Below are 61248 nucleotides of genomic sequence, written 5' to 3' on the forward strand. Positions count from 1 at the left end.
GCTTCAAGGCCTGGGCCTGGCCAATGGGTAGCCACAGCAAAGGCCCCGGGTGTCTGCAGGGCAGAGGGTGCAGCTTGTCCTGGGCCCCCTCAGCTCACCTGCTACCCAGAGGGCCCTGGAGGAGCACGCTGTGCTCTGCATCTCACCATGCTCTCTGCTAGACTGGAGCTCAAGGTTTTTATTTTTTACCAAAATTAAGTCAGTATTATTCTAAAGTCGATAGTGAAGAATTAGAAAGTATATTGTAATTCCTAGAGCAACTACTAAGAAAATATATATATATGTATATGACTACATATATGCATCCATGTTAAATAAATCTACCGTGAATCTAATTGGCACACTAAATTACTGAACATAAAAGACAGCTGTAAACAGGAACAGAAAAACAAAAAATACATTAGACACAGAAAACAAAGAAAAATGTCAAATGTAAATCTGATCATATTAATAATTACACTAAAAAAGAATGTACTAAGTTATTTAATTAAAAGGCAAAAATTGCCTGACTGATTAAAAAACCAAGAAGCAACTATAAGTTGAGCATGCCCTATCTGAAATGCTGGGGCCAGAAGTGTTTCGGATTTCTGATTTTTTCCGATTTGGGGATATTTGCACTATTTACCAGTTGAGCGTCCCAAATGAAAAATTAGAAATAAAAAATACTCCAATGAGCATTTCCTTTAAGCATCATGTTTGCACTCAAATAGTTTCAGATTTTAGAGCATTATGGATTTCAGATTTTCACATTTGGGATGCTCAACCTGTATTTACTATCTATAAGACAGATACCACACATTCAAAGACATACATAGGTTGATAACAAAAGGATAAGAAAAGATGAACCACTATTACAAACAGTATATATAAGACAGCTGAGTGGCTATATTATTATCAGACAAAATAAATTTTTAAGAAATATTATGGATAAAATGGTGAAAGCATACAATTTATAATAAATGTTTACACACCTAACAATAGAATCTCAATATATATGAAGCAAAATCTGAAAAACCAAAAGAAAAATGACAACAATAATAGTTAGAAATTGTCATATCCCATTCTCCATAGTTCATAGAACAAATGGAAATTCATTAAGTCTATAGGAGACTTAGACAATACTATTTACACACTTAGCCTAAGCGATATGTAGAATGTTCTACCCAATGACTGCATAATATACATTCTTTTCAAGCATGTATGAGACATTCTTCAGGGTCTACCATATGCTAGATTATAAAATAAGTTTTAATAAATTTAACATGAATAAAATCATAAAATATTTTCTGAGTACAATAGAATTAAATATGAAATTCCCAAATATTTGGAAATTAACATACTCCTAAATAATCTATGGGTCAAAAAATAAATTACAAAAAGAATTAGAGAAGAATTTGAAGCAAGTGAAACTGCAGAAATTTATGGGCTGCAGTACTAAAACAATGCTTAGAGAGACCTTTATAGATTTAAAAGCCTTTATCAGAAAAGAAAAAAAGGCCTTAAATCTGTAAACTTAGCTTTTCTCTTAAGACACTAAAATAAAAATAACAAACCCAAAGCAAGCAAAAGAAAGTAAATATAAAGACTACAGCAGATATCAACAAAATAGAAAACAAATTATATAGGGAAAAAAGCTATGAAACAAATAGTTCTTTGAATAAAACAACAAAATTGACAAATCTTTAGATAGAATGACTATAGTGAACTGAACGGTGTCCCCCAAAAAGCCATGTCTGTAACCTAATCCCTGAGGTCTGTGAATATTACCTGATACAGCAAAAGACTGAATATTACCATCTGAAGCAAATGATGTAATCAAGTTAATAACCTTGAAGGAAGGAGATTATCTTGAATTACACAGGTGGGCCCTAAATGCAATAACATGTAACCTTACAAGAGAGAATAAGTGGGAGCGTTAAGACAGAAGAAGAAGATAAGGCAATGTGACCATGGAGGCAGAGATTGGAGTGGTGGGGCCACAAGCCAAGGGATGCCTGGAGCCACTAGAAGCTGGAAGGCTAAGGAATGGTTTCTCTCTTAGAGCCTTCAGAGGGTTCATGGCTTTGCCAACACCTCAACTTTGGACTTCTGGCATCCAGAACTGTGAGAGAATAAATTTAAGTTATTTTAAGCCATCCAGTTTGTGGGAATCAGTTTCAGGAACCACAGGAAACTAATACACTGACCAAGGGGGGAAAGAAAGAAAGATAAATTACCAGAACCAGAAATATTAAAAAGGAGCATTGCTACCAATCTTACTGAAACCCAGGCTTAAATCATGTTCATCATTATTGGATCAAGGAGAGCTATTGCTACTCTAACAGGGTCTGCTGGCTGAAAGAAAATCACATCTTCTCTGGAAGAATAACAGATACGCAAACATTACCTATAAATTTTGATACACAAAGCCTGACATTAAACGGAAACTTAACAGGCATGGCAAGAAGAAAGACCAAATAAGAATAAAATGCTAAAATACAAAAGCAGCAGACCCAGCAGCAATCCAAATATTGGAGTTAGATATTGAAATAACTGTTTAATATGTTTGTGAAAATAGATTGGGATGTACAGAATATTACCAGTGTATTAGGCCATTCTTACATTACTGTAAAGAAATACCAGGACTGGGTAATTTATAAAGAGAAGAGGATAATTGGTTCACAGTTTTGTAGGCTATACAGGAAGCAAGGCACCAGCATCTGCTTGGCTTCTGGTGAGGGTCTCAGGAAGCTTACAATCGTGGCGCATCATGAAGCGGGAGCAAACGTCTCACATGGTGGAAGTAGGAGCAAGAGAGAGAGGGGGAGAGGGATGTGCCACACACTTTTAAACAACGAGATTCCGCAAGAACTCACTCACTGTGGAGAGGACAGCACCAAGGCATGAGGGATCCACCCCCAATACCCAAGCACTTCCCACCAGGTCCCACCTCCAACATTGGGGATTACATATCAACATGAGATTTAGGGGGACAAATATTTAAGCCATGTCAACTATTGAACTGGAATCTATTCTAAAAAGCATCCATAATTTATAAACCTTCCACAAAGAAAAAGCCCAGAGACTTTCACCAGTGAATTATTCCAAATAATTAAGGAAGAAATAATGCCAATGTTACACAGGCTTTTCTAGAGAATATAAAAAGAAAGAACACTTCCCAATTCCTTTTACGAGACTAGCATAACATTGACAGCAAAACTTGACAAGGACATTACAAGAAAAAAGACAAGCCAATCTATTTTATGAATACAGATGCAAATATTCTAAATAAATGGAATTTAGCAATACATGAAAAAGGTAGTTCATCACAATCAAACTGAGTTCATTCTAGGAATTTAAGGTTGGTTTAACGTTTGAAAATTAATGTAATTTACCACATTCACAGAATAAAGAAAAAAACTCATATTTTCATCCCAATGGGTGCAGAAAAATATCTGATAAGATTCAACATCCATTCGTGATTTTTTTAGATGTCAGCAAAATTAGAAAGAAACTTCCTTAATTTAATGGTGTATATTTTTAAAACCTATGACAAACACTATATTTAACAATAAAATATTAAAAGCTTTACCCCTGAGATCTGGAATATAACAAGAATGCCAGCCATCACCACTTTAATTCAACTTTGAGCTAACCAATGGAACAAAATAAGGAAAAGAAATAAATGGTATAAGAAATGGAAAGGAAAAAATGAAATTGTCAGTATTCACAGATGACATGTAGAAATCCAGAAGAATACACATATGACTTATTAGAATTAATAAGTGAATTTAGCAAAGTTGCTGATACAAAATCCAAAAAAAAGTATTTTTATGTATAGTCACCCCCCCTTACCACTTTATCCATAGAGAATACATTCCAAGCCCCACAGTAGATGCCTGAAACATGGATAGTATTGAATCCTATATGTGGTATGTTTTCTTCTATACCTACATACCTATGATAAACTTAACCTTTTCACTTAAAGGAGGTACTTTATGGCTTTGGCATATCTGAATTACCAGCATTACTACTCTTACACTTTGGGACCATTATTAAATAAAATAAGGATTACTCGAACATATCAACTGTTGTGATACTGCAGCAGTCAATCTGATAAGCAAGACAGCCACTAAGTGATTAAATGGTCAGGTAGCATAGACATTGTAGACATGCTAGACAACAGGATGAGTCACATCCCAGGGCGGACAGAGCAGGTTGGCACAAGATTTCATCACTCAGAATGACACAGTTTAAAAGTCATAAATTATTTATTTCTGGAATTTTCCATTTAACATTTTTGGACCACAGTTGACTATGGATAACTGAAACTCCAGAAATCAAAAACACAGGTAAGAAAAGATTACTGTACCTACCAGCCAAAAAGAATTTGAAAATAAAACTTTTTAACATGACATAATTTTTAAATAACATTTTTATTTAAAAAATTAATACCATGAAATTAGTCTAATGAAAGATGTGCAAAACTCAATACACAAAGCAAGAAAACATTACTGAGGGAAAATAAAAACTTGGGTGGGAAAGGAAATTTTATAATTAAGTAATGGAAGACTCAACATTGCAAAGGCATCATTTTTCCTTTATATTGATCTATAGATTCCATGCAATCACAATCAAAAACCTTTGCTGAAATTTTTCAGTGAAAAATGACAAGATGATTCAAAAATTGTTAGGAAAATTCCAAGGGCCTACAATAGCCACTGCAATCTTGAAGGAGAACAACACTGGCAGTGTGCTGAGGAAAACATGATCTTTACATTAAATGGTTTCTGAGTAAATGAGATATTTCTTTTTTTTTTTTTTTAGACAGGGTCTCACTCTGTGGCCCAGGCTGAAGTGCAGTGGCACAATCTTGACTCACTATAGCCTTGACATCCTGGGCTCAAGCGACCTTCCCACCTCAGCCTCCAGAGTAGCTGGGACTACAGGCACACGACACCACACCTGGCAAATTTTTGTATTTTTAGTGGAGACAGGGTTTCGCCATGTTGCCCAGGCTGGTCTCAAACTCCTGGACTCAAGCAATCCACCCACCTTGGCATCCCAAAGTGCTGGGATTACAGGCATGAGCCACTGCACCTGGCCGATATCCCTATTTTTAAAAATGAATCTTAATCTCCCACTACATGTCATGCAAACACACATCACTTCCACAAAGACTGGATTCAAATGTGGAAGATAAAACAGCAAAGCTCCTAGATGATAACAAAAGAACATACCTTTACAACCTTTCTTACACAGAACATAAAAAAAATTAAACACAAAGGAAAAGATCATAAATTGGAATATATTATTCTTTTTATCAAAAGACAGCCTTTGTTCATCAAAAGGCAATTTTTTTAAAGACAATTTTAAGAGAGTGAAAAATAGAAGACATTTGCAACACAGATATTCAACAAAGGACTTATATTCTGATTATATTTAAAAAAACACTGGAAATCAACTTAAAAACCCAGCAACCAGTCTTAATTAATGGGCAAGATACTTATAAAAGAGGATATCCAAATAACTAATGAATGTATAAAATCGTATACAATATTATTAGTAATTACAAAAATCTACTTTAAAACCACAATGCGATGTCATTATACACCACCAAACTGGCTATTTTTTGTTACAAAACAGACTATAACAAGTGTGGGTGAGGATGTAGAATAATGGAAATTGTCCGTTGCTGCTGGTATGAATGCAAATGGATGAAACCACTTTAGAAAACAGTTTATCATTATCTACTAAATCTGAACATACACATACCCTTTGACCCGGCACTCCCACTTCAAGTTACATAGCTAACAGAAATACATGTTTATGAGCACCAAAGACACGTGCAAGAATATAGTACATAATTTGAAATAGCCAGAAACTGAAAACAGCACAAATGTTCATTATCAACAAACAGGATACATAACTTGGGCATATTCAGAATGAATTTGTTCTTGATCTTGTTGTACTTGTGAACTACAGCTATTCCCACAAGTATCTAACATAATGTTGAGAGAAAGAATCCAGACCCAAAAGGGCACTGGCTGTACGATTCCATTGCTACATATCTTATATAAAGATAGAATAAGTTACCTTTTGGGAAGGGATCCTGACCAGAAGACAGCAAGAGGAAAGCCTGTGGGGTGGTGGTAATGTATTCTTCACCTAAGTGATGGTTACATGGGTGTGTTTATTTAGTAAAAATTCAAAAGGGTTATATAAATATAATATATACAGTCGGCGGCCTCTGTATCCATAGGTTCTGCATCTGTGGATTCAACCAACTGCAGAATTAGCCGTTGTCTTTCCAGTGTTGGAGATGAATTCACACTGATTCATCTCTCTTTACTCATCTTCCACCCCTACCCCCACCCACCAATAATCATGGCCATTTATTTTACTATGATCAGGCAAAGATGGGCTGCAGTATTTGTCTCTGAAGAGGACAAAGGTGACTGGCTCCTGTGGTGCTTTAGGACCAGCTTTCCTGACTCCCAGTCTTACTCTACTTTGGGAAGGCAGTCTGGACAGGAGACACAGCCATGGAAGTCACCAGCACATGGATGGTAGTGAAGACCTGGTTCTAGAAGAGCTCACGCTGAGCATGCAAGTGTGGGGTGAGGAGACGGCTGAGGCTAGAACACTGGATGGAAAATGCCAGCATTTAAAGAGTAAACAACTAGAGATGCCATAAGACAGAAATTAGGAGAGGGCCATTCTAATGAGTCTGCACATTCTGCTCCAGGAAAAGTCTGAATCTGTGACTATGAGCCCAAGGAGCACAAAGGAGTGGTAGAAGCAGGTCCAGGTCTGAATCTCAGCCATCCAGCAACAGGTGCTGAGAGAAGGAGAAGCAAGCACAATGTCTTTGTTCCTGGAACCAGTTCCAAAAACAAAATGACATTGTCCTCTCCCTCTTCTGCAGCACAAAAGCAAACTGTCACTGAGCAGATGCTTCCCATGGGTCTCCCTTCAGTGGCCCTGGGGCAGAGAATGGCTCCACCCAAATATGGGCAGCTCTGAGTGCAATCCTAGGATGGCGCAATAGTTCCAACTCTAATGCGCTAGTGGCTCATTAGGACTAAATTAGTCCACAGCTACTAATACTCATTTGTCATGAACAGTAAATGCAAGATTCGATACACTCGCAGGGCACACAGACCCAGAAAGATCTTCCCAGAGGGAGGTGGGGAGGTGGGAAGATGGCTCTGCCCTGCCTTGCCATTCAGACACCTCTATTTCTACTTTGGGCCTTCCTCTTCACCCTGGTTTAACCTCAGAAAATTCATAACCATGTGAAAAAGAGTAAATAAAATAAAATGAAGACAGCCCCTGTATTTTATTTTATTTTATTTTATTTATTTATTTTTTGAGACAGAGTCTTACTCTGTCACCCAGGCTGGAGTGCAGTGGCACGATCTCGGCTCACTGCAAGCTCCGCCTCCCGGGTTCACGCCATTCTCCTGCCTCAGCCTCCAGAGTAGCTGGGACTATAGGCGCCCGCCACCACGCCTGGCTAATTTTTTTGTATTTTTAGTAGAGACGGGGTTTCACCGTGTCAGCCAGGATGGTCTCGATTTCCTGACCTCCTGATCCGCCCGCCTCGGCCTCCCAAAGTGTTGGGAATACAGGCGTGAGCCACCGCGTCCGGCCTTTTAACCTCAATTTTTATTCTCAGGTTTCTAAACTTACTCTACTGAACATCTCTTGGAGCAAATGACTTGCCCTCCAAAAATACACCACCAGACACTCCTATTGGAATCATCTCCCTTGAACACCCCTTTCATCCTGACGTTGGCTCCTTGTTCTCTCCAATGTTAATTGTGAACTCTATTCCCTCCAACTTCTAGCCTCTCCTTATCTGCTCACCTGCTCTCACTGCTCCCAAGCAGCGATGTCTCCTTAGAGGCAACCTCTCTCTGTATGCCTGTGTCCCCCACCCTCACCAACCATTGCCTCATCTTCAACTCGAGCCTCATCGCTTCTCTTTCCCTTCAAACGCCTCCACATAATTGAAGCTGTCACTAACCCACCTGACACTCCCTGCCTTCTGAGATCTTGTAGCATCACACCTGCACTACATAATTTGCGCTTCATTATATTCGATGGAGCACGTGGGGAATCTTTTAAAATATGGCCAATTGTGGGCCCAGAGTATTTCCAGGGAAACCAGCAGGCCATCTCCTAAAAAACCTTAGAGGGTGACATTCATTAGCTTAAAAAATATTTTAAAAATGGTTCAGAATTTCTCTCCTGGACTTGCAGGCTCAGACACCAAATGTGCCATCATACCATGAGTAGACTATTTCTTAGGAAAGACTTACCTTACCCAGGCCCATAAGATCCTCTGGTCATTTGTCATAAACAGTAAATGCAAGAGGCGATGCACCTACTGGATACACAGACTCAGTGAGATCTTCCCAGAGGGAGGTGGGAAAGTGACTCTTCCCTGCCTTGGCCTTCAGGCACCTCTATTTCTATGCCAGGCCTGTCTCTTCACCCTGATTTAACCTCAGAAAATTCATAACCATGTGAAAAGGAGAAAATAAAATAAAGATAGTGCCAGTACAGAAGAGTGGTTATGAGTTTAGACACCAACGCCAGACTGCCTGGATTCAGACTGACTTTACTACTTGCTAGCTTGGGCCAAGTACAGAGCCTTTCTGGGCTATATTTCCTTGTTTGTTAAATAGAGATATTAATAGATAGTAACATCCTCAAAGATTGTGGTGATGATTAAATGAGCGATAACTGTTGTGAGGATTAAATGTGTAAAGTGCTTGGAACAAAGCCTTGCACCTAGTAAGCACTCAGTAGAGGTTAGCTATTATTTTTAATTAAACCAGAGGAGTAGTTTATTGATTTATGATTTCGAATATAAGTGTTGCAAAGAAGTTATAAACTCTAGCCAGCCTAGCCTCTGCTTAGTAAACATGGACCAAGAGCAAGAACTTTTTTATGGGATTCAAATAATGAGAAGCAATAGAGAATGATGCTTTTAATCCTGGCTCCAGTACTTAACTGTGTAAACTTGGGTGGCCTATTTAATTTCTCCAAGCCTCAGTTTCTTCATCTGTAAAACAGAGATGGTGATAGGATCTTCATCACAGGGTTATTATTAAGATTCACGGAGAAAGTCCACATAGGGCTTCGCACTGCGGCCCAGCACATAGAAACCATTCAATATATAATAGGTCTTGTTAATATTTAGCGTCTTGAAACAATCAGCCCCTCCTTCTCTCTTTTCCATGTTTTATTTTCTTCAACACCCAGATCTCATCTTTTGACACTTTGATCTGTATGCACATTCATAAAGAACTTTCAAAGAGCCTAGATTACCACAGAGAAGACCTGCTCATCTGTAGTGTAAAGACAGGTGCCCAGTGGAAAGACCCACACTTTAGTGTGATCCTGACATATGATTTGTGTTACATTGGGCTGGATACTTAACATTAGACTCATTTTTCCTCATCTTGAGAGATCAATAGTCAATCAATATGAAAGTGATTTTAAAAGTTTAAGGTACTATACAATGTCAAAAACTATTTTATACCATTACTTGAAAAAGAACACACAGTGACGGGAAACATACTGGACCCCAAAATACAAGACTTGGATTCCACATCTGCAAACTAGAGATACTAATAATGTTTTAATGGCACTAGCTGAGGTGAAATGAGGGATGTAAAGCTCTGAGAAAAGACAGATTCTATAGAAATGGCAAACAGAATGTAATCCTAGTGTGGGAGGGATATTGAGGCACCTCACTTCTGGCGACTCAGAATTTAGGTGAGCAATGAAGCACAAAATGAACCCAGAATTTGCTCCTTAGATATTTCCTTGTCTTTCCCCCATCTATTACTATGGCCAGCTCCCCAACTAAGAACCAAGGACTGAAACCCAAGTTTGTCAGGAATCCGATTCTTATTTCTCATTTATCTGTACTTAGGTTCATTAGAGACTCAGGACTGGGTTTTCTTCCATGCCTGGAAAATATTATATCCACCAGTCACCTGCAAGTATGAACACTGAACTTCAAAGCAAACGACTGAGTCCGAAAATAGATTCTTTCTCCAAAGGGCACTAATAGAAGATTTGCCCCAAAGTTTTGAAATCCAGAATGCCTGGAACATCCTTGTGGAGTCATAACTAAGCAGGCATACTGCAAAAGGCCTCACAGCTCCAACGTCTATGCATATTATGGGACAGAACTCCCATTGACCTAAGAATAGTCATGTTGGCTGACAACCAACGTCCTCCTACTTGTCTTCTGGGTATGACGGGTGTTAAAATGCAAAATGCTCCAAAATAACTATACGTCAAAGTTCTCAGTCATTTGCAGCTTACTGTTAATAAGTATCAGATCTTTTTGTGAAGAAGTGTTACCTTTTCAAGGGGGAAAACCCTACACTAAATCAAAAAGCAGTGGACACTAACCACTTTACAATTTTCCTTTGGTCAGGCCTCAAATTGTTGCTACTGATTCAATTAATTCCAAAGGACCGCTTCATATTATGGAACCACTTCACTTAGGAGAGAGCCTTCCCTTTTTATCTTTAAGAGAAGTAGCACTGCAGTTTTGAATTTGACCATCTGAACAGTAAGAAATGGAATGCATCAGTTTACTTGAAAATTATACTTGGTCAGAAAAATATCTTAAGAAAAATTGTAATGTTTCATCACAGTAAAAGATAAATTGTAATCCCACAGAATACTGAGTAGATAAAAGAAAATTAGAAGAACCTAGAAATGTCCATTTATTTCCTTACTTGAATTGAGGCAGATGAATTATTTTCTACAACCAAAAACGTACAAGTCCACAAAGAGGTTCTTGCCGGGCGCGATGGCTCACGCCTATAATCCCAGCACTTTAGCAGGCCTAGATGGGTGGATTGCCTAAGCTCAGGAGTTCAAGACCAGCCTGGGTAACATGCCGAAACCCCATCTCTATTAAAAATACAAAAAATTAGCTGACCGTGGTGGCACCCACCTGTAGTCCCAGCTACTGGGACGCTGACACATGAGAATCGCTTGAACCTGGGAGGCGTGAGCTGAGATTGTGCCACTGCATTTCAGCCTGGGCGACAAGAGAGAGACTCTGTGTACAGGTCCACAAAGAGGTTCTCTGAGTAGGGAAAACAAAAAAAGCAGCCCTTTAAAGATCTGGATTTTATCAAAAGTGAGGGAAACTAGAAAGTATCTGTGTCCAGGTATCACATTCAAAACTGCAATGTCATTCCTCGTAGAGATAAAACGGAAGGTTGTCTCCTAAGTGAAATGGTTCCTCAGCTTGATTTTCGAATGAGGCTTGATTTGGGAGTAGCAGCGAACTTCATTGAGCAAAGCTAGCCCAGACCTGGCCATAGCATTGGAAAATGCCCCAGAAGGGCCCCAGAGATGAGGGCTGTAGTTTTGCCTGAATAACAGGGGAAATGAGGGCCTTGAGAACTCATATCTTGCGAGGCTACTTCTTGAGAAAACAAATATGACAAAAGGCTGTTAGCAGCTTTAAGATGTAGAAAGGGTTCCCAAGTCTGTAGCAAGCTCAGTAAGGAACCTCAGTGGCTATTTGCCAAAATCAGAAGAATCATCTGAAATTATGCATGGGAAAGAGGACAATTAAGGTGTCTTGACTGGGCACTCCCATTCCTAGCAGGAAGTACAGCAAGTCTTCCTTCCTCACTGTGGCAGACTGAAGCTTCAGAATGTGTATTAGAGCTCTGCAATACAAGGAAGAGAGCAAGTTGAGCTCCATTGCAGGACATTGCAGCTATCAACTGGTGGTCATTAAAATAAAATAAAGCTTCTCAGTTTGCAAAATCACATTTTATGTGAATTTTTCATATTCAAGTTTGTAATTTGGTTCCCTGAATGGCATTCTATGTTTGGCACCTGGTGTCTTGGGTGGAAGTTCCCAAGTCTAACCAGAATCACAGGAGGAAGGGAATGTGAGGTTGTGGAGGCTGGGGAAAAAGGTGCAAGAACCACTGAATCATCATCCCTAGGGTGGGACTTGGAAAGGAGTACATACGTCCCCAAAAGATTTATACCACTGTGCTTATATAGCTCCATTCCTCACAGCCCCAAACTGAAAACAAATCAACTTTTCAAACAACAGGAGAATAGGTAAACAAATTTGGAATCGAATAAAATAACTCATGGCAATAAAATAAACAAATCACTGAGACTTGCAAAAATACGGATGAATTTTGAAAGCATCATATGGAGCATAAGTGCAAACTGAATGATCCCATTCTTACAAAGTTCAAGTAAAGGCAAAATTAATCTATGGTGATAGAAATCAAAGAGAGGTAACTTTTGAATACAAAGCGGTTTTGACTATAAAGAGACATGAGAGAGCTTTCTGGAGTGATAATTATATAAATATTTATGTACGCAAAAATTCATTGAACTATGTTTCAGATTAGAGCACTTTCCTGTGTATAAATTACCTTGTTTTAAATTTACTTTTCAAAAGAAATATTATTTAATAAGAAAGAACAATCTGTACTTTAAAGGTTTGGTAACTCCTTTCCACTACACTAAATATTTTGCCTTAAAAAAAAGTTTGACAACCCACACACACATGCACACTCATTCCCCATCCTCCTACTTGACATAATGTTGAATACTGAATTAGTCTTGAATAACTTACACTTTCATAAAAGAAGCTCTTCATTCTGGAATCTATGCAGTTCACTAAACTGTACTGTTCACATTGCTTTCATCATGTTAAAATTCTCAACAGCTATTTCATTATTTCTTACTAGGTCTTGTAATAAAAACAGGTGTCAGTATGCATCCAAATGCAAACCAGCTCCACCCAGGAAAATCATAACCTTGCTTTTAACTATATTGTAAATTTTTGTATAGATGTCATGTTTTCAATTACTTTTAAGTTTTAAGAGTTAACTTACACAAATGTTTTCATCTATGGCTTTTCTCACTGTAATTCGTTGAGTCCCCTTGAATTACTGCTCAAGTGTTTTTAGCTTTCATTGTTTAAAAAAATTGGATAACTTCACATTGCAAGTTGGTTGTGCAACCAATCACCACAATGGTTTCATTTTACACACAGTATGACACCGCTGGTGTTTCTGGGGCTTCATGGCTTCTGCCCATCCCATTGACTGCTGCTCTGTGTTCCAATTAGCCTCACCTCCTGTGTTTTCGCTTCTCTCCTCCCACCCTAGCCATCAAGCACAACAAGGAAGTTCATCTGACCTCCCAAGAGCTTTCACGTGTTTCTCAAGGAGCTGCTTTGTGGATCAAATCTTTCCATTCCCCTCCTCTTTCTCTGCTATTCTTTCCCACCAATGCTGATTGATTAGAATTTTGCAGCTTTAAAAAGAATAAGGTGGCAATTACATCGTCTCCAATAAATATTTTTCTCCCACATCTTGTTACCTGAGGAGCAGGTCAGCTGAAAATATGCATTTTCCATTGGTAAGGGGTCAGTTCTGCATATGCTGTAATTTAGTTTATATCTGGTTTGCAACACACACCTGCAGTTCCAAATGAAACCCCAAAAGAGACTGACAAGTACTTTTATGAAATAAACAGGAAAGAACATAACCTAGCAAACCTTCCAGAGCCCAATAGTCTCCAAATATATGACTATTTCAGTGACAAATGTAGCCAAATATTAAATAAGGAATTGAAACATTTTTAAGTGTTAAAGAGAAAGCACTCTTATTTATTACAGCTCATCTCCACAGATCTGAACTCATATGTATCTTCAGGTCTTCTCTTAGGATTCTGAGACTCCCAGACTCACAAACCTATAACTTAAACACAGCTGGAGCTTGCTCGCTATTCTGGTTTTATATTCCTAGATCTCCTTAATTCTCATGACTCTAAGAGGACCGCTTACTCACCACATCTGTTCAAGGAGAAACCAAATGCTTTGTGCCTTTCCTACCAGCCAAAGCACCTTCAGTAGAGTTTTCAGACACGGCTTTCAGAAGCAAAATGCATAGTGTACTGGAGACACATCTAACACTTCCATAATTTTAGATACAGCAGTAGTGTCAATGAAGAGTGAAGAAAAAAAATGTTTGTGAAATTGCCAGCCTATCAACTCTCAACAAATTTGCCACTCACCTAAACCCTACTTTGGTCTAATGGCCAGCTACTTGAACAGATGGCTCCTTTGCTTATCAAAATAACATCTGTCAATCCTGGCAAGTGAAGAATTGTATCTGTGTGTCCTCTTCCAATGCTACAACTAATTTATTAGGGTCTTAAATTCTTTTTGATGGATTAAGAGTCCTGGTGAGCACAAACAAGCCATTAGATTGACAGCAAAATTTTTCCACACTATAATGATTCACTAATGTGTTGACTGCTATCACACAATAATCAATTAGAAAACTTAAAGAATAGAAAATCTGAACTATTTTTAATGTGTTTTTTCCTCTTTTCACATTGAGATCACTTACATACAATAAAATGCATAGGCTTTGAGCGATGAACTTTGACAAATGCGTATATCCATGTAACCATAATGCTGGTCAAGACAAAAAGCATTTCCATCAGCACTAAATGTCCCCGTGTGTCCCTTCCAGTCAACTCACCACCACCACCCAGAGGCAATCACTGTTCTAATCCTAGTACCATAGAGTAGGTTTGCCGGTTCTAAAGCTTCATGTAAATGGAATCATACAGTTTGCACTCTTTTATATCTGACTGCTTTCGCTTGACATGTTTTCAAGATTCATCCATGCTGTGTTTATCCATATGTTATTTGTTTATTATACGGATATACCACAGTTTGTGTTTTCTTTTCTTATTTTAAAAATTAAAAGAATGCTTTATGAGTTTGCGTGTCATGCTTGCGCAGCGGCCACGCTAGTCTTCTCTGTATCGCTCCAATGTTAGCATCTGTGCCGCTGAAGCCAGCACTACCACAGTTTGTTTTCCACCCTCCTGGGAATGGACTTTTGGGTTTTTTCCAGTTTGAGGCTATGAGAACTACAAGTCTTCAGGTGAACATATGCTTCATTTCTCATAGGTAAATACCTAGGATTGGAGTTGCTGAGTCATAGGGTAGTCCTAAGGCTTAACTTTGTAAGAAATTGCCTGGCCAGGCATGATGGCTCGCGTTTGTAATCCCAACACTTTGGGAGGCTGAGGTGGGCTGATCATTTGAGCCCAGGAGTTTTGAGACCAGCCTAGGAAACATGGCAAAATCCTGTCTCTACAAAAAAATACAAAAATTAGCTGGGTGTGGTGTCACAGGCCTGTAGTCCCAGATACTCAGGAGGCTGAGGTGGGATGATCACTTGAGCCCAGGAGGCAGAGGCTGCAGTGAACTAAGATTGTACCACTAAACTCCAGCCTGGGTGACAGAGCTAGACGTTGTCTTAAAAAAAAGAAACTGCTGAACTTTTTTTTTTTACATGAACACTTCCATGTCCACTGATGCCCACATGCCAGCCTCAGCCACAGGCCAACTCTTTTTTTTTTTTTTTTTTTGAGATGCAGTCTCACTCTGTTGCCCAGGCTGGAATGCATGATCTCGGCTCACTGCAACCTCTGCCTCCCGGGTTCAAGTGATTCTTCTGCCTCAGCCTCTTGAGTAGCTGGGATTACAGGCGAGTGCCACCACGCCCAGCTAATTTTTGTATTTTTAGTAGAGTAGGGGTTTCACCATGTTGGCCAGGCTGGTCTCGAATGCCTGACCTTGTGATCCACCCGCCTCAGCCTCCCAAAGTGCTGGGATTACAGGCTTGAGCCACTGCGCCTGGCCGCCACAGGCCCACTCTTAAAAAGATAATGCATAATATAAGATTTTGTTTTTCTTTTCTTTTGTTTCTTTCTGCTCTGACAGGTAACTTTGATTGTCATTGACAGTTTTAAGAATTCAGTACCAACCACTGAAAGGGTATGAATATCCTTGCTTAAAGAAAGTTAAAAAGACCAGCTGTAGTGGCTCACGCCTGTAATCTCAGTACTTTGGGAGGCTGAGGCAGGTGGATCACTTGAGGTCAGGAGTTTGAGACCAGCCAGGCCAACATGATGAAACCCCATCTGTACTAAAAATACGAAAAATTAGCCGGGCGTGGTGGTGGGTGCCTGTAATTCCAGCTACTTGGGAGGCTGAGGTAGGAGAATCTCTTGAACATGGGAGGCGGAGGTTGCAGTGAGCTGAGACCACGCCACTGTACTGCAGCCTGGGCAACAAGAGCAAAACTCCATCTGAAAAAAAAAAAAAAAAGTTAAAAAAACAAAAGTGCTCCAAAGAAGACTTAACTCTTCAGACCAGGCCTTCAGAGGCTCTGCCAATAAAGAGATGCTATGTTCATTGTTGCAAACACATCCATTCCCGGGTTACCCTCTGAACTTAGGCAGCGGGAAACTTTTTTTTTTAATATTACCACTTGGTTTTAGCAGTGAAATCACTGCTAAAAGGGGGGGTATTGTGCAAATTAACATTATAATTAAATGCTTGGTACTAAAGTAATCTTGGACAAGTCTTTCCCTTTGTTTCTGCTTTGGAGACTTGGGGTTCCCCAAATCCTCTTGGGTGGCATTCAATGGCCAGCCCTGGCATTAGAGGGAGGACAGTTGTTCATGTTAAGACAGCTCCGGTTTTGCATGATCAGCAGCCATGCTCTACATGGGATTAAGATTTATCCCTTTGATAATATGAAAAACAAGTAAACAAAAGGCACTGCTTGAAAATAATGATTTACCACAGAACATATTTTGCTTTAGTCAAACCTTTTTTTCTTCCTAAGGAAAAAGTGTGTGGGCTTATCTCTTGAAAATGCCAGCATGGTTGTGAACACTGGGGAAATTAAAAGACTGAATACAATAGATTTCTTATGTATGCCTATGCAGGGAGTTGCATAGCTTATTTATTAAGTTGTGTGCTAGGGGAGGATTATCTGCTTTGAACTTATCTATTACTTTGTGACAGTGATTTTTAAATATGGGGTAGTTTTGTATTGTACAAAGCCAAGTTCAAATGGAATCTTAAACTTAATAACTTTGGGAGCTTTGGCTATGACTTAGAATTTGGAAAATCAGAGATATAAACATTGTCTCCACCACCACCCCTTGCCCAGAAAAGGAAAGAATTTGATGATATTCTATAGCCTTTTGACATAGCATCAATTATTCTTTCATAAAAATAGAAGTCAGTAGAACATTAGTACAGGTGTCTAGAGTAATGAATGCTGCCTAGCAAGGTTGATGGTCAGTACATCCCCATTTACTGCAATAGCCAAAAAAGAACTAAGACAGAGATGTCTCTGTCATGTGAGAAAGAGATGCACACTCTGGAGTCACATATTACAACAGGGAAACAATGGACACAATTGTGACTATCAGTGCAGCTTTCAGCTCAGTTCAAAGGCAAGAGTGGTCTCATTTATTAAATGGGATAGTTATGACCTGGTGCCTTGAAGTTTTATGCCACCAGCTAATACTCTGCACCAAAGACACTTCTTGTTTTTAACATGAAAAGTATGCAATAGCTATTAGCCGGTCTTCAGAATATTGCTCAGAATCTAAGTTAATGCTATTACTCTTATTTTATTTGAGGAGAATAAAGAGAATACATATACAGAGAATAAAGATATCTATTGACCTTCAAGAATGCTTGCCGCTTGTCCTGATCAAACTTATACTTTTGACCAAAAATATGAATCTCTACAAAGACTTTGTGAAATACTTTGTGATAGCTCTTTTAAATGACATTATCAAATATCTGTTCATTTTGGACCAAAACATAGAATGTGCAACATTAAAAATAGGATGGATTTTGTCCTGCCCTGATCCCAGCAGTTATGCCTGCAACTCCTGCAAAGGTAACCCTGTTATTGCCTCTTGACAATAACCCAGTTGGACAAGATATTTTATTAGAAAATTCTTTTGGAATGCATGGGCCTCTTGCTATTAGAAAATACTTTCTAACTAAAGAAAAATTTATTATTTCCATCGAAGGGAATGAGTGACCTATTATTTCAAAGCAGCATCCTTTCTTCCACAGATAAGTCAGTCAATATTTATTTTCATTCAAGAATCAGAGTTCCAAGCTGGCATAGTCTTACACGTATGGTCATGGTTTTGATAGGTACTAGGAAACACAAGTGTAATGAAACTCATCCCCAGAACCTGCTCAGCCCTGGGCAAACTGGTATGGTTAGTCACAGTATTTTAATAGCCAGCAAGGAACCAACAGTCCAAAATCCCTTTCTGACACCCCTTTCAGAATCTAAAAGTATCTTATTAAAATGAATCTCCTTTTAGTTCCAGAGTTCATATCATACTTCTAAATGATGCAGAGTAGCAGGTATATTTGCTTCTAGGGATGCCATAACCAGATGACTTAAAACAACAGAAAGGTATTCATTCACAATTCTGAAGGCTAGAAGTTCAAAATCAAGGTCTTGGCTGGATCGTCCTCCAAAGGCTCTGGAAAATAATCCTTCCTTGCCTCTCATATCTTCTGGTGGTTGCTGGCAATCATCGGCATTTCTTGATTTGTGGCAGCATCACTCCAATCTCTCCTTTTGTCTTTACATGGCCTTCTTCCCTGTGGGTCTATGTCTCTCTGTGTCTCTCGTCTTCTTATAAGCATACCAGTTACACTGGATTTAGTGTTCACCCTAATTCAATAGGACCTCATTTTAACTTAACTTATTACATCTATGGTAACATTCACAGTACAATAGAGTGAATGCATCCCCCACCCAATCCATATGTTAACCCCAAGGTGATGATATTAGGAGGTGGAGCCTTCAGGAAGAAATTAGATCATGAGGCTGGGGCCCTTATAAATGGGATTAGTACCCTTATTAAAGAGTTATCTTGTCCCTCTCGGCGCCATGTGAGGATTCAAAGGGAAGTTGCAGTCTACAACCTGGAAGAGCGTTCTCACCAGCACCTGACCATGCTGGCACCCTGATCTCAGACCTCCAGTCTACAAAACTGTGAGAAATGAATTTATGCTGTTTATAAGCCACTCAGTCTATGGCACTTTGTTATAGCAGCCCCAACAGACTAAGACACACAGGTACCTGCAATTAGGACTTCGATATAGCTTTCAGGGGACACAATTCAACCCATAAGAGCAAATTACCCCCATCTTCACGATTCCAGTGGTTCTCACCTCTGAACACACATTAGAATTACTTGAGGTAGTGTTAAAAACCAAAAACAATGCCCCCTCCCTTCTCCCCACTGCCATAAATTAAATCTTAATATCTAGAGCAGGGGTGGCCAATCTTTTGGCTTCCCTGGGCCACACTGGAGGAAGAATTATCTTGGGCCATACATAAAATACACTAACACTAACGATAGCTGATGAGCAAAAGCAAAAAAAAAAATTGCAAAAAACTCTCATAATGTCTTAAGAAAGTTTATGAATTTGTATTGGGCTGCATGCAGCCTGTGGGCTGTGGGTTGGACAGGTTGGACAGGCTTGATCTAGAGGAAGCCTGGATGCCATTATACTTTAAAGCTCCTCAGGTAATCCTCATACACAGCCAGTGTCAATAACCCCTCACAACCTTGAGGAATGATATCTGTAGCTAAACACAAGAAGGACTACTAAAAACGGCTTTTACTATGACTTCCTCTGTCCAAAATGTCCCCTCCAAGTCAGCCTGGTTTTAAGATGTAACTCAAACTCTTGCAACTTTTTTAGTAAATGCTGAACTGACAGTAAAAACATATATTTTAACACTAAGAAAGCTCCCAACAATCTACTTCACCCAAAAGAAAAAGTATATGGTGATTTAATCTCAAAAGTCAATTTTTTTAAATGTAAAGTTAATCTAAATACCTATTTAACTGTTTTGACTGACCTGAAACTTGTCTTAGAGCAAGACAAGTTTCTTGAACATGAATGTTCATGTTGTTCTTTCCAGGGATACTAATAAATATTTTCAATTAGAAGAAACTGTGACCTTTCTAAGACGAATGTCAACCAAGAATGCAAACTTATTTACAATAAATGATTTAGGGGAAAGAATTCCTGGTTTCAGATAAGTGAGGTTTTTCTCCTATACTTTCTCATTGCTTAGTGTTTTCCTCTCTGCTTAAGCTGGAGCTAGGAAGGTCTTTTTTGCTATTTGTTTCCTCACTCTCATTACTAGTTTTTTTTTTTTTTTTTTAATTAACGTTTCCAAGAAATCACATTTTCTGAAGGATACTCATGCTGAGATGACCGGCAGCGAGCCAGTGAGATCCTATTATATGCTGGATGGGCCAAGAGGACCAAGTAAAAATGAAACAGGATGTTCATTTAAGCAAATCAAAGATACTCTCTCACGCACCCATCCTATTTCTTTTCTCTGGGCTCTGAATATCCACACACCCGCAGTGCTTTCATCAAGGCACTTTTCTTTCCTGCCAGATCTGGAAGGGGAAAGATTCACTTCTCTTTCCCAAAGTGTCAACTTTTGTTGTTATTGATGCCGCCAAGCCTGCAATTACTTGATGAAGCTAATGGGCAAAAGCACTTAAAGGGCCACGCTTAGTGGTTCCATTGTCATAATCCATGTAAAATGAACCAGAGCCAACACAGCCTGACAAGCTTTCAGCCTATTATTATTGGGGGCTTATTTAAATTGCAGGTTTGATTAAATTTATAATTTAGCCATTCTACTTAGCACATTTTCCTTTTCTTTTAAAACTAACCCCAAGAGAGACATTTACAAAATTCCTTTCTCCAGCTGTCAGATGTGAAAAATGTCAGTGGCGTGGGTGGTCAGAGAGAGGGGTTGAAGTGTACTTAGAATAGTAAACTTAAATACAAATGGAATTTCACAGCTAACTATTCTTTACTGCTTTGTCAACGGATACAGCATATGTATTTATTCTTGTTTTAACTCCCCTATTAATCCTGCCATAGCACTGGGAAAAGAGTGCTGTGAAAAGCAAGTTCCCGTATAATCCTCTTCTCTCTTTCTTATCCTGATTAGATAAGCCTTTAACAAAGCATAAAGTATTTAAAGCTACTGCATTAAACACTAATATTTTAGCTGAAGAGTAAGGATATCACTTCAGATGGCCTTCTCTGGAAGAGAACAGTATTTCCCTGAGAAGTCAGCAACATATAAATATGTTTAAGACAGTTATCTCTTAGGCCATTCAAAATGTGCACCATCAAAAGTGATAACTAATGACACCCTCACGCAAATATTTTATTGCGGCAAATGTGAAGGTATCGTGCAACAAAATAAAATCTAATATGTATGATACATAGCAAATTTCATTATTCATTTCTTCAAACAATAATTACAGGGCATGGACCCAGGGCCAAACACCATGCTAAGTGCTGGGAAAACACAGACGCAGCCTCAGTGATGAACTGGGAAAATAGGCATGGAATGGATAATTATAAGAGATTCTGATTAAGTTCTGTAAGAAGACTGTGTACCTTGCTGAAAATGACCAGAGAAATGGAACTCTATGTCTCTGCCTCATTGTGGGGGTCGCAGGCAGGTTGTGAAAGGCTTGAAACAAGAGATGACTTGGGCATAGATCTTTAAGAATAAACTATTTCAAAATTAGTCAGCCAGGGAAGGGCACTGCAAGGAACAGCAGATACAAAAAGTATGGGGTCATGAAAGGGGGAGGTAGATGCAGGCGAAAGTTTGAAATTTAGCCTGAGTAGCTGTGGAGTGTCAGAAGAGAAGTAGGAGATACAGAAGGCAGTACAGATGGAATCATGAAGAAGTTTATGTGTCAAGCTAAGTAGTTTGAGCTTATCTTCTGAGCCGAAGGTTGTGTAATCAGGTGGCTCTTAGACATAGTTAATGGTTCCACATTGTGTTGTTTTGTTTCCGTTTATTTTTAAATATTGAGCTAATATTTAAAACTCAGGAGTTTCCCCCAAAAGAATCTGATGTCTGGCTTTTTTATTTTTAACATAGAACTTCTGCCAACACTATGCCTATATTTCCACAAGGATTTATTTATTTATTTATTTATTGTTTTTTATTTATTTTATTTTATTTTATTTTATTTATTTTGAGACAGAGTCTCGCTCTGTCGCCCAGGCTGGAGTGCAGTGGCGCAATCTCGACTCACTGCAAGCTCCGCCTCCTGGGTTCAAGCCATTCTCCTGCCTCAGCCTCCCAAGTAGCTGGGACTACAAGCACCCACCACCACGCCCGGCTACTTTTTTTGTATTTTTAGTAGAGACGGGGTTTCACCATGTTAATCACCTGGATCTCAGTAGCAGCTGGCTTCCCCACACAGGACACACAGTTTGCCACAGTCCCTACCATTCCCTATAGTCTTTCCAGTATGAACAATGAGTGTTAGCTGCCATTTATCATTGAACATGACCTTCTTTTCCTTGTAGTAGAGAGAAATGTTTCTCTGTACCCATATCTCTATCACAGATGGGGAAATAAGAGATGGTGAGGGGACACATGATTACTCACAGCCTAGTCATTTATGTTACCTGCCTGGCTTCTAAAGTTTACAACCCTAGGTTTATAATCCCTGCCCTAGACAGAATGAAGGTAATGACAAGATGAAATATCTTTTTCTAATAAGTTTTAGGGCTTTGATTGGAGCATTATTAAGTACTATCTGACTACAGAACTCAAAATATTTGAGTCCTGTCTTAGACTTTCTTCCCAGTGATCATCTTGAGGGAGACAAACTCCCATGTGATGAAAGAAAATGGAAAGCATGATCCATTTCATCATTATACACTGGGCTTTTGCCCACTATCCCATTGCAGAGCTTTTTTATTAAACCGGGCTAAAGCACATGGTTTAGGCTTAACACAGACAGGGCATCGCTAGGCCTCTTCCAGCTGGGCAGGGCTCAAGTGATAGTAACAGTCCTACAGAGTGCTTCAGAGGAAGAGAAACAGTAAGGTGGCCACATCTGGACTAGTAGGTTCTGACTCAGCTTACCCACTGGGACAGGACAGGACAAAAGAGTCATATTCATGGACATGGTCCTGCATATTTATAAGGTTAGCCCAACCATGTGTGGGAATTTGACTGCCCCTGTGCCTGAGACCTTCAAAAAGGAAACTCTGGTTACAGTGTGAAGAAGGTGGCTTGGGAATGGGGAGACTGATCACAGGAACATAAGTGAGTAGGCAAATTCAGTTGTCTATGCAATAAATGGCACCTCATAACATCAAGGCTGGGTGGAAACAATTTGTGTTTAACAAATGGTACAAATAGAACAGCAGGGTAGCTAAACCTGGTACCATCTCCCCGGTACACCTCCTATGCACTGCACAGGTTACCTCAGCTCCATATATATGCCACTAGATTCTAAACGAGGAAAATTAAGGGGGCAAGACAAAAATGGGTCCCTGTGGAGTATCACTTTGTACTGAAATTAGACTTGACAGAGGTCTCAGAGAAGCCCATTAGGAGATTAGATGCCCAACCAGGGCACAGTTTGAGGGAAAGGGGAACATTTTGTTGACAAAAGGTCTCTGCTGCCTCTGTCATAACTGGAAGGGAGGCAGATCCACCTTCGGGAAATAGACTGCTCGTCCCACATAGAGACACCAGTAGCAAAGGCCAGATTGCATGTGTCTCCCTAAGAGAGGGAGGCTTGGGTCAAACACTACAAGCAGATCAGGTCAGAATCTGGCACAGTCTTCCCAAAGCACGCAGCCAGAGGAGGGCAAGTGCAACTCTCCCCACGGCCATATAGGACCGACTGCTACTTGGCTCTAACTCCCCAGACTCCCATTTGAGTAAGGAGAGTGCTCGGCTGCCGTAGCAGAAACACAGACTTTGGGGTGGCTTAAGCAGAGATGGGCTTATTTGCCTCATGCTACAGAAAGTCCAGCAAGAGCAGCCCAGAGCTGATGCAGTGGCTCAGCCACGTAGCCAGGGATGCTACATCCCTCCTCCATCCTTAGCTTCTTGGCTTGTCACTTTATGGTTGTCAGCAAGAGGTTGCAGCCTCCCTACCCCATCCCCAGCTTCAGGTTCACATTCAAGGCAGGATGCTATCTACAGACAGGAAAGAGAATAAAGCAACTTCTCGAAGACAAGCAGAGATAAAAGGAGGAGCCCATGGCATAGCCTGTCAGCCTCCTAGATCTCCCAAATATGCAGCTCAATTCCTACCCATGCATTTCTGACAACACCCAGTATCCATACAATAAATGGGGAAATGAGTATTATTTATCTTTATAATAAGAATGGTCACACATTTACATAAGAAAATCACAATGTTTTCTTTATTAAACATTTTTGAGTGCCAGCTATGTGCCAGGCAGGGTACTAGGTGCTGGGAACAAACAGGTGAACAAGATAAACACAGTTCTGCCCTCCTAAAGCTTACAGTCCAGTTAGAGGAACAGACAAACAGTCCAACAAGACAACAATCCCCAGTTGTGATAAGTACTGAAAAAATAACTAAAAGGCTGATGTGAGAATGACTGGAAACACCTTTTTGTGTTAGGGTAACTCGGAAAGGCCTCTCTAGGTATGGCACTGGTGCTGTTATGCTGAGAGTATGCATTCCGGATAGGACACGATGAAATGGCACTTCGCATCCTCCCAACCTGAGAAATCATGAGAAAAACATCAGAAAAGCCAAAATTGAGGAGCAGTCTACAAAACACCCGACTAGTAATCCTCAAACTACCAAGGTCAGGAAAAACGAGGAGCATCTGAGAAGCTGCCTCTGCACAGAGCTGAGGAAGGAGGCATGACAGCTAAATGTGGTGTGGAATCCCGATGGGGTCCTGGAGAGGAAAAAGACGTTAGTGGAAAAACTAGCGAAACCGGAGTAAATTCAGAGTTCAGACCAAACATCCCAGTGTTAACTCGTGAGCATTGACAGATGTATAGTAGGAGACATGATGAACATTAGGATAAGCTGGGTGAAGGGTATGCAATATTTTCTATAACACTTCAGAACTTTACTGTGAATCTGAAATTTTTCCAAAATTTTAAAATTTATTTTTTAAAAAGTAAAGATGGAAACACACTAGCCCTGCAAAGATGGTACATGTGTGTGTCCTAGTATGTACAGGATCCTGTTCTGAATGCTAAGGATTGAGTAGTGAACAGTCTTCTAGTTACTGATTCTTATTTTATTTAGGAAAAAAGAGCCATACTTGGCACACAATGCTTGCCAATTTTTAACCAGGCAATGCTGTGATATTTCTTCCTCTCCTCCATCTTCGAAAGTAAGCTGAATTGCTTGGCTCAAATAACTTAAAATATTTTGTTTCAGTTATTTTCCACAGAGTCGATTAAAAACTCCTAAATGAATAAGCATATTATAAAAGAAGGAAGGAAACAGCACTGACTTCATTTTTCATTTAAAGTTACCTGCAGCCAAAAGCAACGTTTAAGTTCTCTGTTTCTTAATGTTTTCTATTAAATGTATAAAAAAAATAACAATAATCAAAGCTTCTTTATGAAAATCCAGCGTTTGCATTTTCACTCACCTGCAATTCAGTTAAAGCATAAATGTTGAAAGAAAATTTCCTCTATGCTTTTAAACACAGGAAAGGACCACTTGCCCAGAGCCTGGGGACATTCAAATCCTTGACTTACTTCTAATTTAACTCTAGGGTCAGACTCTTTGTCATTGAGTATAACAGTGACAACTCACCTTAGATTTCCATTTAGATGAATGTGCTTCTGTCCTGAGAAGAAGTGTCCAGCCCCAGCTTCATCTAATGTTTCCAGGTAATCCTTAACAGCCCCAAAACTGACTCCAAAGAAAGCAACACAGTCAAACTGTCTGTCCCTCTCTCAGGACAACGTCAATAATATACCCACTTTGGGTATTTGGAATATAATTGCAAACTTCAGCCTGAGGCCAATAAAACTTTTTATCTAGGAGACAGACAAATAAAGCATGTGATAAAAAAAAATTGAAAATAAAATAAATAAATAAATCGGATGTGTTACATGGAATGCTGTGGTTGAGTTCACTATGGCTATGGCCAAAGTATGGAGGGGAAGACACAACATGAAAGGGTCATGTGTAACTTCAATATGTATGTAACTTACAATATGAAAGGGTCATACGTAACTTCATATGAAGTTGCAATATGAAAGATTTAGCAGTCCTTTCTTGATCAAGAGAAGATGTTTCTGGGTACTGAATGTGTGGCCCACCTCCACTCCACTCAAGAAAGGTAATGCAGTTAATTTAAGCTTTATAACTGTCAGACAGCAACAATGTGCAACACTCTACTGGTCGCTCTCTAGTGCACTGTTGCAAGAGTGGTCCTGGGTAACAGATGCCCCTCCGAGATGACAAACTATGTCTTGGATATTCCCTCTCTGTCTTACCCTTCCCTCTCTCCAACCATCTCCAACCTTGACTTACAAAACAAGACCACAACCCAACTATCCATAAGTCAAATCTGTCGCTGCTAAGGGAGGACACATTCTGGGACAAGGGAACATTAACATAAGACAAGGCTGAAATAAAAAGTCAGTGTGTGGACAATTATTTGCCAAAAATGATAGAACCTGCATTTCCTCTCTGCTGGGTAGAGCCCTGGTACTAACATTGAATTCTTTCATTGTGCATTATCTCTGGATCTCTAATGTTTAGGACTTGGAGATTAGTTTTGCTTTTCATTTAAAACACAAAAAGCATTTGCTGGCTGAAATAGTCATCTGTTACTGAAATCCCACTTTTCCCTTTATTATCAGCCCAAAAATGTGTGTGTGTGTGTGTGTGTGTGTGTGTGTGTGTGTGTGTGTGTGTAGAGCAGAAAAGCTCAGCTGTTTGCTTTGCAGCTATCTAAAGATTTTAGAACTGAGCTTAGAGGGGGTTTGGGGAATGACGTAAACCTGTTGGTTTCCACGTAGGTGTGAATCTGAGGAGGAGGTAGTGCCCTTGAAAACATATGGATTCCACATGAGGACATTTCCCCACTCTCAAAGTGGGTGCTCATGGTGCCTGCTGTGCCCTGAATCACAGTGAGAATAAAGCTGAGAAAAGAGGTCTTTTTAGGGCTTTCATGGAACAGCCTGTTCCATGTGGCTCCCAATGGCAAGGAAAATGAACAAAGGGGTACACAGTGTTAGCTGCCTACATAGTATCTATTCCTCCATCTTCCTGCTAATAAAACCTTAATTTTGACCAGAGTGAAAATATGTCCCATCCCACAGAATAAATTTTGACTAGTCTAAATCAATCATGACCATCCCACTGCCAGCTTTCCCACACATTCCTGTATCAAGGGATGGCCACATGATCCAGTTCTGTTAACGACCTGTCAAGGGAAGTCAGGCAGGGGCCTTAAGGAAAAGTTTTACCTTCCTAACAAAAGCAAGAGACATGCTTGCCACTATCTTTTTCTTTCCCTTTTCTTCCTGCCTTGAACACAGATGTGATGTTCAGCTGGAACATTTTGCTATCCAAAAAAAAAAGGCCAAGAGAATCTTAGACGTGCTAGCTCTAATGTCATTGAGCCACTGAGCTAATAATATCAGCTTGTTACATGAAACAAATAAGCCTGTAGTCAGGGCTTCTATTATTCACATTAGAAATCATTCCTGGGTTTAAATATTTGCTCATCTTCTATTGCTTAGATAGAAGAGTATAGAACAGTGGTTTCTCTTGAGGAACACCAATCCTTAAATCGATGTTTATTTGGGATTTCCTTTATACTCCATTATCTGTTCAGCTTTAAAGTTCATGTTTCCATGACGGTCACAAGAACCTGTCCTAATGAGGGACCAACCTGTAAAGAAATGACAGCCGTATTTTTCCCTCATGGCTCAGAACTGTCTTAATCAAGATAAGAAAATAGTTGGATTCCTCTGCCTACCCTCTGACCCCTGGATTCCCCTCCACCCTTACTAGTCTGCCTTAGCTACACACAGAGAAATGGTTTTCACAGCCAGTTAACACCATGGTGCGGTGGGAGGCTCAGATGCAAAAGGAAAAATTTATTCTCCATAAAAACAAATCTAAAAGAACTGCCAATGAGAAGAAGGTGGATCTTAAAATTAATGTCACAGCAGGAAAGTTTGTGCAAGAGTATTCTCCTATAAAGGGAAGAAAACTTTGCCTAACAGAATGAAAGGCTAATATCTTTCAGTAATTGACAAAACAGGAAAGATAGTCAATCATTCAGGACTCGGGGTCATACATAAGCAAACAAGCTGTTCATCTGGTGACAGACAGTCTTGCATCAACTATAGATGACTACCTACTGTGAAGTGGCCACACAAATCCCATGGTCTCTCTGAGAGAGGAGCTAGAAGAGTTAAGTGCTGTGTGCTCTGAAAAACACTGCCAGCCTGTAGTAGGTGCTCAGTAAATATTTGTTTAATGAATGAACATTTTCTGACTTTGAAGGGACAGAAAGCCACTAGCTTCTGCAAAGTGACACTGGCCATATTTCAGTTTATATAGAAGAAATATACGAGCAAGTGAAAATGACAGTTTACCCAGACCGTGATGAGATGACCTGGTTTCTGACGACACCCATATTTAACCTGCAGGAAGTAGCCTATGTGCACCCAAGCATTCTGTAGGAAAACAGGGATAATTTTCAGGTAGTGTGGTATGGGCTCTGGAATTAGACTGTCTGAGTTCAAACTGAACCCCACCCCTTACAGCTGTGTAACATTTGGAAATATTAAGTTTCCAAATTTGTTAAGTCTCAATTTCCTATGCAGTACAAGATAGAACAAGAATAGTAACGACTACAGAATTCAGTTATGTGATGATCAAATGAATTAATCTATGTGTAGTGCCAACGTATGACAGCCACTCACTAAATAGTAGCTATTTTTGTTGTTGTCACTTTCCTCATTGGCAGCATCTAACTTGTCATCTCACCCATCAAGCTCAGCCATCAATTGTGGAGAATTCACAATCTCTCTTTTGCTTTTATGCAAAATAATTTGATTCTTTTTTTTTTTTTTAATAGAGTCTCACTCTGTCACCCAGGCTGGAGTGCAGTGGCACAATCTCGGCTCACTGCAACCTCCACCTCCCAGGTTCAAATGATTCTCCTGCCTCAGCCTCCCGAGTAGCTGGGACTACAGGCACGTAACACCATGTCTGGCTAATTTTTTGCATTTTTAGTAGAGACGGGGTTTCACCTTGTTAGCCAGGATGGTCTCGATCTCCTGACCTTGTGATCTGCCCACCCTGGCCTCCCAAAGTGCTGGGATTACAGGCATGAGACACTGTACCCAGCCAAGAATTTGATTTTTTTAATTTAATTTTTTTGTGTGTGTGAGACAGAGTCTCGCTCTGTCACCCAGGCTGGAGTGCAGTGGCATGATCTCATCTCACTGCAACCTCCGCCTCCCAGGTTCAAGTAATTCTCCTGCCTCGGCCTCTTGAGTAGCTTGGATTACAGGCGCACGCCACCATGCCCGGCTAATTTTAGGTATTTTTAGTAGAGACGGCGTTTCACCATGTTGGCTAGGCTGGTCTCGATCTCCTGACCTCAGGTGATTGACCTGCCTTGGCCTCCCAAAGTGCTGGGATTCCAGGTGTGAGCCAGCATGCCCAACCCAATTTAATTTTAACATGAATGACTTTGTCTATTCAGATCTTATGAGGGGTCTCTAATGATTACTGGCAGTGGTTTGGTGCTCTCAGAAGGAAGTTCCAAGACATTAGTCATTCAGCCCGGGGGCTTGCATTTACAAAGCAAGTGGGCTCCCTGGCCATGGCGTGCCACTGGGCTGTGGTCTGAGCTCAGGACAGAGAAGAAGCCTCGCCAGAACCTTAGAAAGAGTCCAATGAAAGGGCTGCTCAGGTCGCCCTGCATGTCTTTGCCTCTCCCCGATCAGCACTCCATAGCATCTAATAATGCTGTCTAGGGAAACACACTCATTTACCACATGTGCTTTCCTTGGCAATTTTTTAAATTTATTTTTATTTCATTTTATTTTTCAACTTTTATTTTAGATTCAGGAGGTACATGTTCTGGTTTGTTACCTGGGTATACTGCATGATGCTGAGGTTTGGGGTACAAATGATCCCATCACCCAGGTACTGAGAATAGCACGCAACAGTTAGTTCTTCAGCTGTTGTCCCCCTCCTTGTCTCTTCCCTCTGGTAGTCTCCAGTGTCTATTGTTTCTTTGGCATTTTTAGATTCATTAGGAACTCTTCTCCCTGCCTACGAGTGATCCATTTTCAAGAAGTGGCTCTCCATGACCAAGTTATTACATAACCTAGAAAGCACTTCAATCATAGCTGAAATTATTTCATATCCCAGTTCATTTGCTTGTTTATGTCTCCTCTCACTGGAATGTTAAATTCCATGAGGATAAGGACTATTTCTGTCCTGGGCTGCTAACATAGTACCTAGAAAACAAGTGTGCCTGTATATATATATAATAATTAATAATTATTAATATAGTATAGCTGTATTTATTCATTATAATTATAGCTCCTTGGAGGCTACCTGCCTTTTTTCTTGTCTGTATCCTCCACTGGACCATAATTATTAATTATAGTATATATATGGAGGAATGAATGAACAAACCACAGGGAACACAGAAGTTGTACACTCTATCTCTACTAATTCAGAATTGCACAGATAATTGAAAAGTTTTTCTTCATTATCATTATGATCATCATAAAACAGCCTCAGATTATTAAGCACCCATTAAGTGCCAACCCTATTGTGCATTTTACACATCTCATTTAATCGTCACAAGCCATATGGCACACATTATTATTCCCGCTTTCCAGATTAAAAAAACGAGGCTTAGAGAAATTATTCGCCAAAAGTTTCCAATTGCCCTTGAGATGGGACTCAAATTTTCCTTTTCTTCCTGTATTATTATTTTTCTTATTTGACAAGTAAAAATTGTATGCATTTCTGACATACAACATGATGTTTTGATACATTTATACTCTGTGGAATGGCTAAATCAAGGTGATTAATGTATGCATTACCTTACGTACTTATGTTTTGTGGTGAGAACACTTAAAATCTACTTTTTTAGCAATATGCAAGTACACATATTTTGTTATTAATTACAGTCACCATGATGTACAGGACTTAAATTTCTTAACATGGTTTACAACTCTAACCTCATCTTCTTTCATAGCTCAAATGCCAGTCTAATGCTTCATTCTCTTCAGTTAGAAATGTGGTACAAAGTGGATTAAACAGTTTATTTTCTCACCTAGGAATTCTGGAAGTAGGAAATGTGGGGCTGTCACAGTGACCCCGTGATATAAGCAAGGCCCCGGGCTCTTTTAATTTTTCCTCTCCACTATTCTGGTATATTGCATTGTTACTTCATGGTCACAAATGGCAGCTGTCCTGTACGCATTGTGTCAGCATTCACAGTGAGGAAGAGGAGGAAGGGCAAAGGTCTGTGCTAGCCGAGTGTTCCTCCTTAATCATGAAACAAAAAAATTTGCAGAATCCCTCCAGCAAACTGTGATAACATCTCATTGACCAGAACTGTATCAAATGGCTATCATTAGGTGCAAGAGAGCCCTCTATGACAGAAGGTAGAGAAGAAAAAAAATGAGGTTGTTTGTGGAGCCAAGATGGCCGAATAGGAACAGCTCCGGTCTACAGCTCCCAGCGTGAGCGATGCAGCGTGATTTCTGCATTTCCATCTGAGGTACCGGGTTCATCTCACTAGGGAGTGCCAGACAGTGGGCGCAGGTCAGTGGGTGCACGCACCGTGCGCGAGCCGAAGCAGGGCGAGGCATCGCCTCACTTGGGAAGCGCAAGGGGTCAGGGAGCTCCCTTTCCGAGTCAAAGAAAGGGGTCACAGACGGCACCTGGAAAATCGGGTCACTCCCACCCGAATACTGCGCTTTTCCCACGGGCTTAAAAAACGGCGCACCACGAGATTATACCCCGCACCTGGCTCGGAGGGTCCTACGCCCATGGAGTCTCGCTGATTGCGAGCACAGCAGTCTGAGATCAAACAGCAAGGCGGCAGCGAGGCTGGGCGAGGGGCGCCCGCCATTGCCCAGGCTTGCTGAGGTAAACAAAGCAGCCAGGAAGCTCGAACTGGGTGGAGCCCACCACAGCTCAAGGAGGCCTGCCTGCCTCTGTAGGCTCCACCTCTGGGGGCAGGGCACAGACAAACAAAAAGACAGCAGCAACCTCTGCAGACTTAAATGTCCCTGTCTGACAGCTTTGAAGAGAGCAGTGGTTCTCCCAGCACGCAGCTGGAGATCTGAGAACGGGCAGACTGCCTCCTCAAGCGGGTGCCTGACCCCTGACCCCCGAGCAGCCTAACTGGGAGGCACCCCCCAACAGGGGCACACTGACACCTCACACGGCAGGGTACTCCAAAAGCCCTGCAGCTGAGGGTCCTGTCTGTTAGAAGGAAAACTAACAAACAGAAAGGACATCCACACCAAAAACCCATCTGTACATCACCATCATCAAAGACCAAAAGTAGATAAAACCACAAAGATGGGGAAAAAACAGAACAGAAAAACTGGAAACTCTAAAAAGCAGAGCGCCTCTCCTCCTCCAAAGGAACACAGTTCCTCACCAGCAACGGAACAAAGCTGGACGGAGAATGACTTTGACAGGCTGAGAGAAGAAGGCTTCAGACGATGAAATTGCTCTGAGCTATGGGAGGACATTCAAACCAAAGGCAAAGAAGTTGAAAACTTTGAAAAAAATTTAGAAGAATGTATAAATAGAATAACCAATACAGAGAAGTGCTTAAAGGAGCTGATGGAGCTGAAAACCAAGGCTCGAGAACTACGTGAAGAATGCAGAAGCCTCAGGAGCCGATGCGATCAACTGGAAGAAAGGGTATCAGCGATGGAAGATGAAATGAATGAAATGAAGCAAGAAGGGAAGTTTAGAGAAAAAAGAATAAAAAGAAATGAGCAAAGCCTCCAGGAAATATGGGACTATGTGAAAAGACCAAATACGTCTGATTGGTGTACCTGAAAGTGATGGGGAGAATGGAACCAAGTTGGAAAACACTCTGCAGGATATTATCCAGGAGAACTTCCCCAATCTAGCAAGGCAGGCCAACGTTCAGATTCAGGAAATACAGAGAACGCCACAAAGATACTCCTCGAGAAGAGCAACTCCAAGACACATAATTGTCAGATTCCCCAAGGTTGAAATGAAAGAAAAAATATTAAGGGCAGCTAGAGAGAAAGGTCGGGTTACCCTCAAAGGGAAGCCCATCAGACTAACAGTGGATCTCTCGGCAGAAACCCTACAAGCCAGAAGAGAGTGGGGGCCAATATTCAACATTCTGAAAGAAAAGAATTTTCAACCCAGAATTTCATATCCAGCCAAACTAAGCTTCATAAGTGAAGGAGAAATAAAATACTTTACAGACAAGCAAATGCTGAGAGATTTTGTCACCACCAGGCCTGCCCTAAAAGAGCTCCTGGAGGAAGCGCTAAACATGGAAAGGAACAACCGGTACCAGCCGCTGCAAAATCATGCCAAAATGTAAAGACCATCGAGACTAGGAAGAAACTGCATCAACTAACGAGCAAAATCACCAGCTAACATCATAATGACAGGATCAAATTCACACATAACAATATTAACTTTAAATGTAAATGGACTAAGTCCTCCAATTAAAAGACACAGACTGGCAAATTGGATAAAGAGTCAAGACCCATCAGTGTGCTGTATTCAGGAAACCCATCTCACATGCAGAGACACACATAGGCTCAAAATAAAAGGATGGAGGAAAATCTACCAAGCAAATGGAAAACAAAAAAAGGCAGGGGTTGCCATCCTAGTCTCTGATAAAACAGACTTTAAACCAACAAAGATCAAAAGAGACAAAGAAGGCCATTACATAATGGTAAAGGGATCAATTCAACAAGAAGAGCTAACTATCCTAAATATATATGCACCCAACACAGGAGCACCGAGATTCATAAAGCAAGTCCTGAGTGACCTACAAAGAGACTTAGACTCCCACACATTAATAATGGGAGACTTTAACACCCCACTGTCAACATTAGACAGATCAACGAGACAGAAAGTCAACAAGGATACCCAGGAATTGAACTCAGCTCGGCACCAAGTGGACCTAATAGACATCAACAGAACTCTCCACCCCAAATCAACAGAATATACATTTTTTTCAGCACCACACCACACCTATTCCAAAATTGACCACAAACTTGGAAGTAAAGCTCTCCTCAGCAAATGGAAAAGAACAGAAATTATAACAAACTATCTCTCAGACCACAGTGCAATCAAACTAGAACTCAGGATTAAGAATCTCACTGAAAACCGCTCAACTACATGGAAACTGAACAACCTGCTCCTGAATGACTACTGGGTACATAACGAAATGAAGGCAGAAATAAAGATGTTCTTTGAAACCAATGAGAACAAAGACACAACATACCAGAATCTCTGGGACGCATTCAAAGCAGTGTGTAGAGGGAAATTTATAGCACTAAATGCCCACAAGAGAAAGCAGGAAAGATCCAAAATTGACACCCTAACATCACAATTAAAAGAACTAGAAAAGCAAGAGCAAACACATTCAAAAGCTAGCAGAAGGCAAGAAATAACTAAAATCAGAGCAGAACTGAAGGAAACAGAGACAGAAAAAACCCTTCAAAAAATTAATGAATCCAGGAGCTGGTTTTTTGAAAGGATCAGAAAATAGATAGACCACTAGCTAGCAAGACTAATAAAGAAAAAAAGAGAGAAGAATCAAATACATGCAATAAAAAATGATAAAGGGGATATCACCACCGATCCCACAGAAATACAAACTACCATCAGAGAATACTACAAACACCTCTACGCAAATAAACTAGAAAATCTAGAAGAAATGGATAAATTCCTCGACACATACATTCTCCCAAGACTAAACCAGGAAGAAGTTGAATCTCTGAATAGACCAATAACAGGATCTGAAATTGTGGCAATAATCAATAGCTTACCAACCAAAAAGAGTCCAGGACCAGACGGATTCACAGCCGAATTCTACCAGAGGTACAAGGAGGAACTGGTACCATTCCTTCTGAAACTATTCCAATCAATAGAAAAAGAGGGAATCCTCCCTAACTCATTTTATGAGGCCAGCATCATTCTGATACCAAAGCCTGGCAGACACACAACCAAAAAAGAGAATTTTAGACCAATATCCTTGATGAACATTGATGCAAAAATCCTCAATAAAATACTGGCAAAACGAATCCAGCAGCACATCAAAAAGCTTATCCACCATGATCAAGTGGGCTTCATCCCTGGGATGCAAGGCTGGTTCAACATACGAAAATCAATAAATGTAATCCAGCATATAAACAGAGCCAAAGACAAAAACCACATGATTATCTCAATAGATGCAGAAAAGGCCTTTGACAAAATTCAACAACCCTTCATGCTAAAAACTCTCAATAAATTAGGTATTGATGGGACGTATTTCAAAATAATAAGGGCTATTTATGACAAAACCACAGCCAATGTCATACTGAATGGGCAAAAACTGGAAGCATTCCCTTTGAAAACTGGCATAAGACAGGGATGCCCTCTCTCACCACTCCTATTCAACATAGTGTTGGAAGTTCTGGCCAGGGCAATTAGGCAGGAGAAGGAAATAAAGGGTATTCAATTAGGAAAAGAGGAAGTCAAATTGTCCCTGTTTGCAGATGACATGATTGTATATCTAGAAAACCCCATTGTCTCAGCCCAAAATCTCCTTAAGCTGATAAGCAACTTCAGCAAAGTCTCAGGATACAAAATCATTGTACAAAAATCACAAGCATTCTTATACACCAATAACAGCCAAACAGAGAGCCAAATCATGAGTGAACTCCCATTCACAATTGCTTCAAAGAGAATAAAATACCTAGGAATCCAACTTACACGGGATGTGAAGGACCTCTTCAAGGAGAACTACAAACCACTGCTCAAGGAAATAAAAGAGGATACAAACAAATGGAAGAACATTCCATGCTCATGGGTAGGAAGAATCAATATCGTGAAAATGGCCATACTACCCAAGGTAGTTTACAGATTCAATGCCATCCCCATCAAGCTACCAATGACTTTCTTCACAGAATTGGAAAAAACTACTTTAAAGTTCATATGGAACCAAAAAAGAGCCCGCATCGCCAAGTCAATCCTAAGCCAAAAGAACAAAGCTGGAGGCATCACACTACCTGACTTCAAACTATACTACAAGCCTACAGTAACCAAAACAGCATGGTACTGGTACCAAAACAGAGATATAGATCAATGGAACAGAACAGAGACCTCAGAAATAATGCCGCATATCTACAACTATCTGATCTTTGACAAACCTGAGAAAAACAAGCAATGGGGAAAGGATTCCCTATTTAATAAATGGTGCTGGGAAAATTGGCTAGCCATATGTAGAAAGCTGAAACTGGATCCCTTCCTTACACCTTATACAAAAATCAATTCAAGATGGATTAAAGACTTAAACGTTAGACCTAAAACCATAAAAACCCTAGAAGAAAACCTAGGCATTACCATTCAGGACATAGGCATGGGCAAGGACTTCATGTCTAAAACACCAAAAACAATGGCAACAAAAGACAAAATTGACAAATGGGATCTAATTAAACTAAAGAGCTTCTGCACAGCAAAAGAAACTACCATCAGAGTGAACAGGCAACCTACAAAATGGGAGAAAATTTTCGCAACCTACTCATCTGACAAAGGGCTAATATCCAGAATCTACAATGAACTCAAACAAATTTACAAGAAAAAAACAACCCCATCAAAAAGTGGGCGAAGGACATGAACAGACACTTCTCAAAAGAAGACATTTATGCAGCCAAAAAACACATGAAAAAATGCTCATCATCACTGGCCATCAGAGAAATGCAAATCAAAACCACAATGAGATACCATCTCACACCAGTTAGAATGGCAATCATTAAAAAGTCAGGAAACAACAGGTGCTGGAGAGGATGTGGAGAAACAGGAACACTTTTACACTGTTGGTGGGACTGTAAACTCGTTCAACCATTGTGGAAGTCAGTGTGGCAATTCCTCAGGGATCTAGAACTAGAAATACCATTTGACCCAGCCATCCCATTACTGGGTATATACCCAAAGGACTATAAATCATGCTGCTATAAAGACACATGCACACGTATGTTTATTGCGGCATTATTCACAATAGCAAAGACTTGGAACCAACCCAAATGTCCAACAATGATAGACTGGATTAAGAAAATGTGGCACATATACACCATGGAATACTATGCAGCCATAAAAAAATGATGAGTTCATGTCCTTTGTAGGGACATGGATGAAATTGGAAATCATCATTTTCAGTAAATTATCGCAAGAACAAAAAACCAAACACCGCATATTCTCACTCATAGGTGGGAATTGAACAATGAGATCACATGGACACAGGAAGGGGAACATCACACTCTGGGGACTGTTGTGTGGTGGGGGGAGGGGGGAGGGATAGCACTGGGAGATATACCTAATGCTAGGTGACAAGTTAGTGGGTGCAGCGCATCAGCATGGCACATGTATACCTATGTAACTAACCTGCACAATGTGCACATGTACCCTAAAACTTAAAGTATAATAATAAAGGGGAAAAAAAAAGGAAGAAAAAAAATGATAGAAATAATTTTCAATTTAGTCAACCAACAATCTCTGCACTCAACCATCCAGAGCTACTGTCAGAGTTACAAAATGGCAATGCTTGCTCTTATTCCTAGAGCCTTGCACATGTTCTTCCTTCTTCTTTCTTTAGCTTGATATGTTTCCTCTTCTTTGATATTTTCCCTGGCTGAAACATCTCCCACCACCAAGAGTGGGTAAATGCCCTCCTATCAGTTTTCTTAGCTCCTTGGAAACTACCTGCCATTTTTCTTGTCTGTATCCGCCACTGGATCAAACTCTTTGAAGATGGTACCATGTATTTTCATCACCATATCCTAGCATCTATCACAGTGTCTGGCACAATAAGCCTTTATTGACTGAATGAAGTGAAAAATCTAGGACTCAAACTTAGGCCTTTCCAATTCCAAAGGCCACATTCTGTTCGTTATGTAACACTGACTATGAAAAACAAAACAACATATTTTAGAAATCCCTTGTAAAAACTCTCCAGCCTCTCCTTGAAAGACACCATAGAGTTTTACTGTTTATCATCATCATCATCCTCATTATCACATTTCTCTTTTGCCCTCTAATAGAGGACCCAGAAACAAAGAGAGTAACCAAAAGCTGGGCAGGAGGACAACAGAGCCTGAAAAATAGCCAAACTGAGTGACTAGTTTCCAAGAAAAAATAAAAGCTGAATATAATGAAGAAAAATATTTCAAAGTTCAAATAGGATGCTCTGGCATACCTAATTGTAGCCCCAGTACTAACTGGCATTTGCTTTTTATTTTTCCATACATATTTAGTATTTATAGACCAAAGCTCACGTTCTGTGATTTTTTTAATGACTTCCAAATGCATTGCGATCACTTAAAGGTAATTATTCATTCAGACGAAATGTACATCTAACAACCAGAGCTTTCTCAAGCAGAAAAGTCCCCTCAGAGATGGCTGAGAAAATGTTATGCTCAACCTGTGCAATGTTGTTAGAAAGAAAGGAAATTTCTTGTCATCTGCTGGCAAGATGCCATTCCTCCACTTGCCCCTCTCAACTCATGTGAGAGGCAAAGCATCAATACCACACTTTTGGCTAACACAATGACAGAAATAATTACCTTCACCTGGGACAGTCTAAGTTCTGGGTTGGATTTTTGTTTGTTTCTCTTTTTGGCATTTTAATTTGGTCACTATTTTTTTCCATATTTCCACCATTCAACACTCAAACCTCATACATGTTAAATGAGTCATCCTCTTTTCTGTTTCAGCATATTTTTAATGAGAAGAAATTGTATCTTCTGTGGTGACTTAAATACGTCCACAAATGCTTTGATACGTGAAATATGTTCACACCTCCTTTCAGAAAAGGAAGGCTAATTCCTTTCCCTCTGAATGTGGGCTAAACTCCATGACTCATTTCTGACCAATAGAATAAAATGGAAAGGACAGTGTATAACTGGGAGACTAGGTTGTAAAAGGCACTGCGATCTCTCCTCTCTCTCTCTCTCTCTCTCTCTCTCTCTCTCTCTCTCTCTCTCTCTCATATTACTCGCTCTGGGAGGAGCCAGCTGCCATGTAACAAAGACACTCAAGCCTTGTGGAGAGACCCTCATAGAGAGTAACTGAGGCCTCCTGCCAACAGCCACATAAATGAGCTCAGAAGCAGATCCTCCAGCCTCAGTCAAGCCTCAGATGACTACAGCCTCACACTATTTACTGCAAACTCATGAGAGACCTTGAGCCAAGACAATCCAACTAAGCTGCTCCCAATTTTCCAATGCATAGAAATAAATGTGTATTTATTTCTATTATAAGAAATATTAAGTGTTTATTGTTGGAAGCCACTAAGTTTGGGGATGATTTATTGCATAAGAATAAATCACTAATTCAATTACATTAAAAATATATACAATTATCACCAAAAACCCGTCATCCTAATATGGTTTCCATCTTTGTATATTCTCTTCCACATGTAAATGCTTTATATAATTGTTATCATAAGCTGTTACAATTCTTATTCTGTCATATTGCCATATTTAAACACATCCTTTGTTGTTATAATGTCTTTATAATTGATATTTTTAACATTTAAATAATACTTGTTCATGTGGATATGCCATAATTTTTAAGTCATTTCCATAATATTGAACATTTCAGCAGTCTTCAGATTTTTTTCTATTAGAACTTTTACTGCAGTGAATATCTTTGAATATACAGCGTTTTGCTTCTCTTATTTGGTTAAGGTAAACTTTCTGTATTTGAATTACTGGGGAAAAAAAGTATGAACATCTTTGTGCCTCTCATTAAATAATATCATATTTTCTTTTCAAAAAGATATATAAATTTATCAGCAATGAATAAGTGTACCAGCTACACTACAACCATAATTATATTACAATCATTTAAAGTTGTGCTAAAAGGTACAAAATTGCATCTCAAGTTTGCTTTAATTTAAATTTCTTTGATTCCTAATGAGATTGTATGGGCTTTTTTAATGTATAATTATTGTTTCTACTTTTGTGAATTATCTCCTCCTATATTTTGTGATTATCCTAGTTTTAGTTGCACTTTTCTTATAAATTTGGATGTAAAATTACAGATTAGAAATATTAACCTTTAGAAATATTAGCCTTTGATTAAAATGTTTTTCCAGTCAGTTGTGCATTTATACAAGTTTCCTTTTCTCAGTATACAAAAATTCTTAATTTTTTACATTCAAATATATCAATACTTCTATGTTATTTCTTCCATTGCTTTCTACTACTGCATAGCTAAGAGAGTTCACATTTTCCCTCTGATCTGAACTGTTATTTTCTTCTAGTTTCTCTAGAATTTATGAAGAGGTGTTTCATTTTGTTTTGTTTGTACCCCAAATCCATCAGGAATTAATTTTCATACATACTGTAAAATGTAGATATTTTTCAGAATTTTTCTTATTTTTAATTTAAAATAGTTCACAGTAACTTGGTTTTTAAATGCCTACAATACTCCTAGGGGTAACTGTGATCACTGAATTGTCACCAAAACAATGGCAAAGAATGACATAACCAAGACCTACGGCGGACACTATAACTGGAGACTTCTCTTTTTTTTTTTTTCATGTCCATAGAAGAGACAAGTGCTTCTGGGAGACTGGGCTCCTCCCTAGCCCAAGGGGGTGAATCATGATTGGCCCAAGTCAAATATTTTATTTTTCCGTGACTGATTTAGGCTTGGGTTTGTCTTACCATGTTGGCCAATGATAAGTGCAGAAAAACCTGCCAGGCGGTCTCTGCCAATAGCCTTTCTCACGAACAGAAAGAGACATACAGAAAGAAAGATACCTCTTCCATCAAAATTGCTACCTGCCTGTGCCTAGAACATGTCAGGAACCTTGCAACCATAAAAAGACAAGTCAGAGAACAAATGCTGAAGATGATAGAGCAGACAGATGGCAAGACGGGTATTACATGATGGTGTTGCACTACGGAATTAACCCATTCTAGCACTGCCCTACCTAAAAATGTGTTCTTTAACAGAATATGTATTCCTATTGTTATTGCCACTTTCAGACACCTTTTCGTTATTTTCAGCCACAAATATCTTAAATTTTAAAACCTCTTTAATGTTTTTCCCCTTGCTCGTTGATTTCTCACACACTGTCTAGAAACGATGCCACAGGGTTAAGTTCCGGATTCGTAAATTCCAAGAGGCAAAAAGGCGGAGCGTATCTGGGAGAGTGTATTCTGTGAACCTCGCCATTAGCAGGAGATGGGGTCTTCACTCCCCCAAGAGCCTTTGCAAACACTGTGTTTCTCCCATATTCCAACTGTGCCTTTGTGCTCAGGGCCCTTTGCCTTCTTTCTCAGTAACAAAGCACACCTATTAGAACCCTAAGTACTTACAGGCTCCAACTTTCCCAAGAGGATGAGTTGCAGTGAATGACAAACACCATTTTCCACCGCCATTAAATGCAAATCTCTAGACACCTCCTTATCAGCAACAATACAATGAAAACTGAACACTCTGCTAACAAGATTTTGATAGTAAGAGTTGTAAACTGCCATGTTCTACAAATCCTGCCACAGAGGAACAAGAGTTTGCCCAATTAGCAACCTTCTTAATAATAACAGCAAATACATATTCAAACAACCTGAGACTAAATGAAAAATTCAAATAAATCAGAAGCTTGGTCTACAGCAGTGGTTTTTAACTGAGCTCACTAGAACCCTCGAGATTCTCTACAGAAACACCTCAAACGAAAATAAGTGGGACTGAGGAAATAGCTCAATCCCGGGCCCCTCTTCAAATGAAAAGCTCTGCTTTTATCTGTGTTTTTTATATATTGGTCTTATGCAATATTCAACTTGAAGAAAGACTTTCTTGTTGTTGTGAAACACTAGCTGACACTCTTAATGTTTTGGAGGCATAATAAACAATAAAATTTTTGCAAAATTTATACCAAAATAAGCAACCAGATCATTAAGGGAAAGATGGGAAAGCAGAAGATACTATCTCTTTTTTCTTGTTATTTTTATTTTCCTTCTTGTCATTTTTAGTATAATAACTTAATGAAAGGTCAACATATATGTGTATTTTTCATATGAGAACTGGAACAGATGAGACTTTCATTATTGGATCCTGGTGCTATATCTGGTCTTCTTGATGTATGTTGGATGAGAGGGGATGGTAAGAAGGAGAAGGTTGGTTCTCATCGTTCCATTTTATTTTGATAACCTGCCCGCACAAATTACTGGCATAGCTTTCACCACATTGGCACACACAGGCTATTTCTATTGATCTCGAAACTTAAAGAGTCCATGACCTCATCTGAAGTATGCTTTTTAATAATTCACTCCATTTAAAGACCCATTAAAATGTCATAACTGTCATAAACCTTGTAAACAGTTGTTACTTCTAATGTCTTCAAAATAATAATGCATTATTGATGAAAACTTGGTTCATAATCACATTACTCCCATTTGACAAAGCCAATACAGTATATGCTTTTTTCCACATCCCAGAACTTGTTCATTCCCCTTCAGCTAGGCCTCCCCGGGTTCTTCCAAAGAGTTCTTTGGAATCTTCTCATGACCCAAGCCAAGACTGACTTATGGGCTGACTTACTTCAAAGAGGACACTAGCGCAAAGATATGATTATAAATTTGCCTGGAGAAGCCACTGACCAGACAGTACAAAAGGAGGAAGGAGCTGGGGAGTTAGAAATCCACTGTTAGGCCAGGAGTGGTGGCTCATGCCTGTAATCCCAGCACTTTGGGAGGCTGAGGCAGGAAGATTGCCTGATCTCGGAGTTCAAGACCAGCCTGGGCAATAAAGTGAGACACCATCTTTACAAAAAAATACAAAAACTAGCCAGGTGTGGTGGCATGCACCTGTAGTTCCAGCTATTCAAGAGGCTGAGGCAAGAGGACCATTTGAGCCCAGGAGTTCGAGGTTGTAGTGAGCTGTGATCATGCCACTGCACTTGACTCTGTCTCTAAAGAAAAAGAAAGGAAAGAAAGAGAAAGAGAGAGAGACAGAGAGGGAGGAAGGGAGGAAGGAAGGGAAGGAAAAGGGAGGGAAGGAAGGGAGGAAGGAAGGGAAGGAAAAGGGAGGGAAGGAAGGGAGGAAGGAAGGGAAGGAAAAGGGAGGGAAGGAAGGGAGGAAGGAAGGAAGGAAGGAAGGAAGGGAGGGAGGGAGGGAGGGAGGGAGGGAAAGAAAGAAAAAGAAGGAAGGCAGGAAGGCAGGGAAGGCAGGAAGAAAGAAAGAAAGAGAGAGAGAGAAAGAAAGAAAGAAAAATAGAGAAAGAAAGAAAGAGAGAAAGAAAGAAAGAAAGAAATCCACTGCTAGCTGACATGTTGGCTTCTTTGGATGTATAAGGCTTTCTCCTTCAGAAATTCCTAGGTATAAACACACAAACTTGATTTCAGGTGCTTTTTCAATGGAGCATGAATACAAAGAACATATTAGTTTGATTATCAATCAAACGAGTAAAATGAAAAAAATTCTCCAAAATATGGGATTCTCCTTAAAAGTAGAGTTGCCAGGTAAAATGCAGGATCCGCAGTTAATTTTGAATTTCAGATAAATGACGAATAATTTTTAGTAAAAATATGTCCCAAATAATGCATGGGACACGTACTAAAGAATGATTTGTCATATATCTGAAATTCAAATTCTCCTTGGCATCTTGTATTTTTATTTGCTAAATCTGGCAATGATACCTAAAAAGTACGTTTTAATGCCTCACCTAACATTAAAAATGCTGATGGTGCCAGCTTAGTGGTCCCCAATTCAGGCAACACATTAGAATTACCTGCGGTTGCCTAGGCCCACCCTTTACAGCAGCTAAATCAGTTTGGGGAATAGCACCCAGGCATTATTTTAAGCTCCCCAGGGGGTTCTAATGGACATCTAGGACTCAGAACCATGTTGCTGGTAGATATAATGACCCTCTCAGAGAGGCATATCAAAGATGTCTCAGGATCTAGTGACAGGGAAATATATGTATGTTTAAAAGCATATTCAACATTTTAATATAAATTTATATTTGAAAAATAAAATGTGTTTATGTTATAATCTACAAACAAATAAGAGTAACCAAGTTATTCAAATGTGGACAGCTAAAAGAGATAATAAAGCACATAGTCCAGAACCTGGGGCAAGTCCCCATGGGGCAGAGCACCTGGGAATAGAGAACAGGGGTCACAAGGCAAGGGGCAGGCAGGATTTAATGGGTGCACAGGTGCCCCGGGTCAGAGGGTAACAAAGACCAGGGTTCAGGAAAACAGACAACAAGAAGTAGGACCTCGGGCCAAGAAGCTAGACAGTCACCAGCCAGGCACCAGCAGATGCACAACCGATCATGTAGTTCTGCCAGTTGCAGGACTTTGGGGACATCAATCCCAGCACCTGGCTGGCACAGGGTTCACAAGTGACATAGGTGTGAGCATTTGGCTACAGTAGGGAACAGAGTTACAGAGAAGGGCAATGGTAAATTCACTTCTCTGAGTGAAATGCCAACTGACCTGCACCTATGGTGATTTGAAATGAATTTGACGCTTAGAAGTCACAGCTTTTAGTCCTGCATATTTTTTTTTTTTCTTTGAGACAGGGTCCCACACCAATGCCCCGGCTGGAGTCCAGTGGTCACAGCTCACTGCAGCCTCAACCTCCCAGGTTCAGGTGATTCTCCCACCTCAGCCTACCAAGTTCCTGGAACTACAGGTGCGCACCACCCCACCTAGCTAGCTTTTTGTGGGGTTTTTTTTTAGTAGAGACGGGGTTTCACCGTGTTTCTCAGGCTGGTCTCGAACTCCTGGGCTCAAGCAATCCGCCCACCTGAGCCTTTCAAAGTGTTAGGATTACAGGCATGAGCCACCATGCCTGGCCTAGTCCTGTGTACTTTAAGTAGGGTGATGTGCTCAACCTGAGTTCTTTTCTGAAAAACAAGGAACATAACCTTCTTTGTGGGGATGTGTAAGCAGCATACCCAGAGACAAGTTTGCACTGAATGCTGCAGCCCTAGAGCAGAAGCCAGGCATTCTGAAGTCACCCACTGCCCCGGGAACGACAAAAAGGAGGGGTAAATGTACTACAACTCTCATTGACTACACAATAATAAAAGTCATCTTGCATTTGCTAATCCTCCTCCATCTCCATTTTATGTCCTACGTTTATATTTTACTGAGAATTCTATTCTCCTAATAAAATAACATCCTGCTTTTATGATCTTCTTCATGCAAAAAACCTTAAACCACAGCAACCTATCCCTCCCAAAGGCATAAAAGTAAACCAAAAGCCATATGGCACTGGAATTAAAGTCAGCATATTGTTGTGTTGTATAATTCACCATTATTACAAATGATTTCTCAGTGATATTATGGTATTAACCCACTCTAGTGTGCAATGATTCATTATAGTTCTGTTTTCCTTTGAAGCCCAGCCAGCTGTATTTCAAGTGGAGCTCAGCTGAATTTAACCACACAAACATTATATTGCCAGCACCATTCCCCAGCCCAGCCACCTGACTCATGGAAACTGCGTGTTTCAGGCCATCCGCAGGGTTTCTAGCTCTCAGCACACAAAGAATGCTGCAACTCCGTATCTACAAGATTCCATCCTAATTTGTGGAGGTAATCAGTTCCATCCATCCTTACAGACATCTGACCTTGTCACTCATATTATACTAGAAAATTTTGAGTCAGGTGCCCAGCTCCCTAATTTCTTGATGGGTAAATCTGAAGATAGTTAATGAAAGTCACAAGAGAGATTGTGGAATTTCTCTCAATTAATGAGGAAGATGTAAATTTGCCTTCCTTTCACAGAGGGAACTTGGTACTTAACAAGTATATTAAACAACATACATTAAACAGCATACATTAAACAACTATGTAGGAAACCTTTATGTATACATAAACTACATCACATATGTATGCATAAAAATATGCGTTTGTCATCTTGATGACCCCAGTCTCACAACTCCCTGGGCTCACCCTGTCTCTTAATATTCAAGTAAAATGATTCAAACGACCATACTACTGAGGAGACAAGCAGACCCTGATTATCTGGGAACAGGCCTGGTACTATGAGCAACACTTTGGTGTATTTTTTTGTTGAACACAAATAACTTTATGGACCATCAGCACCAAACAAGGCCACTCTGTGCCCATGACGGATCAGGACAAAAATAAGACCACTCCATACGTGTGAACACAGACAAAGCAGGAATATTGTCCAACCCACGAAATACCAGATGTCCCCCTCTCCGAGCTAATGTGTGCAACTGCTGCTGCTTTACCAACTAAGGTTTCAGCCTCATTCTAGCCTGCCCACCCGATGCATAAGATAGTTAGGATAACCAATCATACAATTATCTCCGCTTCCTGACAGCATTCAATTAGAGCAAAGCCCGCTTCCTTAAAACCTCCCCTAAAATCACCCAACACAAGACCAAAGCCTGCAAGCCTTCATAAATCCATTCACTGAGACGCCCCACAGCTCCCCACAAGGTAAGTTCTCCCCCGCTGCAGCTGCAATGAGTAGTAGACCCAACTTGTTCAACTATTAACACATATGTGTTCCTGGTGTTCTTTGGCTACAGGACATTGAGACTTGGAACATCAGAATTTATCCTTATCTTTTCAAATGTCATTTCCCCTGGCATATTTGAGAGAAAGGGTTACCTAGCTTCCATACTTGGGTCAATCCTGCTTCGTGGCTGTTCTCTGGATCCTAACCGACATGCTCAGCTCCATGTTAGGAGTTCTGGACCACTGTCTTTTGCCCTCTTTCTGCAGAACATCACAAACACAAGGTTATGAGCAAAATAAGTATTTGTGTGAGGATTTGGAAGTAATGGAGTGCAGCATGGAATACACAACTTGAAACTGACTATCATACATCCGTGCCAACATTTCTCAAGGACTCCCTCACCCCCTCCCTCTACTGCCACCTTCCTTTCCCCCTAAGTTTTTTTTTGGGTTTTTTTTTTTTTTTTTTTTTTTTTGAGACAGAGTCTCGGTCTGCCACCCAGGCTGGAGTGCAGTGGCGTGATCTCGGCTCACTGCAAGCTCCGCCTTCCGGGTTCACGCCATTCTCCTGCCTCAGCCTCCCGAGTAGCTGGGACTACAGGTGGCCGCCACCATGCCCAGCTAACTTTTTGTTTTCTGTATTTTTAGTAGAGACGGGTTTTCACCGTGTTGGCCAGGATGGTCTCAATCTCCTGACCTTGTGATCTGCCTGCCTCTGCCTCCCAAAGTGCTGAGATTACAGGTGTGAGCCACCGCGCCCGGCCGTCTTTCCCCCTAATTTTAAAGAATTTCTCACTATCTGGGTTCTCCTTGCTCCCCTACCTCCATGCCACCAGCTTTGTTTATGTGTTTGTCCTTTCATCCTTCTGTCATCTGAACCCCCAAACTTCAGCTTCCAGCAGCCTCTCCTCAACATTCCTCTCTTGTTTATTTGCAGAGCCTCCAAACCCTGAACTCTCTTGCCCACAGGAAAGGTGGTGAAAACTTTATTATGCAAATCATTTTTCTCGTTTGCATGCCCTACCCTAAGCACCCTAGTAGCAGTTGGCATGGAGCTGAATCGGGTAGTAAGCAGAGAAATCAACATTTCTATAAAACCACCCCAAGAAGGTATATGAATTTTTAAAACAAAAGAAAAATGTTCCTCCTGGATGGAATTCTGCTCTAATTCTACTAGAGTAGTGGTTTTCAAACTTTCTTGGTTGAGAACCTCAATAAGAAATACATTTACATTGCAACTCAGTATATACACATACAAACATGATGGATGAGAAAGAGACTGAGAGACAGAGAGAAAGAGAGAGAGATCTCTTACCCTTACTAAAATGCTCTCTGGCCAGGCATGGTGGCTCACGCCTATAATCCTGGCACTTTGGGAGGCCAAGGCAGGAGGATCGCTTGAGCTCAGAAATTCAAGATCAGCCTGGGGAACATAGGGAGATTCCATCTCTACAAAATAATAATAATAATAATAATAAATTAGCTAGGCATTGTGGCTTACACCTGTGGTCCCAGTTACTCAGGAGGCTGAGGTGGGAGGATCACTTGAGCCCAGGAGTTCAAGATCAGCCTGGGCAACACAGTAAGATCCCATCTCTACAAAAAATAAAAAAATTAGCTGAGTGTGGTGGTGCATGCCTGTAGTTCAGCTACTCAAGAGACTGAGGTGGGAGGATCATTTGAGCCTGGAATGTCAAGGCTGCAGTGTGCTGTGGTCACACGACTGCACTCCAGAGTGGGCAACAGAGTGAGACCCTAAAACAAAGTAGTCTCTACAAAAAAAAAAAAAATACAAAAATTAGCCAGGTGTGGTGGTGCATACCTGTGGTCCCAGCTACTCAGGAAGCTGAGGTAGGAGGACTGTTTGAGTGTAGGAGGTCAAGGCTGCAGTGAGCCACGTTTGCATCACTGTACTCCAGCCTAGGTAACCAAGTGAGACCCTATCTCAAAAAAAAAAAAAAGTAAAACGCAATAAAAATAAACTGCACCCTGATATTTCCTTTTTAATTCTACTTTTTTTAAATGGAAAAATTCTAGTTGGCTGAAACCTGTTATGCTGATTTCATTACCCATTAATGGATCTCACATGGTAGTTTGAGCATGCTCTCCTACAGCAACTAATATTTAAAATAACAAACTTTTCTTCCAACTATAGGTAGAAAGATAGATCTTATACACACACACACTCTCACATGAGGTATCACCTGGCAGGTTCTTGAGCCGGAGGAATAATACAAGACAGAAGGAAAAAATGTGAATCGCCTCTTCTCTGTAGCTTGAATTCACCTGACTGCGGCAACGCTCAAAGTGTAGCATCAATTCATATGGCGACCAGTTCATTTGAAGGAGTTCCTTTCAGGTGAAGAGATTTGTTGAGGCCCAGCCAAAGATGAAGCAAATCAAGGCCCAGATGAGAGGTAACTCAGGACGTGACTTCAGTGGCCTCCAAGAACAGATGCAAAGAACCCAGCGGCCCAGCAATTACACAGAACTGCAAAGTGGGAGAATGCAGATAGGCAAAATAAAGAGTAATAAGACCACAACCACACCTAGGGCAGTTCAGGGAGCCGATGTCAACATAGAGAAGGAGAAGTGGTTGACGGGAATTACAGGGGGACGAACAGCCCCAGGAACAGAAACCAGCCATGGAGGAAGGGGTGTAAACCACACAGGTAAAGTGATACTTACCCTGGAACCAGAACCAGAAACTATGGATCCTACAGGAAATGGATGCAGCTTCTTAGAGCTGTAACATACCTTTCAACCGATTGGTAGCTCTCCCCTGAGCAGAAAATCCACTTGTGAATTTGAAGGTCCCAGATATTTTTGCAGAATGAAGCCTTGTTCTACAAAGGCCAAAGACAACGTACGGTGCATTAAGCCAGGCAAGGTTGATGAGAATGATGAGGATTAAACGCTATTTTTACCAATAATTTGAGACAGTGCCCCATTTTGGCTACTTTTCACACCTTTACCCTTAATTCATACATCTTCTCAAATAGAGGTTTGTAAGTGTGCATTCATTATCTTTCCCTGGAGTTATAAATTCATTTTCACTGATTTTTAAGCTCTAGACAGCCTTGCTAGTATGTTTACATTGTGGTGTTTATTTTCAGAGGTAGAACTGCAATAAATGAAAAATATTTTCCCTTCAGTAGAAAGGGAAATATTATACTTAGATATTTATAAGTGGTTATTTTTTAAATGCTAAGACAAAAATATTATAATTATTATACATTGCTGACAATTTTCTGAGTGTTTCTAGTTTAAAGACAAAGTAATATTCATGACATGAACTATACTTCAAACTGAATATGGAATAAAAATGTATTTAAATAACGAGAGAAAACTGCATATCTAAGTGTACATGCAAATCAGCTTAACTGTTTTATATTAGAGTTACTATGATGGGAAATCACCATAATAAAAATAATAAAGCTACTATTTTTTGAGTACCTATCTTATGCCAAGTGCTGTGATGGATATTTTATATGTGCTCTCTTATTTAATACTCACAATAACCCCAAGAAGGAGGTAATATTAACCCTATTTTGCAGATGATGAAATCAAAGTACAGAGAGATTAAGTCATCTGCCCAAGGTTACACTGCTAGTAAGTGGCCAAACTAGGATTTAGACCTGTATCTCCCCCCACAAGTCTATATTTGTTTCCTGTTTCTACACTGCCTCCTCCATCTCAACCTTTGGGGAGATGACATCCAGGTGCTTATTCTGGGTACAAGGCTTTGCCCAGTCAAATGCCATCATCTTTAGAACCTTCCAGAGAATATGGATGTGAAAACTCTAGACAGTTATGTTCTCTCACCAGGAAGTAAGCAGACTGTACTCACTCATGTGAAATGCAAGACAGACTCAAGTGGGTTTCCGAGGGTTTCTTTTCAGACATAAGACCTCAGCAAGAGCCTTCTAGGACACCACCAATGTCTGCAGAGCCTGGTTCAGCCCGGGGCTTCAGATAGTTTTGGATGTTCCCCTCAGCAGACTGCAAGCTCTGTAAAGACAGTTGTATATGGCATAGAATGGACCAGTCACTGAGGACACAATAAATGCTGATTATCTGCTTAGGGTTTCTCCCACAGAACACTGCAGAAGGGCTGCATCCTACAATGGCTCACACCATTTTCCCTAATCCTCTGTTCCCATAATTTCCCTTAGAAGTAAAAGCATCTCGGCCGGGCGCGGTGACTCACGCCTGTAATCCCAGCACTTTGGGAGGCCAAGGCGGGCGGATCACGAGGTCAGGAGATGGAGACTATCCTGGCTAACGTGGTGAAACCCCGTCTCTACTAAAAATACAAAAAAAAAAAAAATAGCCGGGCGTGGTGGTGGCACCTGTAGTCCCAGCTACTCGGGAGGCTGAGGCAGGAGAATGGCGTGAACCCGGGAGGTGGAGCTTGCAGTGAGCCGAGATCGCGCTGCTGCACTCCAGCCTGGGCGACAGAGCGAGACTCCGTCTCAAAAAATAAATAAATAAATAAAAAATAAAGAAGTAAAAGTATCTCCCACCCTCTTCCCTGGAGGTACCTTCCTGCATTCAAATAAGTGCTTCAAGGCACAAGTCTGTTTCATTACGTTCCTCCTCCACTGGCAGGAAAGAGCGGTTGAGGAGAGTTCTCCTCCATCACATCCTGCCTAAATTCTGCAGCAGCAGCCCAGGTGTCCTTTAGTAAGGAAGCAAAATGGACTCCTAAAATGGGCGAAAAAGTATTCATTCTTAGACCAAGAAGACACTTTGCGTCATAAATATTCAATGTTAATTAGCTAGTAATTCGTGTTTCCTTGGATTTGGAACCTACATACATTTTTTAATGGACACTGTCTTCTCTCAGGAGTAGCCAGCTCTAGATTTTTTGGCACAATTATATGATATGTGAACTAATGATGATTTCTTGTACTAGTATAAAATTTTAATGGGGGGAGGGGAGAAACAAAATAGAGACCAGTCTTCAAATTTAACATAAATGGAACAATAAACAGTCATGAAGGAAATTTTTATGATACAGTAACTGTTATTAGCTTGATGTGCTGACTGAGAAAAGATACAGTATGCACTTTTTAAAGTGACTTTTAAGGAAGAATAATTTGTTTGCATAAAATGTGATTACTTACCCTCATAAATGTTTATTTGAATTTATTGCACTATAACCAAAGCCAACTGCATCAGCCACAGCAGGGAAACCAAATTTTGAATTGCAAAGCAAACCAAAGGTGTGACTGGGAACACATCAGCATCCAATGCTGACTCGGAGAAATTGAGGCAGTTAAAATTCTGCTGATTTTTCAGGATGTGAGACTCTAATGAAGCTGAATTGTTTAGAAACAGAAAAAAACTGTAACTCAGACTGGGACCCACCTCTTCTGAAAAAACAACACCTAGATGACACCAGTAAGCACCTTTCTCAGCTTCACCTGACTTTCCACCTGCTGTCCACACTAGAGTCTATCAACTGGCTATTTGAGGCTGAATCCAGCTGCAGATGCCATTTTTATAAGTCCACATTTAAATGCATTTAGAAGAGTTTAGAATAAAGCCCAGGTGGGCTCTGCTTTCCCAACTGACCAGTGTCCATCATGCCCTCTCTTCTTAGGCTCCTACCTTCATTCACGTACCTGCCCCACCCAGTGGGCCCTGGAACCCTTGATCCACACACATGCCTTCCAAGGACTCATGAAATACTGCTGTCTATAGACAAACGATAAAACCAAAAGCCATCGAGGACAAGGGCTCACATTGTCTCCATCATTGGCTAGAAGGAGAAGAATGAGAAAAGGAGGAGGAAGAGATCTTGATCCTTAAAAGTGCCTTTACACTAATTTTCTCAACTGAGGCTGCCCAAGGAACCACAGTAAGTCAGAGGTAGAGGAGGCTCCAAGGCTTCTACTCCCCATTTCCCAGTGCCCAGCTCTTCCAAAGATCCCAAAACTACTTCTACTCCAAACCGAGTGGATTCTTTGCAAGCAATCACTGATAAAAGATACAAGAGATGGCTAAGGAACATCTTGGAGGTCATGAGGAAGGACAGGCAAGCCTCTACGGAACAGACCAGGACATCTTGAAATCTTTCCACCATGTGGAAATAAAATTTATTTTTTAGTGGTGATTCTCCATAATCAAAGGACTCCATTTTTTTGTATTATCCAGGAAAATATCTTTAATATTGTGATTTTTGTTTTTAGATTAACAGGAAGTCTTGGTTTCTGATGTTACCTTGTTACTCCTTTTAACTTTGTCACACTAAGACAACACGAAGAGGGACAAGAAAGGGGGTGGAAAGGAAAGAGTAAAAATGTTGAACCTTACAATGTGCCAAGCACCAGGCTTGGTGAATTAACATGTGGTATGTCATAAGATCCTCACACAACTACATTTTAGAAAGCAGGAAGCAGGGCTGGGAGCAGTGGTGAATTAACATGTGGTATGTCATAACACCCTCACACATCTACATTTTAGAAAGCAGGAAGCAGGGCTGGGAGTAGTGGCTCACACCTGTAATCCTAGCACTTTGGGAGGCCGAGGCGGGTGGATCACTTGAGGTTAGGAGTTCGAGACCAGCCTGGCCAACATAGTGAAACCCCGTCTCTATTGAAAAAAAAAAAATCAGCTGGGCCTGGTGGGGGACACCTGTAATCCCAGCTACTCAGGAGGCTGAAGCAGGAGAAATGCTTGAATCTGGGAGGAGGAGGTTGCAGTGAGCTGAGACTGTACCACGGCACTGCAGCTCCAGCCTGGGTGACAGAACGAGACTCCATCACAAAAAAAAAAAAAAAAGAAAAGAAAGAAAGAAAAAGAAATCAGGCAACAGGAGTTAAGTAGCTTGGCCAAGGTCCCAGAGCAAGTAACAAAGTAGCTGGCCTATACTTTGTCTTTTAGAACTGCTGGCCAACTACCATTTACATTCACTGCTTCATTTTTTGGGATTGTATTACATGAGTTAGGCTTTGATTTGTAAGTGGAAATAAAAATGCAACATATTTACTGTGACATCTTCATTTACCTAGACAACTTTCATTTCCCCTTCACTTGCTTAGTTAAGGCCTTCATGGTCCACAGTTCATTCAATAGGCACAATTTTAAAATCTGATTTCCAGAATGTTTCTTTAAAGAATGTAGTTATAGAGGACAGAAGGGGCAGTTGTCAGTATTCATACCAATGCATTGAGACAATTACTGGAAATTTAGCCTAAAAGAGGGTTTTTCTGAACTCTACTAATCACTGTTTCAGCTCTCTTATTTCTTTCAGTTATAGAACAGCTGAGGTTTAGTGAACAATTTCAGCCTCTTCCTACAGAGAGCTCTTCACCAGTGGTTCACTTCATCTGGAGCACCAGCTAATAGCTCAAATGTAAGGGCTGATAACTGTATTTTAGATACCAGGTTATGCCTGTGTCCACCATAGGAAGTTGGTTTTGTCTTTTTAAAATATCATCATGAAAGCATCCTCACAGCATGAAACCTGAGAGAGAGAGAGCTCAATACTTCATACAATGTGTCAAGAGAAGCATTAGCAACCACAAAAAAATTTACAATATTTTATTTCCACTTTATTTCCCTAAGCCCCCTGTTGTCCAGACCTTTCTGGCCTTCAGAAACCACAGGTAGCTTCTGGCAAAGCTTGAGACAGATGGCGATGTGAAGTTCCTGGCAAGTGAGATAAATGTGAGCAATATCAAGCACCCACCTCACAACTTTGGAGGCTCACGACGCACCAGCTCCTACCCGAGGCCTCAGGAAGGATCGCTTGCTAAAATAATTTTCTGGTTAACAAGAAACCTATGCAACATTTTATGCCTGGGTGTTTCGAAAGCCCCCTCTGAGGGATCCACACTATGCATTTTAATTTAGGTTTACATGTTTTGTCTTTTAGTAGAATGAACTGTGCATAACAACACATTTCACAATATAAAATAAAAAACCCTTGATACAGTTCATCTACTGGAAGGTTTTAACTCTACATCCAGAACAAATAAAGCAAAATAAACACAGCAGTACTCCAACTTTCCTCCTCCAACATTTGCTAACTTTTTTGGCCATAGATTTAGGGGAGATTGGGGATAGGGAGGAAGACAGAGGAAATAGTAAGACACAGGAACATTGGTGACATGCTAAGGAATCCTTAATATCATCTGGAATCAATGATCTTTTATTGAAAATCAGAGTGCATAAAACAATGTCCTGAATTCTTCTTACTCATTTTGCCACATTTGCTGGAAATCAATCCTTTTGCAATCAGCTCAGATATCAAATAATCTTTGAGAGGATTTATGCCCTTTCAGCATGTAAATGTGTATTTTAGATCCATTTGAAAACACAGTAGGAGGGTTAATTTGAAGATCATAGACATTTTCTATTTGTTTTGGTTCAATTCCACAAGGTTTTATAGAGTTCCAGGTTGGTACACAAATTCTCTAACAGAAGCTCTGTCCAGGAGCTGTCACTGGCCTTTAAGAACATCCACTTTATCCCAACCTCTGATGGATGAGAAATGAAACCCAGAACACTTAGATGATTTGCCTGTAATTACACAATATGAGGAAGAGCTGCCTTCAAATGTATCATCAGAAGGTCATGTTTTCCATGTTTGGCATCTGATTCTCCATCCGCATCAGCAGGACTTGAAGGCACCAGTGCCCTCTGGCAGACAGACCCATTTCTCCAAGGACTTGGATGTGTTTGACTAGTGGGATTGGGCAAATGACACTCCTTTAGAGAATCTTTTGTAATTAGACCAGTCATGAACATATCTTTGCTTCATTCCATAAACCTGGCAACTTCTGAAAATCTGGAATTCTCCTTTCAATTTATTTTCCTTTGTCCCATGAAATCATCTGAGATAGGAAAATAACTGTGCTACTTCTCTACACTTCATCAGCCTAAAAGTTAAAAGACTATGAGGCAAATGAGGCTGAAAAGACTCCCTTCTTTCTATTTTCTAAATTCTATTCATCCTCCAAGACTCAATCCCAACAAATCTTCACAAGATCTTTCCCAAACAATCATAGCCCACCCTGACTTACTATGGATGTTAACTTCAGTATCATATATTATTCAGGTCTCTTCCCAACTTGATTTCTGTAAAAACTGAGAGTTAAAAAGAAGAATAAACATAAAGATCAAAATATTGACTTTATTACTACGTGATTTTGCTAAGACTAACCCCTAGTTTATTTATCTAGGTAGACTTACCCCCAATCTCAGGCAGCCCTGGAGCAGGGCAAGAGGTGGATGCACACCCAAGTGAAACACACAAGTTGGAAGGGAAGCATCGAGGAAGGCCCATGCTCTGTATAGACAAGCTAGCTCCCAAGAGGAGAAAGGAGGATGGAATTGTCCTGAGCATACTGTTCAGTCCATGAAGGTGGAGTGAATAAAGGGGAAAGAGAAACCTGGAGTGTACTCCATTGAAGTCCCCCTCAAAAAAGCCAGTGGTGGGAAAAATGTTCTCCTCCAATTCATAGTCTTGCATTACATTTCTCTATGCATGTTAGTTCTCTTCTTTTATCTGGATTTTTAAGCTTCTTCAGGACAGAAACCATGTCTTAAATGGCTTGTGTCCCTCACTGAAGCAAATACAATACTGAGTAAATAATGAATACTTAATACATACTTGGTTGTTAAAGGATTGATCATAACAGCAAGGGTTGTACAAAGTTAACTTTTCAAATTTGTGAGGAAACAAACCTTAGAACACTAATGTGTTTCATCAGTAGGTTGACCAGGTTGGACATGGGTCCCAAGTCAAATTCTCATATCCAAAAGATCCAACTTAAAACCATGCAGCCTTATTCTCTATTACAAAAATCTTCTATGCTGTTATTTGGAAAACATTATAACCTAAAGACTTTGAGCATAATTTGGCATAAATTCAATCTCTACACACAACCTAAATGTTTGTTCTCCTTTAATGAAATAGCTATTGATAACATTGCAAAGTTTCACTGAAAGAAAAATAAATACTTATTAAAAGAAATAAGAATTAGAAACTGCTGCTTAATGCGCAAATATGGGTAGGATATGCCCAAATTCCTCCAAATTGGTTGATGAAAGTCTTGCAGTTATGCTATAATCAGAAGAAAAAAAAAACTACACTCGGAAGAAATGCCCTACCAGCATACTAAGAAAATTATGAGTATAAAATTCCTGAGTTTACACACCATCTGCCAAGATATTAAAAATGCAGTTCCAGACATAAAGGGAAGCACAACAAACTAAAGAAATTTCTAAATTGGAATGTCCTGAAATTGAAACTCTAAAAATTCCCCCAAGTGGGAACTGATGAGGTGAAGCCTTCTTTCTGAACAGACACATATTGAAAGAGCAGTAGTGAAATTGTTACCTACATAGTGTCCTCCCCTAGGAAGAGGGAATTTTTAAATATTCCTAAAAGAAAAAGAAAAAACAAACCTCCTTAGTTGCCTCAGCCTACAGACAGATTAAAACTTCCCCACTGTGGCCACTGTCATTCTAGGTTGTCCTTTGTAAGATTAACCCATTGTTCCAAAAATACACAGGTTCCAGGCCCATACATTTTTTGATTTTTCAACTGTTACATGTTTTTACATCTTTCTGGGGGTACATGTGATATTTTGATACATGCATACAATGTGTAGTGGTCAAATCAGGGTATTTAGCATATTTATCACCTTGAACATTTATCATTTCTTTGTGTTGGGAACATTTCAGATCTTCTAGCTATTTTGAAATATAAAATATAATGTTAACTATAGTCACTCTACTTTGTTAGCAAACATTATAACTTATTTTTTCTATGTAACTGTATGTTTTTACCTATAAACCTCTCTCTCTTCGTCTCCTCTACCTCCTTCACACAAACACACACACACACACACACACTCACACACACATTCACCCCCTTCCCAACCTCGGGTAACTATCATTCTACTTTCTACCTCCATGAGTTCAACATTTTTACCTCCCACATGTGAGTGAGACCACGCAATATTTGTCTTTCTGTATCTGACTTATTTCACTTAACGTGATGACCTCCATTTCCATCTATGTTGCTACAAATAACATGTTTTCATTCTTTTTTATGAATAAATGGTATTCCTTTGTGTGTATATACCATGTTATCTTTATGTATTCATCCACTCACGGCCACTTAGGTTGATTCCATATTTTGGCTATTGTGCATAGTGCTACAATAAACGTGGAGGTACAGGTATCCCTTTAATATACTAATTTCCTTTCCTTTGGATAAATATCCAGTAGTGGGATTGTGGGATCATATGGTAGTTCTATTTTTAACTTTTTGAGAAACCTCCATGCTGTTTTCCAAAATGGTTGTACTAGTTTACATTCCCACCAACAGTGTATGAAAGTTTCTTTTCCTCCATATCCTCATCAGCATTTGTTATTTTTTGGTTTTTGTAATAGCCATTTTAACTGGGATAAGATGATATCTCATTGCAGTTTTGATTTGCATTTCCCTTATGATTCGTGATGTTGAACATTTTTTCATAATAGCCATTGGCCATTTGTATGTTTTATTCTGAGAAATATCTACTTCGATTTTTGCCCACTTTTTAATGGAATTATTTATTTTTTTGCTGTTGAGTTCTTTGAGTTCCTTGTATATTCTGGATATTAGTTCCCTCTTGGATCAAAAATTTGCAAATATTTTCTCCCATTCTGTGGGTTGTCTCTTTACTCTGTTTATTGTTTCCTTTGCTGTACAGAACCTTTTTTTTTTTTAGTTGGAGTCTCACTCTGTTGCCAGGCTGGAGTGCAGTGGTGCGATCTCAGCTCACTGCACCCTCCGCCTCCCAGGTTCAAGCGATTCTCCTGCCTCAGCCTCCCAAGTAGCTGGGACTACAGGCACGCACCACCATACCCAGCTAGTTTTTGTATTTTTAATAGGGACGGGGTTTCGCCACGTTGGCCAGGATGGTCTTGATATTCCGACCTCGTGATCTGCCCGCCTTGGCCTCCCAAAGTGCTGGGATTACAGGCGTGAGCCACCACACCCAGCCCAGAAGCTTTTTAATTTAATACATTCACATTTGTCTATTTTTATTTTTGATGCCTGTGCTTTTGAGGTCTTAGCCATAAAATCCTTGCCTAGACCAATGTCTTAAAGCATTTTCCCAATGTTTCCTTCTAGTACTTTTATAGTTTGGGTCTTACACTTAGGTCTTTAATCCATTTTGAGTTGATTTTTGTGCATGGTGAGAGATAGGAGTCTAGTTTCATTCTTCTGCATATGAATATCCAGTTTTCCCAGTACCATTTATTGAAGAAGTTGATCTTTCCCCGATGTATGTTCTTGTAATAATTTTTTGTGCATAATTTTTGTGCATAAAGTTAGCCAGTGTCCCAGAAAGTGAAGTCCCAGACTCCTGGAGACCCAGACTCCTTATATTTGGAAGAACCTGTTTTCAAGAAATGCCTACCTGAGACCTCTAACCATATCCAACCCAGCTAATTGTATCCAAGATGATCCTGGACCCAGGCCAGTGAAAATTGCTTCAATAAAGTCAGAAAGCTCAAAACATAAATTTGCAGAGCTCAAATCCAAGAGGGAACTCACCCACAACTCCAGTTTCTGTGAGAGATCCACAGGTGCAGTGGGCCCTGCCTGTGCCTATTGATGGCACGTATGGAAAGTATGGAACATATTAGAATATATGAGAGCTCCTTCTTCAAGTAACTTAGACATAAATGTATAGGATCATGGTTCTCAAACTGTAGCAAGCATCAGACTCACATGGAAGCCTTAGGAAAACTCAGATAGTTGGGCCTCATTCCTACAGTTTCTGATATGGTGGGTCTTGGGCGGGGCCAGTAAATCTGTATTCCAAAAAAGCTCCCAGTGGTTGCTCCTGCTGCTCAAGGGGGCCACGCTTTCAGAACTACTGGCCTACAGAGTGAAACAAGAGCATGGGAAGGGCATGCCCTGGCCAGGACCTCCACAAAGGCAATCATCCACGTGTGCCAACAAATTGAATGTGTTCATTGAATCTGTTTTCACTGATGAGCATCTCTTATGCCTCTTATTCCAAGTCTTGCCCTGCTGATGAGAGCAAGAATGTCTCTGCCTTTGATAACCTCTCTCAGGTCTAGGGTCTTAAACAGCCCTCCAGATGTTACCCTTTCTCTGCACTTTGGGACTCACATTTCTAAAGCCAAGAAAACCAATACCTCCACGAATTTATTTCTACAATCCAAAAATCAAGCCATTGCAGATAGAAATGACTGCCCAGTGAGTGCTTAACTACAGTTATAAATTAAAAATAGATCAGCAAAGACATATGCAAAGTCACCTTTAAAAGAAAAATGCCTTGAATGTGGCTTTTGTTGAAATAATTTTTTTAAAACAAGAAAAGAAAAATGCTACCCAGATGTACAAGCCTTGACTTTCATCAGATTGAAGCTACTTAGACACCTAAAACCCAATCAGTCAGAAAGAAGATATAATTGGTCTTAAAAAACTTAGGAAAGATGGGACTTCTAAGAGCCAATCTGTCAGGCCCCTTTGAGCAGCATCCAGGGATCAGCGAAGCACTTTATCAGTCCAGCTCAGATACCAATCTACCTGCTGTGGATTCTCTTTTCTAAAAATATATGCAATGGGACACACCAGTAGAGACTTATGACATGAAATATTTAAACTATATTATTAAATCTCTTAGCCTTGATTCCATTGTCACCAAGTGGCCTTCTGATAATTTGGTTTTTCATGCATGGAACATATCTTCAGGAAAAGTGTGCCCAGTCAGGCCAACCAAGAATGTCTGGTCCCGTGGTAATAACATTTCTCTTAGTAAGCTGGCATCCTGACTTCATACATCAGCCTGTTGAGAGCTTTGCTCATGTGAGGAATTTCCCTTAAGTCCAGTTTAACTCAGGAATACCAGCAAGATCTCAGTTTCTAGATTTTGGAACCCAAAAAGCAAGACTTTGATTCTCCCAGGCATATGCCATCTTAGGAAGCCTCCTAATGAGTGGTCGGCTGTTGTGCAGCACCCTGGGAGGATGAAGCCAACAAGATAACTAAGACACTTGGTGGTTGAGCAATAAGATCACACTCCATGGAGAAAGAAAGCGTAAAAACAAGCTGGCTGGGCGCAGTGGCTCACGCCTGTAACCCCAGCACTTTGGGATGCCGAGGCAGTTGGATCACGAGGTCAGGAGTTCAAGACCAGCCTGGACAAGATGGTGAAACCCCAGCTCTACTAAAAATACAAAAATTAGCTGGGCACAGTGGCAGGCGCCTGTAATCCCAGCTACTCAGGAGGCTGAGGCACGAGAATTGTTTGAACTTGGGCAGCAGAGGTTGCAGTGAGCCGAGATCGTGCCACTGCACTCCAGCCTGGGCGACAGACTGAAACTCCATCTCAAAAAAAAAAGGACAAGCTTCAGAGTTAAATAAACTTGTGGTAAATCCTCTCTCTATAGCTTACTAGCTTTGTTATTTAACTGCTGACTCCTCATTTCCCCATTTACAACATGGGGAATATGCCTATGTTATAAATCAGAGATTCTCAAAGTGTGGACCTTAACCAACAGCATCAAAATTCCTAGGAACTCGTTAGAAATTCAAATTCTGAAATCTATCCCAGACCTACTGAATCAGAAAGTCTGGCAGGTAGGCCTGCAATCTGTGTTTTAACAAGCCCTTCTGATGTTCACTAAAGCTTGAGAAGCACTGACAGTGATTTTTGCAAAGATTAGAAATTATGTATATAAAGTATTTAGTATAGGTCCTGGCACAAAAGCAGATATTCAAGGTATT

At 40.2% G+C, this 61248-nt stretch overlaps 1 long non-coding RNA gene and 1 pseudogene across 2 annotated transcripts; both read right to left on the reverse strand.

The window, feature by feature from the left end:
- On the reverse strand, positions 14780–14886 carry RNU6-997P (RNA, U6 small nuclear 997, pseudogene; annotated as a pseudogene).
- Positions 24142–50550, reverse strand: LOC105374600 (uncharacterized). 2 transcript variants are annotated; one of them, XR_940087.4, is made up of 6 exons: positions 50326–50550; positions 48680–49321; positions 47791–47924; positions 46629–46736; positions 25558–25784; positions 24142–24496 (listed from the first exon to the last, which is right to left on the reverse strand). It is a non-coding gene; the product is annotated as an uncharacterized LOC105374600 (long non-coding RNA). The 2 variants fall into 2 exon arrangements; XR_940088.3 differs by lacking the exons at positions 24142–24496; positions 25558–25784; positions 46629–46736 and having other exon boundaries at positions 47885–47924; positions 48680–48966; positions 49233–49321.
- Between the last annotated feature and the right edge of the window lie 10698 nt (positions 50551–61248).

This window comes from Homo sapiens, chromosome 2, assembly GCF_000001405.40.
Source record: "Homo sapiens chromosome 2, GRCh38.p14 Primary Assembly".
NCBI lineage: Eukaryota > Metazoa > Chordata > Mammalia > Primates > Hominidae > Homo > Homo sapiens.